The 72,089-nt window shown below is 44.1% G+C and overlaps 1 protein-coding gene across 2 annotated transcripts; it reads right to left on the minus strand.

The window, feature by feature from the left end:
* Window positions 1–20,675: 20,675 nt before the first annotated feature.
* Window positions 20,676–59,589, minus strand: CYB5A (cytochrome b5 type A). 2 transcript variants are annotated; one of them, XM_001135885.7, is made up of 5 exons: window positions 59,140–59,589; window positions 30,725–30,853; window positions 28,296–28,325; window positions 23,122–23,156; window positions 20,676–21,045 (listed from the first exon to the last, which is right to left on the minus strand). In XM_001135885.7, the coding sequence occupies exons 1-5, from the start codon at window positions 59,266–59,268 to the stop codon at window positions 20,964–20,966; spliced, it is 405 nt and encodes a 134-aa protein (XP_001135885.2). In that variant the 5' UTR covers window positions 59,269–59,589; the 3' UTR covers window positions 20,676–20,963. The 2 variants fall into 2 exon arrangements, with proteins under 2 accessions (XP_001135885.2, XP_009432454.2); XM_009434179.5 differs by lacking the exons at window positions 20,676–21,045; window positions 23,122–23,156 and adding an exon at window positions 24,212–24,235 and having other exon boundaries at window positions 59,140–59,382.
* Window positions 59,590–72,089: the final 12,500 nt, after the last annotated feature.

A 72,089-nucleotide genomic window follows, 5' to 3' on the forward strand; every position in this document is an offset into this window, starting at 1 on the left:
AATAGGGTCCTTGCAGCTGTTACTAGTTAAGATGAGGTCATACTGCAGTAGGACAGGCCCTCATTCAACATGGCTGGTGTCCCTATTAAAAAACGGGGTGACCAGGCGTGGTGGCTCATGCCTGTAATCCCAACATTTTGGGAGGCCGAGGCTGGCAGATCATTTGAGGTCAGGAGTTCCAGACCAGCCTGGCCAACATGGTGAAACCCTGTATCTACTAAAAATACAAAAATTAGCTGGGCATGGTGGTGTGTGCCTGTAATCCCAGCTACTTGGGAGGCTGAGGCAGAAAAACTGCCTGAGCCCGGGAGGCAGAGGTTGCAGTGAGCTGAGATGGCGCCACTGAACTCTGGCCTGGGCGGCAAGAGTGAAACTCTATCTCAAAATAAATAAATAAATAAAAATTAAAAAGGGGCATTTGGACACAGGCACACCCTGTGTAGATGAAGGCAGAGATCAGGGTGCTGCTACAAGCTACAGAACACCACAGATCACCAGCAACCCCCAGACGCTGGGAGTGAGGCCTGGGACGCTACTCCCTTACTGCCCTCAGGAGGAAACAACCCCGACTGTACCTTGATCCCAGCCAGCTCTCTCCAGAATTGTGAGAAAATAAATCTCTGTTGTTTAAGCCACCCAGTTTGTGCTACCTTATTACGGCAGTCCTAGCAAACTAATACATTCATTTGAATAGAGCTTTTAATTTAAACATTGACCATGTAATAAACTGTAACAAACTATTAGTATTTAATACATAAAATTCATAATGGGGGTCCTTTCTCGTCACAATGCTTATAGTTTGTATTTAAGAGGAAGAGGAAAGTATTGTCTATCAGAAACGCCACCACATGCCTGCTCATCACAACCTGATTTTTTTCTAGTCATTTCCCTGGCACCCCAAATATGCCCATTCAGTGGGTTTTAAACAGGTATAATGGAAAGGTCACCCAGCTGCACTTCTGCTGTAAGAAATAACCCCTCGATTCTGGCCCAATATAAACAGTAGACTACAATAATTGCCATTTAACTCCATGGTGTCCAAATCAATGAATATGATATCAGATTTCTTCTCTTGTCCTCTGCTCCTGGACTTTCCAGAGAAGGTTGACGATGACATGGGTCTGTCTCACATCAGTTCCCCAAATATCTTACTGAACCCATTTGGCATATAGCCTTTGTCGTTTATTAGCTATTTTAGTATTGTATGTTTTATTTTACTGATGACTGGTGGTTGTTAAAGCATTAGTTCTAGGTTGCCATTCCAGCTTGCATGATTTTGAGGAATGGTTTCCAGAAGGGCTTTCTAGCACCTTTCCCCCACAGAAAAAGCTTAGTCGATTCTTTCCTGATAGCAGCAGATGAAAGCTTTATGTCATAGGAAATCATAGTGATATTCTGGTGGCAACATGTACAAAATTATTATATAAATCTTGCTTATTATATAATCCTTCGGCTATACTTAAGGACAGCTCTTGAGGCAGGCACACTGGGGGCCACGTGGCATTAAACAGATCATCTTTCTTTCACACCCATGCGAGAATCAAAAGCAATGCTAAACAAAGTGTTCATCCAGCCCTTAATCTCCAAGGGGAAGAGTTTACAATAAAAATAATTTCTTCACCTGAGTATCAAACAGTCACAATTCTGGGGAACCCAATTTCCACTTCAGAAAGGCAAATGCTAAGGCATTCTCACCATCTGACTCTCACGGTAAAATCCCATGCAATTCTTTATGTTTCACCCTTGAGAAAAAAAAAGTGCATCAACTTTAACAGCTCCTTGAACTTCGGCCCTTGCAAGGAAAGTGATTGCATAACAGGGTACATATCAACAAGTGAGGCTGTTCTTTATATGTTTTGGCTCAGGAAAGAGCATGTGAACTTTTTTCTGGGGTCAGTATTTGGAACAGACATACCAGTGGGAGGAACAGAGGGTGACAATGTTTAACCAATAAACTGAGCTGAACTCAATCTCCTGCCTTGACAGGGGAACTATGCAAGGTCCTTTGCTTTGAAAGGCTTGGGCTCTGAGCATTTGTCAGCAATGGGTTGAGTCATATCATTGTGTTGAAGTTATTATTCGATGATTGGGAAAACGAGAAATGCTTGGAGGCCTCCACTGACTTTTGACAGACTGAGAAAAGCCAGAGTTTCTTCTTTGAAGGCTTATGAAGCAAGTCCTTCTTCTGCCTGGGGGTTAGTGCCTGTTCCAGCAAGGGCTGGCGAGGGGTACAGGGAGGTAAAGACGCAAGCATAGGGAAAGTCATCTGACTGGGGAAGTCACGCTGGCTATGCAGTGACACGTCGGAGACTCTCAGTCAATATGAATGAATAAATAGATACATTACACACAGGAAGAGTTTGTATGCAAACTCTGGTATGACTCCTCCAAAAAAAAGCAAAAGCCTATTACCTGATGAGACATGATGTGTTAATACTACTTAATTATGACTTCAAGGCCGGGCGCAGTGGTTCATGCCTGTAAGCCAAGGGAGGCCAAGGCAGGTGGATCACTTGAGGTCAGGAGTTCTAGACCAGCCTGGCCAACATGGTGAAACCCTGTCTCGACTAAAAATACAAAAATGAGCTCAGTGTCATGGCACAGCTACGTAATCCCAGCTACTCAGGAGGCTGAGGTAGGGAATCTCTTGGACTGGGGAGGCAGAGGTTGCAGTGAGCTGAGATTGTGCCAATGCACTCCAGTCTGAGCGACAGAGTGAGACTCCATCTCAAAAAAAAAAAAAAAAAAAAAAAGATATGGCTTCAAGTTCAGGCTGTAGTTGCTTTACAGAAAAAGAAACCTGTTGAACAACATGAGCAGAAAAATCAACTGTTTACATCTTGTGCATTCTAACCTAGAAAACCTCCCTTCAGCCTATGAAATTGGCACTGGTCTGACTTACCTCACCATGTCCAAATCCTTGCTGGCCGTTTCCAAATACTAGCTTGAGGTTTTTAAAAAATTCAAATATCTCTTTGCAACTTGAAGTCCCTTCAATCTATTCTCTAACAAATGTATGGGAAGGCATCAATTTTAGGCCATGCTGATGTTTGAGGTGAGAGAAAGTCCACCTTGGATGCAGCTGACAGCTGAGGCTGCTGTCATACCCCACATGAAGTGGGGGCTCTGAGGGCTAACCCACTTCCATTTGCTGAACTCAGCTGGATTTTGCTCAGAATTATAGTTTATTCAGGCTGGGGCAGAATCCCCAGGGACTGTCAGGACCAGTTCTGTTGGAAACCTGAGGCCAGTTGGTCTGACCCCTCGGGCAGGGCCATAGGAGCCAGCAGTGGTCTCAGCAGCAGCAAACTTACATCTCTGTGCATCACCCGAGCTTTGCAGCAGGAGGAGTGAGGGGCGGCAGCAGCTGTGCAGAGACAGGTTCTGGAGCAACCAGTTCCCGGGACATAGGGGTACACACACTCCTTCCTCAGGGACAGGATTCTAAGTTCTGTGTTATATTTGTTAGAAGTCTTTGAGTTGTAGAAAAACCCACCCACCTAAAATTGTCTTAGAAAATCAAGGGAACTTATGAGTTTCAACATTTAAGTTGAAAGAGATTTCCATTCTTGTAGGTCAGCACTTGCCAAATTACCAGCAATATCATATGCTTCCAACCTTCTTATTAGAAGTCCACAATAGGTGTGGCTTCGAGAGAGGCATGATCCGCAGCTCAGCCAGCATGTCCAAGGACTCAGAGTTTCCCAGTCTTTCTAACCCACCTTCCATGTTGACAGGCTCAGCCTCAATCTCTGTGAGTCCCCATCCCAGAAGGACCCAAGATACCTCATGATGTCAACATGGCCATGGCAGCTCCAGACACATGCCTTTACATCCCACCGCCAGGGGAGGAAAGCAGTCTCTCCTGAACACACACACAGCAGGGAAGCAGGTCCACGTTCCAAGGAACACTGGCGAAATTCCTTCTGCCTCCTTGGTTCTGATAGAGTGGAATCATTTCCCACTAGGCCAGGGATGGGATGTTCTTTAAGCTCAAGTGAATCCTAACTCAGCCTGGAGTTAGGTGAGGGGTCAATCCCACCTATGTCCCATAGCTGAAAACGAGGGAAGCAGATCTCCCGAGTTAAATCTGGGTGCTGTTACCGGAAGGAGAGTGGATATTCAGTGGTAAAAAAAAAAAAAAAAAAAAAAAAAAAAAAAAAAAAAAAAAAAGCCTACTGCTCACTCTAAGTACAGAGACAGGTGTCAACTGAACAAGCATTTAAACTTAGTGAGCCCCCCAGGGCTAGATTTCCTCAAGGAGGAATCTTTCAGGGACCAAAGGACCTAACCTCCTGCTGATGGGGCATGCAGGGCCTCGAGCTGGTCTTTGAATGGACACTGGATAAGAGCGTTTGTGCCCAAGCTTCAGAGGCCAAGCACATGCCCACACGGTGGTCTCGGAGCCAGCCAGCCTCACAGTGCTATTCCATATCCTTCCATAGGCCTGGTCACTCCCTATTTTGTTCTTATGGCACTTGTTGCAAACCTCTTCTTTCTCTCCACCACCTCCCTCTCCCTCTCAGTGGGTGGCTTCAGGAATAGGGGACAATAGGCGTGAAATTTAAATTTCCCTTTTTCCTCCCCTTCCCCTACTCCCAATGTCAGGGACATTCTTGCCTCCTTGGTCCTTCTAGGAAGTCTCCTTCCGAGACTCCCAGGACCTTGGCTGTCTGTTAGCCCCGTCCCCAACAGCCTCTGCCCATACACAGCTCTTGCAGCATTGAAACACCCATTGGTATCTTCCACCTTTAAAACAAAAATGAAATTAAGAGCCACCACCACCTGCCCATCTCTTTCCCCCAGATCACAGCCAGGGTTCCTGAAATGGCAGTCCCTGCTCTTCTCGTCCACTGCGCACCTCCTGGCCTTCCTCTGCCCTGGGGGCTGCCCTGGATCTGCCCGTGGGTGGTGGCTGCTGTTGCTCCCCCAGAAGACACGTTCCGTCCTAATCTCAGCATAACTGGGTGAGCACAGGGACCTTAGAGACCAACAACAGGAGCTGACTCTCGCTCCGGCACCCACTTTTCTGGGATCTTGGCTGCTGCATTTTTAAAATGGAGATACTGATCACTTTCTACTCCTCTGTGTGCCATGAGGATGAGATGAGGTCATCCACGTCACACCCTCTGAGGGTGCCTGGGCCCTGGTGAGCCCTGCACACATGCTGTCATGGTGGTCTTGCTCTCCCTGGCCCTGCAGCCCAGGGCACTGCCCAGCACGCTGCTGCCATCTGTGGCTGCGTCTCCCACGGGCTCCCATCCCTGGCTCTCTGATCTCATCCCACATACTCTTCCCAAGGACTGCAGCATCCAGGTGGCCTCAGTGACTTCCATGAGCTGATGACCCTCCAGCCATATCTCCCATCCAGACATCCTCGTCCCCTTCCAGAACGTTCTCTCTGGAAGACACAGCACCTTGATCATCATTTATCCCCAGTGCTTTCTACAGAAACTGACATAGGGAAGTGTTTCCCACTCCTGAGTGACTGGATGGATAAGAGATTCGGAATGAAAGCAGAGCGTCACACTATCATGCTTGAAGTTGTAAGAGGAGTCGATTTTGGCCGAGGAACGTGACTGGAGAAAAGCAGATGGCACAAGACAAGACAGAGGCCTGGGGAGCAGCCCGAGCAGAGGGGTGGAAGGAACAGCCCTCCCACCTCGCAGGCCTCCTGAAAACTCTGGGTGGGGCAGGGCTCCTCCTCCTTCAGGGCAGGGCCCACGATTCTCCATCCCTCAAAAGCTGCTGGAGATCTCCCTGCTGTGGGTCTCCCAGGACACACTGAGGAGCCGGGGTTTAGAGGTTGCTAATTCCCCTTAAAAATAAATGCATGTATATTTTATCACAATAAAAAAAATAATGGTACATATGGATTACCTTTAATAATAATGTAACCCTTTGCTTGTTGATATGGATGGATTTCTTCAATAAACTGTTAAGTGAAAAACAGTCTTTCCAATAGGATTCCATTTTTATAACGGAATATGAGAAATAATTCTGAAAGGATATACATTAAAATGCTAGTTGCCCCAAAACAAAAACAAATAAATGGAACCTATTTAAACTAAAAAGCTTCTGCACAGCCAAAGAAAGAATCAGCAGAGTAAACAGACAACCCACAGAGTGGCAGAAAATATTTGCAAACCATGCATCTGACAAAGGACTAATATCCGGAATCTACAAGGAACTCAAACGAATCAGCAAGAAAAAACTACCCCATCAAAAAGTGGCCAAAGGACATGAATAGACAATTCTCAAAAGAAGATATACAGACATCCAACAAACATATGAAAAAATGTTCAACATCACCAATCATGAGAAAATTGCAAATTAAGAACACAATGAAATACCACCTTACTCCTGCAAGAATGGCCATAATTAAAAAGTCAAAAAATAATAGCTGTTGGCATGGATGTGGTAAAAACACTTGTATGCCACTGGTGGGAACATAAACTAGTACAACAACTGTGGGAAACAGTGTGGAGATTCCTTAAAGAATGACAAGTAGAACTACCATTTGATCAAGCAATCCCACTGCTGGATATCTACCCAGAGGAAAAGAAGGCATTATATGAAAAAGACACTTGCACACACATGTTTACAGCAGCACAACTCGCAATTGAAAAGATACGGAACCAACCTAAGTGCCCATCAACCAATCAGTAGATAAAGAAAATGTGGTATATATAAACCATGAAATACTACTCAGCTGTAAAATGGAACAAAGCAATGGCCTTTGCAGCTACTTGGATGGAGCTGGAGGCTCTTATTCTAAGTGAAGTAACTCTGGAATGGAAAAGCAAACAGTGTGTATTCTCACTTATAAGTGGGAGCTAAGCTATGAGGATACAAAGGCATAAGAATGAAATAATGGACTTCGGAGACTCCGGGGGAAGGTTGGGAGGGGGGTGAGGGATGAAAGACTACACATTGGGTGTAGTGTACACTGTTTGGGTGACAGGTGCACCAAAATCTCAGAAATTACCACTAAAGAACTTATCCATGTAACCAAAAACCACCTGTACCCCAAAAACTATTGAAATAAAAAATTAAAAAAATAAAATGCTATTGTCATTATTTTTAGGTGGCCACCAAGCGACTGTTATGATTTAAATTTATTTTTACACGTTTCTGATTTGTATGTCCTCTTTTGTTTCTTTAAATGAATATATATAAGTAATAATTATTAATTAAATGGAAATTCCATTTAAATAATTTAAATGCCTGAAAAACAAACTTTTTTATAAATACATGCATTTTGATAGGCTTAGGAAGTGGCCTTTCTAAGCCTATCAATAAATTCACATATTTATAAAGAGACCCAGAGGCCTCCCTGTGCCTGCTCTTGGCCACCCGCAGTCTATAGTCTCTGATGCATTTCTCCAAATGTAAATCAGATCCTGTCTGTTGCAGCCATGCTGGCCTCCTTGTTCTTCAAATATGCCAGGCACACTGCTGCCTCAGAGCCTTTGTACACTTATTTCCCTCTCTCAGGGATGCTTTCATCAAATATTTTCAAGCTCATTCCTACACTTCATGCAGGTTGCCACCCAGATGTTCCCAATTCACAGATGAGCTTCTAATCACCCTTATTAAAATCACATGGTTTTCCAAGCCTCTCCACTTTCCTCTTTCCATAACACTTTTTCACTGACTGGCGTTCCATGCATGTCTCTTTACTTACCTGTGGTCTGCAGATGTCCCCGTGGAATGCAGCTTCCAAAGGGCCGGGACGGTGGGCACTTGTTCAGGGCTGTACCCCCAGGCTGAGAACGGCTCTCGGCACATGGTACTGCTCAATGCATGGGTGGGGGATGAATTTTAGGAACAGTTGTGTAAACTACACAGGGATTATTTTTTTCCTTCATTCTTAATAAACTCTTCTCAAGGGCTTCTGCCAGTTGGAAAAAGCAGCTTAGCAGTTAAAGACATCTTTCGCTGAGATCACCAAGTACTTTTCTTCCCCTGAGTGGACAAAGTCACGTGTAAGTAGTGATTCTTGATCTTTAGGGGATCACAGACCCCTTAAGGATTCTGGAAAAGTCATTTCTTCTCAGAAAGATGCACGTATGAACAGAATGCTTCATGTTATTTCTGGAGGTCTAAGGACTCCCTGGAGCTGCTTTTTGAAGTAGAGATCGGCCACTCTGAATTTCAGGTGCCACTCATTTAAGCCTAATTGTTATTCAGCTGGGCCAGAAGCTACTAGAAAGAACTTTGCTTGGGTTTCTTTCACTGAGAGACAGGTAACTCCTACTCATACAATGGCAGTTGTTTCTGAGAGAATACACAGAGAACCAAGAATTATAAATGGAAATTTATAATGTGAGCTCGAGATAGGGGAGAACAAAGTGATAGTCTAGATTCAGCAATATAAACTTCAGAGGAATTTCCATCAGTTCAGCTCAGCTTACTCGCCAGCTTACCTGTCTCTCTCCACGTCCTCTGAAATGCAAATAATCAATGCCCACGGGGTACTGACCTGCACAGTTGCCTGCCTTCTTGACTACCTGCACACTCCTGCTCCAACTCGCTTATCAGTGTACTTGTTCCCACTCTGCTTATTTTAGCTTTATTTCTTATTTTATTTTTTTAGAGATGGAGTCTCACTCTGTCACCCAGGCTGGAGTGCAGTGGCACGATCTCGGCTCACTGCAACCTCCACCTCCTGAGCTCAAGCAATTCTCCTGCCTTAGCCTCCCACGTAGCTGGGATTATAGGCACCCGCCACCATGGCCAGCTAATTTTTGTATTTTTAGTAGAGATGGGGTTTTGCCACGTTGGCCAGGCTGATCTCGAACTCCTGACCTCAGGTGATCCGCCCACCTCAGCCTCCCAAAGTGCTGGGATTACAGGTGTGAGCCACCATGCCCGGCATTATATTAGCTTTAAATGTGTTTACAATTACACTAATTGAATATGATGTAACCTGAGGAAAAATACAAGTTCAAAAGGAGAGATGACCCCATAAAAACTATGTTGGATGCTGTTAAAAGCTTTGATAAAGGGATTGTTAAAATGACTCATTAGGCATGTGCAGGGCAGCTGTAAAAGACCAGGAAGAAAAATTCTAAAACTCTAGGACTTCTATGGTATGGAGATAGCTTTGGAAGCTTCTTTATGTTCTCATTCCACATTAAAGCAAGAGAAAGGGACATTTCAGATGCATCGTGGTTACAGAACTCCTATCAGAGGATCCAGACCCAAAAGATAAATCAAAAAAGCTCTTGGCAAATGAACTTAAAATGAGTTAAAATATAATCGTTTCCCACTTTACCTGACTTTGAGTAATCAACCATCCACCCATATAGTTAAGGGCATTCTATCTACTGCATTCTAAAAATAGGGAGAGGAGACAGCCAACCCGAAATCATGAAAGAAATTAAGGCAATCTATGAGCACCGTTAAATTAATTTTTTATGAAGTTGTAATGCCATCAGGCCTGTATTGTTTTTTCTTTGCAAAGTCATGGCTCAGGAAACTGACAAATACTAGATCCTTTGTAATCCCAAAGAGAAGAGAGCTTTAAAGCTGTAGAGGAACACAGGGAGAGAGGCATGTGCTACAGGTTTGCTTGGGTGAGAAGGGTTTCATGAGGACAGAAATGAAAGTTATGGAATCCAGTTTGAACTCGAAACATACAGGGAAGCAGCCACAAATGGGTATGATTCTCAGGAGAGATAACTCTGAAAAAATATTAAAGGAAACATGAAGAACCATTGGAGAAAAAGGGCAAAAATCTACTCCATGGTTTCCCTAAAAGGATTTTGTTTTCTCTAACACATGAAAACTCCAACCAGAAACATTTAGCTGCTCTAAATCACATCTGTGAATTCTGCAAGTTACTGCGAGTCTAGGAGTAAATCAGTAACCAAGCCGGCGCAAAGAGGAGAGAGAAAAGTGCTTAGTTATTGCTAGGTCTCAGTAGTAAGTCTTGGATGCTGAAATAATCAGTATTTTCCAGGAGGAGGGTGTCACTTGGGGGCGCCTAAAGCCAATAGATTCTTAGTTAAAAGGAAAGGCTGTTAGGCACTGGCCATAGTGCCAAGAACGTGAACTTCATCAACACCGAAGTCTACAGACTCAGGGTAGTGGCGAGCATGCTGAAGTTATGAGATACCGCAGCTCAGCAGAGATAAAGAGGAACTGAGTTTATCAAACTCAGGTCCAAGAGCACAGAACTCCCCTGACCTCCGAGAACGAGCCGGCCCTGCCCTCCTACATGTTTGCTGTTGATAATCTTCCGCCCGCCCTCGCCCTCAGTCTTTTGGGCTGACACTAAGATCTAGGCACTAGCTTGACCTTCCAGAGTGTTTCACAAGCTTCCAGGATCTGGTGTACTAAGAATATGACAAACTTTGTCAGATAACATCTGTCTCTGCCTCTTGCCACGCTGACAAACTGTTGGAGTCTGAAAGTTCCCGTGCTCCAGTATGCACAGCCTGGACATCCTGCAGTTCTCAAAACCCCCTGCCTCTAAAGGCTGAGTTTGTAGGGTGCTTCAGAGCTGCCTGGGGCTGGGGGGCAAGAGTGATATCAAAGTGGTGTTTTAGTGAGAATAATCTCATCATGATGGGCACAAGAGATTGAAAATAGAGACTGGAAGTGGGAGACCAGTTAGGCGACTTCAGTTAACAATCACCTCCTTTGTCTCAGGAACTGGATGAGGCTCAGAGAATACACTGCAGGACAGAAATAATGGCCTGGGCAGATCCAGATGCGAGTAGGAAGTGAGCTTTTGCAGCAGTAACTCAGAGCAGCCGAGCTGCAGCCTAGACGAGGGCCGTGGCACTGGAGGTGGAGAGGAGGGATGGGCACTAGCAAGAGAGTAGACAGAGCAGCCACTGAGGCTATCTAGAAACAAACAGTACACATCAGCGATCAGTTTATCTTCAGCTGCAAAAGTCGTATATTTAATTCCAACAATATGTAAGTGAACAAAGTATGGAGTGAAACAGTAAAAGCCCCTCCTCTGGCTTCACATCTCACCCATTACAAGAGGCCACTCTTAACTGAGTTGTGATTGTAGGAAGCAATGCCGAAGGTGAGGGGTGTGAAGGAGAAACCCTGTTTCTGGCATGACCTGGGTGGATGCTCCTGAGATAAGAAACACTGAGGCCGGGCACAATGGCTCACACTTGTAATCCCAGTACTTTGGGAGGCTGAGGCGGACAGATCAGGTGGCATGCACCTGTAATCCCAGCTACTTGGGAGGCTGAGGCAGGAGAATCGCTTGAACCCAGGAGGCAGAGGTTTCAGTGAGCCGAGATAGCGCCATTGCACTCCAGCCTGGGCAACAAGAGTGAAATTCCATCTCAAAAAAAAAAAGAAAAGAAAAGAAAAGAAAGAAAGAAATGCTGGACGGGACAATTTCTTGGGCATAGAGAATGAGTTCACCTTGACTATGTTGAGTTTTTTTATACAATAGCTCTGCTGAAATATAATTCCCATACCACACAGTTCACCCACTGAAAGTGTACAGTTCGATGGCTTTTAGTGCATTTAGAGTTATGCAACCATCACCATAATTCATTTCAGAACGTGTTTATCAATCCCCAAAGAAATCCTGCACCCGTTATCAGCCACTCCCCAGTTTTCTTCAGCCTTCTTCCCAGCCCTAGGTAACCACTTTCTGTCTCTATGGATTTGCCTATTCTGAACATTTCATATCAATTGAATCATACCATATGTAGCCTGTTATGAATGGCTTCTTTCATTTAGCAAATGTTTTCAAAGGTTCAGCCATGTTCTAGCATGTATAGTACATTTTACTGCAGAGTAATATTCCACTGTATAGGCATAATGCGACTTGTTTATCCACTCATCTACTGATGAACTTTGGGTTGTTTCCAGCTTGGGGCTATTATAAATAATGCTATGAGCATTCACATAACAAGTTTTTGTCTAAACACATGTTTTTCCTTCTTTTCGATATATACCTAGCAGTGGAATTGTTAAGTCATGTAGTAATTCTGTTTAACTTTTTGAGGAACTGCTATACTCTTTTCCACAGAGGTTGAACCATTTTACATTCTCATCAGCAATGCACAAGGGTTACAATTTCTCCACCTTTGTCAGAACTTGGTAGTGTCTGACTTTTTTATTATAACCTTCCCCATGGGTGTGAAATGGCATCTTGTGGTTTTGATTTGCATTTCCCTAATGACTAATGATACTGAGCATGCTAATCCTGCTTATCGGCCATTCATGCACTTTCATCTGGAGAACTATCCATTCAGATCTTTTGCCCATTTTTAACTTGAGTTGTCTTTTGTTGAGTTGTCAGGGTTCTTTATATATTCTAGATACAGGTCCCTCAGATACCTGATTTGTAAGTATTTTCTCACATCCTGTGTCATCTTTTCGGTTACTTGATGGTGTCCTTTGAAACAAAAGTTTTTAATTATGATGAAGTTCAGTTCATCTATTTCTTCTTTTGCTGTGTGTGCTTTTGTTATCTAAGAAACCATTTCCTAATCCAAAGTCATTAAGATTTATGCCTATGTTTTCTTCCAAGACAAATATGGATTTTTGTGTGCATGTTCATGAACTGGCGAACTAAGAAAAGAAATGTGAAGTAATGCTACCATTACTTATAACAAGGTTAAATTTTTCTTTTTCTTTTTTTTGAGATGGATCTCACCTGTTGCCCAGATTGGAGTGCAGTTACCCAATCTCAGCTCACTGCAACCTCTGCCTCCCAGGTTCAAGCGATTCTCCTCCCGAGTAGCTGGGATTACCAGCACGCACCACCACACCCGGCTAATTTTTGTATTTTTAGTAAAGACGGGGGTTCACCATATTGGTCAGGCTGGTCTTGAACTCTTGACCTCAGGTGATCCACCTGCCTTGGCCTCCCAAAGTGCTGGGATTACAGGCGTGAGCCATCGTCATGGCTGATGTTAAATGTGTCCATGTGACAATTCTCACATGATCTCTCCTTAAACAGCTATTGACTTATAAACATGACAAGCATAATCATAATGGTAAAATAAATTCAGCTTAGCAATAGCATATTAAGATAATGAAACAATAATTCTCAAAGTTGGTGAAGGTTCTCCATATGATGTTACTTAAAATTATCACGTGAATTTCAAATTCTTTCTGCTGCAACTTCAAAGTGTTCCTTTATTTCCAGAATTCCCTCGTGGCTGCAAGAATATTAAAACAAGTCAAACTTTCTAATCTAAAAATGACAACATGGCATTTTAATGGTTTCTTAAATTATCTGGACTAAAGGTAACATTTTGCATTTTTTTTTTCGGGAGACCTAAGGTTTTCGAAAAGCAAATTTGTTTCACTTGCTTCTTTCTTCTTTAAAAGGAGTGGAGATGGTGGAGCCCACGGCATCCCATCTCTGGTTGTATGCTTGTTTCTAGGCCAATCATGAAGCCCTTGGTCAACTTCAGCCTGGTCCTACAGATTCCAAATACAACCAGATACAGAGCTGGCTGCATGGCAACCGAGACCATGCCGGGACCACCCACCCACCCTCAAGCTAGACATTCTACTCCTGGTCTTCATGGAGGCTGTGGTCCATGTCCAACTTCATGGCCTACTGGACTCTGTGCCTTCAGTAGGAAGGAGGAGTGACCAGAAACCGGGGTTAGAGAGAAGAGCAGAGAAAGAAGCCTCACTATTTTTTCATTTTTAAGGACTTTTCCTGACAGATGTCTCCTTCCCACCCACAACTTGGGTTGTGTTTTCCATCTTGATTAAAATATTCGCATTTCAGTCAAAAAATCAAGGAAGACTGTGATTTATGTTTCAGGATTTACATAATGATTTAGTGATCTCTTAATATTCAGACATTATTGATTGATTACAAAATATGTCTCCTCACAGAACCCCTTCGACACCCCATCCCTGTTGGACAACCTCGTGCCCTTTTCTATTGTTTCTGAGCTTCCCTGGCAGGTGCTGAGTGCCCAGCACACTTCTTCCTGCTGGCTTCTGCTGGCCACGCCTCCGCTAAGCAGCTGAGCATCAGACTTGACATCAATCCGTGCCCCCATTGTCTTCCCACCTCCCCATACTCTCCCTGTACCCCGACTGTCTCCATGTCCCCCATAGTCTTCCTGTCCCCCCACTATCTCCCCATCCCCCACTATCTCCCCACCCCCATCTCCCCATCCTCCTGCTATCTCCCCATCCTCTCGCTATCTCCCTGTCCCGTTATCTCCCCATCCACCACTATCTCCCAATTCCCCATCTCCCCACACCCCATCTCCCCACCACCCCACTATCTCCCCATCCCCCCACTATCTCCCCATTGTCCCGTTATCTCCCCATCCCCCTATCTCCCCATCCCCTATCTCCCCATCCCCTGCTATCTCCCCATCCTCCGCTATCTCCCCATCCCCCCACTATCTCCCCATCCCCCACTATATCCCCATCCCTCACTATCTCCCCACCCCCATCTCCACATCCCTCACTATCTCCCCATCCCCCCATTGTCATCTCCCCACCCCCCACTATCTCCTTACCTCCCCATTGTCTCCCCACCCCCTCACTATCTCCCCATCCTCCCATTGTCTCCCCATTGTCTCCTGGCTTCTGTGTCCACTCCTCCCAGGAGATGGCAGAGCTCTCAGCAGGGGCCCTGCCATTCCTCTTCCCTTGCCCTTGGTAATGCTGATGACCAAGGAGTGACATTCACCTTCCAGGGTGACAGCACGACCCCAAATGCCAGTGCTCCCCACCCTGATGTGGAGCCAAACCAAATGGTGCCTTCAGATAAGGTGACAGAGTGGACAACAGTGATCACAGGAGAGAGAAAGGGGAGCTTTATATACTGGGCCAGCCTGGCCTTCTAGGGATTTCTATACATGGATGTGATTATTAGCTGCAATTACTGCAATCAGCTTTGTTTTGCTCAAATTTTACACACCAAACACCTCATCTTAACATAAAGCAATCTTTAAGAGGTCCGGATGGGAAAGTGCAAACACGAATTAGACACATGGGCCAGCAGTGGATGGCTGCTCTGTGGTCATTTCAATCCTCACCCGCTGAGGAGCCACCATCCCCTCACATCTGTGGGGCAGGAGGAGCACACATCGTGTGTCCGAGTGTTTTAATGTTGTGCAGCCACTGACAAGTCTTAAAATATACTCCATCCACCTGCCTTGACAAATGGCCAGAAAGGTCACGTTTGAAGTTAGGATTTTCAGATTCATCAAAGTCCTGTGCCAGATGGTGGTGGCATTGGAAGAGTCAGCTCCCAGCTCCCCGCTTCCCTTCTCAGCGCCAGTCCACTCACATGCAGGGTCCAAGTGCACTCAGGAAGACCCTACCTGCAGACCCCACCTGCTCATCCAGGGTGTCCAACTCTCTGAAGACCACCAGCCCTCGGCTACTCTTTCGGCCCTGATGTGCACCCCCCAGAGCCTGGTGACCCTCAGGAGGATGCGCTGGGGAGACCCAGACCTACAGGCAGGATTGGGCTGTGTGTGGGGGGTACTAGGGTTTGGAGGGGTACAGGCTCCAGGTGGGCACATCCTTGGCCCATGGGGAAGCCCACAGCCAGTGAACCAGATGGGGTCCTCCGAGTGGGCAGGACCTCTAGTCGAGGCCTAAGGGAAGCGTTGCTCATGAATTATATCAATAGGAAAGTAAGATTCCGCAAGGATAAGTAATTTACTCAAAACGATGCAGCTAGCAAGCAGGAGGGCCAGGTTTCCAACCGCGGTCTCCAAGCCTCCCAAGCCTTCCTTTCTGCCCAAGAGTGACTTCAGATTTTCAGTACAACAGATGTCTTCCAGAAAGAGAAGGTGTTTTTCATTCTGTCCCTGCTTTATAGTATCAAAGATGCCTTACCTTTATTTTAAAACAATACTTTCAGATTTAGTGATTCCAACTTACAGTTAGGAGTACAGAGTCTTAAAAAATCAAATCAAAGACTTAGAAGCCATGGAAAATATGAAAACAATTCACAATTTAGTTTCAACTCAAAACCTTGAATGTTTCTGTGAGCCAGGCTATGTGCTGAGGCCTTGGACTGATGAGCTAACAAATAAAAAGCAATTTTTAAAATATTTTGCAAGAAAAACATTCAGGCAGCCTGATGTCAAAATTAAGTATGTAGTGCATAACCTCACTCAATATACACTATCAATGCTTGAAACTTATGTTGTGATTTCACAGTGTGGCCAGGCCATGGAGAAAGGATGTGGGGACAGGTGTGTGAGGCGGTGGCGGGGAGAGGCAGCCAGTCAGAACGAGCTCCTGCCGCGAGCCAGTGCTCTTCACATATTCTACTTAAATTACCCTTACAAGAATGTCGAAAAACACCTTCAGTTGCCCTTTAAAATTTTCATAATGAGTTTAAATATTTACAAAGGGCATCGTTATGCAACATTTGAAATATTGACATTTTAAAATAAAGCTGAAATATCACTCTTTAAAATTTGCTAAGTGGAATTTAAATATCAATGCAATTTGCCATTACCCTTTTGTAATAGATGCAGAAACACTCTTAGTAGAAATTGTACATTGTTCCTTTTTCTCCTTGACCTCATAGGTCTATTTCTTCTCCCCAGTTTTATCCTAATGAAAAATATTATGACAGTCTTTTGCCTCCCAATCACATTGTCTATAATGGAAATGTACACATACCAGTGAAATTAAACATTTGATTTTGATTTTCTGTGGACCCATATCACAAGATGATTTCATGTATCTGACCAGTCTCCCAGGGCACTCCTGAGGGAGGGAGGCCTTCATCAAAGACAGTGAAAGCATGGTAGAACAGATATTGCTCAATGCAATGTCATCACCCCTGCTGCTGACTGTCCATGTGAACTCCAACCACCCTCCAGAAGGCTAAATCGCCCCGTTCCTACTCTATGATTCACCGTCAGCAGAGCACACGCCAGACAAGGAAAGCACAAAGCCTGACTTGGGGTGGGGTACCTTGATTAAAGAAGTGTCTCGATTACAGAGACTCACAGACCCCACTATGTACCATGTTTGACAGTAGCTTTCACATCCAATATTAAAATTCAGGATGGGTGAGAAATAGGTCTCTGTCACAGATGGAATGTCTCCCCCAAATTCCCATATGGAAACCCTGTCCCCTAATGTGCAGGTATGAGGAGGTGGGGTAGTATCGTGTCATCATAAGAGTCCCGAGACAGCTTGCTTCCTCTCCCTGCCATGTGAGTACGCCCAATCTGCTGGCACCTTAATCTTGGACTTCCAGCCTCTAGAACTGTGAGAAACAAATGTTTGCTTTTTAAGCCACCCAGTCCAAGGTATTTTGTTGGAGTGGCCTGAGCTAAGATCGCCTCTTTCCTGAAAAGTGGGAGAAGAGGAATTGAGTTGAAAGAGAGTAAAGGAAGAAGCGCAGGCATAAACATCAGGTCACTTTGAGAAAAGAATGTGCTGTGGGTTGACCTACGTCCCCCAAAAACATGTTGAAGTCCTAACCCCAGCACCTCAGTGTGAGTATTTGGAAACACGATCATGAAGATGTAATTAGTAAAGATGAAGTCATGCTGGGGTAGGTAATCCAATGTGTCCTCAGGACAGAGACACGAGGGGAGAAAAATGTCAGTGACAATAGAGGCAGAGCCCTGGGTGGTGCAGCCGCAAGCCAAGGACTGCGAGGTGAGGACTACAAGGTGGGGACCGCCAGGTGAGGACCACATCGAGGACCACCAGGCGAGGACTATGAGGTGAGGACTGTGAAGTGAGGACCACCAGGTGAGGACTGTCAGGTGAGGACCGCCAGGTGAGGACTGCTGGCCACCAGTGGCAGCTGGAAGAGGTGAGGAAGGATTCCACCCAGAGTGTCGGAGGGCGAGTGGCCCAGCTGAAACCTTCATTTACAACGTCTGGCCTCTAAATTATGAGAACACATTTCTGTCATTCTAAGCCACCCAGTTGTGGTGTACTTGGTTACAGCAGCCTAGGGAAACTCCCACAATCTAGGTAGAAGCTGAGGATCCGGACGCCATCTGTGTCTGCACACCCCTTAGAAAGGCTACGCTGCAAAGGAGAATCTGCTTCCAGAACTTCCACTTGCCTTCATCTAGACACCTCCAGAGGAAGGGAGATGCCTGTTCCAACCAGAGCCCTAATCATCAACTCAAACCCAGGAGGTGAGCAACTGACACACGTGCACATAACACAGTCCCTGTGTTACAGGAAAGGGGTCCCAATCCAGACCCCAGGAGAGGGTTCTTGGACCTCGCACATGAAAGAATCCAGGGCAAGTCCGCAGTGCAAAGTGAAAACAACTTTATTAAAAAAGTCAAGGAATAGGCCCGGCACAGTGGCTCACGCCTGTAATTCCAGCACTTTGCGAGCCTAAGGTGGGTGGATTGCCTGAGGTCAGGAGTTCGAGACCAGTCTGGCTAACATGGTGAAATCCCGTCTCTACTAAAAATACAAAAAAATTAGCCAGGCATGGTGGCATACGCCTGTAGTCCCAGCTACTCAGGAGGCTGGGGCAGGAGAATCACTTGAACCTGGGAGTCGGAGGTTGCAGTGAGCCAAGATCATACCACTGCACTCCAGCCTGGGCAACAGAGTGAGACTCTGTCTCAAAAACAAAAAAAAAAAAAAAAGAAAGTTTACTTTGCCAAGGTTGAGGACATGCCCGTGACAAAGCATCAGGAGGTCCTAATGACATGTACCCAAGGTGGTTGGGGCACAGCTTGGTTTTATGCATTTTAGGGAGACATGAGACATTGATCAATATATGTAAGAAGTACATTGGTTCTGTTTGGAAAGGCGGGACATCTTGAAGCAAAAGCAGGAAGACTCAAAGCGGGAGGGAGCTTCCAGGTCACAGAGAGGTGAGACACAAAGGGTTGCATTCTTCTGAGTTTCTGATTAGCCTTTCCAAAGGAAGCAATCAGATATGCCTCTCTCTCAGTGAGCAGAGGCTTGACTGAGTAGAATGGGAGGCAGGTTGGCCCTAAGCAGTTTCCAGCTTGAGTTTTCCTTAGTGATTCTGGGGGCCCAAGATGTTTTCCTTTCACAACCAGCAGATGAAAACAAAGGGCAGCCTCTGAAGTCTCTCACCTCTCTGAAGGGAAAGCAATAGAGAAAAAAGTGTCAAATATCTTTCCTTGAGAGTCTGGCTGCACAAACTGTAAATGTTAAAATTAGGAAGTAAACTCTCCTTTACTCCACATGTTGTTCCCAAAACACATGAAGAAACATTGCCAGCCACAGCAGCAAATTGCTGAGTCACTGATAAAAATGTCAAAGTTCAACTGTTATGTTTCTTAACGATACACAGATGCTATTACTCAACATCTTAAAAATGATTTACAAGTTAACCCTTTAATGTCATCTAAGGTATGACAGACCCACTTCGATTCACTTCATAGTTGAGTTAGGAGCAATGTTTTAAAAACTACTAAAATGTGAAGCTTTATAGCTAAAAATCACAACCAAAAATATTGAAATATTTACATAGGTCCCTTAACAAGTGTTGTAATTTATTTTGAAATGGAAACTACTTGTCAACTTTCAGTGACTAAAGAAGGCAAAGGCGGTGCATGCTATTTGATTATAAAGGCTGTACTCTGTAAGAACAACACAATTCCTTTCCACTGCACGCGGTCACTTCTGAAGAAACTCGTGGTTTGTCAGCTCATGCCAGTGCAAATGCAGTCACAGCCAATGACACATGTACTGGGTTCTAACAAATTCAGCTTTCAAGTTTCCACATTTAAAAGAATAACACATAAGGCAGAGAATAATAAATGGGAAGTAAGATGACTGAATCAGCCCCTTAGAGCCCCCAGGAGGAGAGAGAGCCACACCAGAACTCTTCAGAGCTCGACACTAGCCGCTAAATTTCTTCAAAGATCAGATTCCAATGTCCCACAATCTCCTTACAAATTAGAAAACCAGCCTTTCCTTAGAAGAGTTTACAAACAATTCTACCCTCTGAATGAGGAATTCTTAAAACTTTAGAACCTATGAAGCTGTGAGTGCCTTTGCAATGATACGTGTAAGCTGAGAGAATGGACAGTTGCGATGCCCTCTCATGGTTCATGTGTTTTTAAGTTGCTGATGTTTTTCAATCAGTGAAGATAAGAAGTCTCTCTTATAGGCCCTGTAGGCTACTTTCTTTTTTTGAGACAGAGTTTCACTCTTGTTGCCCAGCTGGAGTTCAACGGCGCGATCTCAGCTCACTACAACCTCTGCCTCCTGGGTTCAAGCAATTCTCCTGCCTCAGCCTCCCAAGTAGCCGGGATTACAGGCATGCGCCACTATGCCCTGCTAATTTTGTATTTTTAGTAGAGACAGGGTTTCACCATGTTGGTCAGGCTGGTCTTGAACTCCTGACCTCAAGTGATCCACCCACCTCAGCCTCCCAAAGTGCTGGGATTACAGGTGTGAGCCACGATGCCCAGCCGCTACTTTCTTTTTAAGATCTATTTCAAGTAGAACAATTATTAGAAATCCTTAAACTATAATTTCTGGCCTTTCTTAATTTCCTTGAAAAAAGAAACTACATCGGAAGCATACAATACATGGTTACTCAATGAGATGTGACGATGTGAAAGGAGACACTCAAACCTATTTCCCGCACCTCCAGTCATATGGCCTCTGTGGGTCTGCATGAGTAACACATTGAAGGAATCCTCTAAATAACCAGATTCTAAACATTAAAGACAATTATACACCAAACAGGCAAACACGGTGCATACTTTAAAAGCCAAATATATTTTTAAAAGATCATGCTTATAATAAGTAAATTACACATTAAGGAAACATCAAAATAAAGTAGATGAATAAAAAGGCACACTCGAAAAATTCAAGCGCAGAAAGGACAGTTCTTTTTGTTGTGTTTCTAATGTCGGAAGAAAGAGAAAGAGATATATTAAAATCATTGTTTTCAAGTGAAGGTTTCTGTCAGTTGAAGTAGTTAGCAATGGCTTCTTTTTTCCCGTGTCCAAAGCAGGCTTTTCCTGCGCTGACTTCTGAGGAGGTGTTCAGTCCTCCGCCATGTACAGGCGATACATCAAGGCGACGGCCACTGCAGAGATGGCAGGGATCACCCAGTTGGTCCACCAACTAGAAAGACAGAAAAAGCAATGATGCTGACGTGATGTGCACTGTGGTGGACTCAAACTCTTTGCCCCTTCTAACAGAAAATTACCAGGGCATGTTTTTCTTAACTCTGTAATGAATTTTGCTGAAAAGGCAACCTGACCTGGATTTGCTAAAAGTGACATGAGTGTAACACATGCCGTGCTATACTAGGAATCACTCTGCCCTGCTGGCTTTATGAGAAAACTCATGCCCCACTTGGCTGGGCTCAGTGGCTCACGCCTGTAATCCCAGCACTTTGGGAGGCCAAGGCGGACGGATCACTTGAGGTCAGAAGTTTGAGACCAGCCTGGCCAACACAGTAAAAACCTTCTACCAAAAAATACAAAAATTAGCTGGGCATGGTGGCAGTAGCTAATTGTAATCCCAGCTACCTGGGCGGCCGGGGCAGGAGAATCACTTGAACCTGGGAGGCAGAGGTTGCAGTGAGCCGAGATCACGCCACTGCACTCCAGCCTGTGCGATAGAGCGAGACTGTCTCAAAAACAAACTAACAAAAATAAACAAACCAAAAAATGAATGCCCCACCAGCTGTAAAGTTGAAGAGTATGGGCCCTGTGATGATTAACGCTGCCATTAACACCACAGCTTTAAGCTTAGGTTTGGAAAATCTAATCTTTACTACCTGTGCTGAAGTGGATTTAAAGGGTGAAGAAACAGAATGGCCAGACTACTTGGTGTGTGGTCCACAGGTCTAAATTCACCAACAAAAAAAAACAAAAAAAGCCTAAATTTACAGTCCTGATGCATAGAATTTCGATCTATAAATTACAGATTACAAATCAAATCAGGGACAAAGGAGGGATGAGCTATAATTTCTATTTGAATCTTTTTTTTTTTTTTTGATACAGGGTCTTGCTCTGTTGCCCAGGCTGGAGTGCAGTGGCACGATCTCGGCTCCCTGCAAGCTCCGCCTCCTGGGTTCAGGCCATTCTCCTGCCTCAGCCTCCCGAGTAGCTGGAACTACAGGCGCCCGCCACCACGCCCGGCTAATTTTTTTGTATTTTTTAGTAGAGACAGGGTTTCACTGTGTTAGCCAGGTTGGTCTCGATCTCCTGACCTCGTGATCCGCCCGCCTCGGCCTCCCAAAGTGCTGGGATTACAGGCGTGAGCCACCGTGCCTGGCCTCTATTTGAATCTTTAAATTAGATTTGAATCTTTAGATTTTGATCTTTGACTTAATTTCTTAGACAAATGGAAATTAATGTGTAGGCTTTAGAAATAGACTTGGTATACATATGTGTTTCATAGGGACTACAAGTATAATCCTTTCATAAGGATTACAAGTGAAACTTTCATAAGAATTACAAGTGTAACTTTTGTCTTAGTGGGGTTTGGTGGGGTTTTTCAATTTCACTTTAGAAAGAAACTGGCTTGTTAATGAAGAGTAAGGTGAAATACTGCCTGCAGGCAGGGAATATTCCAGAACACCAACGGACTGAGGCAGTTAAATTTGACAGGATGAAATACAAATGTGTGGTTTTGAGCTTGGGTCCAAAAAAGTGGCTACTACTGAAGTCAATATGGTAGAGCTGCCAAAGATGTTAATGTGCACTTGGACTATCATAAACAAATCTGGTGCCTAGAACAATTGAGTCGTGCTACACATAGATTACCAGCTTCAACTTTAAAGCTAATAAAAATGAGAAAGGAAAACTGACCCATGCTTAGGGAAATGTAATCACTAGAGTTTAAGAAATAGACATGGATTGAAAGGAAGGAAATGTCTGCCTGGATGAGCCAGGGAGGTGCTGTGGGACTGGCCGCCTAAGATGCTGCCCTGGGGGAAAAGGAAATGCAATTGTTCTGTTTGTTCCTTGGGGTGGATGCAGCCAGCCAGCTAGATCACGTGGCTGTGGACGGTGTTCACAGTCGGCTACCTGAAAGTTTGAGGCTGAGTGCTCTGAACAGTCTGGCCTTCAGCAGAAGGTTGCTGAGACAGCACAGTGTCAGGCCCAGGAACCTAGAAGGTGGGGGACGCACCTTGTCCAACCTGGACCCTCCCACCCACTACTGCTTTAAAAGAAAGCTACCACATACCTGGAACTAGAATCAATAGTAGTGATAAGAGTTTCCTGAAACACGAGAGGAAAAAGTAAAGTAAGTTCAAGGGAATGCTGAACTTATTTCATTGACTAAAATCCTGTTTGAAAATAAGAACACAATATTTTATGCAATGCATTCTTCAGAAGATGTCGAAAGGGAAAATTATAAACTTCTTTTCACTAAAATGCCTAACTTTGTTTTCTTCCAGAATAAAACATTTTAATCATTATATTTACTTAAGGACATAACCTCAATAATTTAAAAACATTCAAAATTAATATGCTACATAAAATATCTTGCACACGCTAGGCATCTAAATAATGCAGAAACTGAAAACAGACATTGATGTTCACATACACACAATCCCACGTCACCTTTAGAAAAAGCAGTTTAATTCTTCAAAAGCATGAACACAATGTTCAATAAAAACATCAGTTATTTCATTCAAATCTGACAGATGTAAAAAAGTGTACCTAAATTACATTAAATATATGTGAACCAAAAAGAAAAAAGAGGACTGCCATTTTAAGTTCTACATTCTAGGCCAACTTTCCCGGGGGGCTGCTTTAATTCTGACCAGACGGAACCAGCAAGACACCAGACCAGCGTCACAGGACTGCTGTGCCCGGCGTCACACTTGTCACCAGCTGGTCACTGTCAGCCTAACAGCAAATCCCCAGATAAGGAAGCCCTGTTTTTATCCTCCAGAGCTTTCTGGGAGCAACTCTTTTGAGTAGCACTAAAGTGAATGGACAATGGTTCTGGAAAAACGCATACTTCTCCAAACAGCTGAAAAGCTAAGGTCTAGTGAAATATAAACTTTTTGGGGCTTGAAAATGGGTTAAGAAGCATTCTTTTGATGTTCCACACCAACAGAAGCATTAGGGCCTCAAACAGAAGTTGCCATAAATAAGACAGCTTCAGATCTGCAGTTTCCCAAAGCAAAGATAAAAAGCATTAGCAAAACAATCAGCGGGCTGCAGTAAGGCAAGCATCACTCTGCAAAGCACGTTAGAGAAACTCCCGTGAAAAGACAGACCCCTTTCAGGGAAAAGCCAGCAAAGCAGTTATGAGACCCACCAACCTTGAAACATCGCCTTTAAGGTTCCTGACACAGTAGGGGAGAAAAGGTAAGTCATTTAAAAATAAAATTGCAAATTTATTATCTATTCCAGCAATTTTAAAATCTTAGCTTCTATAAAAAGTATTCATAACTACAGCAAGAGGATTTTCCAAATTGTGTATATATGAATAAAATTAACAAAAATTACTAGAAATAATCAAAATATACAAAAATATTAGTTAGCTATTAGAGGACACAATCAGTTCTGAAACAAAAGAATCACTGAAGGTAAAATATGATTGTCAAACTAGAAAGTTAAGTTTGAAACAGCCAACGGAAGGCAAACACAAACATCCACGGCGTCGTTAAAATGAGGGCAGGCATTTCACCAACGTGCTGACAACTCTGGAACCTCCCACCTGCCCTCCTGCTGCCTTTGTGGTTACCATGGGAGAGCGCTAAGGTTAAAACACTACTCTGGCACCAGCATCATCAGCAACAGCCATGAACTCTAAAGAGGGGAACTTGAAATAATCGTATCACCTTTTGATTGTTGATTATCTTCTTGGCTCTGTAGCCCAGGATGCTTGACAGTTAAAGGAAGTTTGAATTACCACTTTGCACTTTGACGAAAAAGTAATTGGTCTTTAGTGGTCAGTGCTCTGAGGGCCTCACTTAGGTTTAGGGACGTGACTATCAAAGAATGTCAGCAATGAACAAGGAGAAAGAATATGGTTTTTATGATTGGCTCTGCCACCTGTTCACTCCATGACTTCGAGGTTCAACTTCAGTAAAAAGAGGTTAACAATTAAATCAGTGTGTCAAAGTCTGGGCATGGTGGCTCAGGCCTGTAATCCCAGCACTTTGGGAGGCCGAGATTGGCGGGTTGCTTGAGTCCAGCAGTTCGAGACCAGTCTGGGCAACATGGCGAAACCCTGTCTCTACAGAAAAATACAAAAATTAGCTGGGCACAGTGCTGTGTGCCTATGGTCCAGCTACTCGGGAGGCTGAGGTGGGAGGATTGCTTGACCCCGGGAGGTGGATGTTGCAGTGAGTCCAGATCCATGCCACTGCACTGCAGCCTGGGCAACAGAGTGAGACCCCGTCTCAAAAAAGTAAAGTAAGTATGTCATGCATAATGACTTATAAAAGTCATGTGAATCAGTGTAAATTACAGTAAGCTCCATAAATTATGAAAAGCATGCAAAGCCCAACAAGCTTTTGTGAATCAGAGTCATCTCATTTATAAGTTCATCTAATGTAAACTTTAGTGGGAAGCCTATCTCCCTTAAAATACTGACAGAGTGATGTCTAACACAGCAAGCCCAGAACCTAGAGGAGAAGCTTAAGGGACTGCAACTGACCAGCCTGAGATGGGTGCTAGATGGTTCTGGAGCATGTCTGTGAGCCGGGTGCTTAACACTTCCCAGCTGCAATGTACCTACCTCCCTTGGCAGGTCTAACATGGAGACACTGTGAGGACCAAATAACTTCTACAAGAATGCTTTCAAAACTATAACCAAGACGGGGTATTGCTACGACTAATATTCTCTATGTAAGCAAATGTGATAGAAACATTTATGTTAGATTAAAATGCATGATTTCTAAGTCTACAAATATCTTAATTTGGTAACTTAACACTATGCTTTCCTCAGGGCAGGTTCAAGCTAATAATCTTTACTGCATTTTATTTCACTATTCAACTAGATATTTTAAGCAGGCAACATCTCAAAACTTCAGACCACAGTGTACATTCTTCAACCTGGAGATCGGCCGATGGTTATACAGACACATGACAAAAGAAATCCCTAAGGACACTCTTTACTTCCACTAAACCAAAAGCACAAGAAAGATACATCCAGAAAAATGCTCATGTATTTCCTTTCATTTCATCTGCTTATGGCCTCTCAAAAAGGCCAGCAAGTTCTTGTCCCACATTCTTCCGGTTCTGCTCTCACTGAAGCAAAGTCACAATAAAGAAGAGTTGTTTAAAAAATACTCAGAAGTTAGTTAATCTGTAAAATCTCTGAAGAGAGTAAAAACATCTACTTTAGGCGGGGTGCCGTGGCTCACGCCTGTAATCTCGGCATTTTGGGAGGCTGAAGCAGGCGAATGCCTGAGGTCAGGAGTTCAAGACAAGCCTGGCCAACATGGTGAAACCCAATCTCTACTAAAAATACAAAAATTAGCTGGGCATGGTGGCAGGCACCTGTAATCCCAGCTACTCGGGAGGCTGAGGCAGGAGAATTGCTTGAACCCAGCAGGTGGATGTTGCAGTGAGCCGAGATCACGCCATTGCACTCCAGCCTGGGTGACAAGAGCAAAATTCCGTCTCAAAAACAAACAAACAAAAATCTACTTTAAAAAGTTAGTGTGATTCTCAAACTTCAGTGAGACCTTCTACATCTAACAAGCTGAACAAGTATCAACTGCTAATGCTGGAATGAAGTAAGCCATGTCTTAACACACAAAGGGCTGTCACTCAATGTTGTCAGGAAAGCTTTCTTTGATACTAAAAGCTAAAGTCCCAGAATTTACCACATAAACTTGCTCTGTTCCCAAAATATTCTCAGTATCAAAGTAACTGCCACTTTAAAATAGAAAATAAGAGCAATAAATAGTAATGGGCAATTAATCCAACAGAGTATAGGCTGTAATACACGTGTTCTAAAAGCAAATAAGGAAGAAAGTCTTTGTCCTTTAAACTGAAAGTAGTTATGGCAGGAGACACGTGTACAATCTTCCACCTACAAGTGTTTTCTGCTTGTAGTCTTTATGGTTAGGGAGACGGCTGGCCCTGCGGTCATCTAAGTTCATCTAATGAATCTTAAACCTTTGTTTTGCTATAGCTAAATGACTTATACCAAAATGATTAACATGCTGAACACATGATAAAAAAAATATATATTCTTCCCTTAAGAGACTTCAGAGAAAAAGGAAAAACTTTATGCATCACAGAATTTCAGCTGTCCAAAAAGTAGCCTCAAAAAAGATGCTAAAGTCAAATGAACTCACAGCAAGGATTCTAAGCAATTGTCACAGAGGCCATTGAAATTCTGAAGTCAACTTTTTATCTTCTGGAAGTACTCATATCATTCACATTGAACTTAAGTCTTTCTTGAATAAGGAGAGAATATAAATAAAATTGCTTTGTACTAAACAGTATTACACAAGACTTTTATTGTACTATCAGGGATGTTGAGGTAAATGTGGCCTTTATGCTTATATTATTGGATTAACTGCTTTGATCCTTTTGTAGATTAAAGACGATGTCTTGGCAGCAACAGCTCAAAAAATCAGCTTACCAGTTCTCGACACAAGCTCAGTGGGGTCTTGCTGTTGCACTTTCTCTAATGAAACCAAGAATTTACACCAAAACGAAAAATTATACTTTCTTTTTTGTCATTTGATTTAAGCAAAACTTTCCCCTGTAGTCCTTTAATTAGACACTAGAAACTATTTTGCCTACTTGTACTTTTCAGGAACTTAGGCTGTGCTCTTCCATTCTCACCCTACATTTATCTTCAAATATAAGTGAGATGGTCAGTTCAGAGAGAAAGGCTAGTGAATCAGAACATAAAACTAGTATTGCCAGAGTTATTTTCCTTTCCCAAGGAAAAGTAAGTCAAAAGGGTATTATTTAATTTCATTAAATTCATCTGACAAGTATTTATTGAACACCTACTATGCCCAAGAGACTTAAAGATGAAGAAGACATGAGACACACCCTTAAAGATTTAAGTAATAAAACCACTATCCATTCAGATTTTAAGTTCTCTGAAAATAAGGCTTGTGTCAAATCTTTTAGATCAGAAGCACGTGCTACCATAAAAAGTAGCTCTTCAAACGGTATATATTGATAATTATGATGAAAAAAGTAGTTTACTGACAGCCTTAAAAAAATTACACACACGCCATCCTAACAAATCATACTGACAGGTTTCCGTAAATAAAAAATACTTGCTGAGCCAGTAGGTTACATATTCATTTATCTAGAAAGACCTGTGCTGGCATCAGTCAGGTAAATAAAAACCCTCTGCCTTCAGTTTGACAAGTATTAAATACAACGAGAACATCCAGAGATACTTGAGATGGTCACACTTACCGGAGGCTTGTTTAACTTTGGTCTGTCATCCTGCAATGAAAAGATAAGGCACATTATGGAATTTAAAATCTATGAAAGTACCACTTCCAAAATGCTGACTTTGAGACTTTTTAAAATTATAATTCAGTAATTACCATTTCAGATTCAACATTTAGCTATTAAACACAAAGTTTGATCCATCTGATTTAACAGCAAAAATTAGTAGCAGATTAAGTGCCAAGAGATATTTTCTATCTAGAGTTCCAAAGTTTCGAACAGCACCCATGACAGCCCTCTGTACATGTTGATGTGCACACACATTTATTAGACTCAGATTGCGACACGTAATTCAGGGAGGAGCTGAAGACTGATTCTTCCCTTCTGTCCTCTCAAATTCCATTTGAGATTGTGCATGTATCTCTTACGTGTATGATATCTTCAGTTAAGCCCTGCAGTCTCCCAGTTTTAGAGTCATAAACTATTTCAACTTCAGGCTGAAGCTGTCAAAAATACAGTGTGTTTAAAGGCTGGCCAGGGGGAAGCCCAGTGGGCAGGTGAAGCAGAAGTGCCACAGTCAGGGCCTGAAACCTGACCCACAGCTGGAAACAAGGATGGGATCAGGCATGTGTAAGGGCAGGCCTCCCTGATGACCCTGAGACACTTTGCCTTTGTGAAGTATGGGATGAAAATATCGGGGCAAATAAACTTGTCAGATGAATGAAGCTTACTCCCTCAAAGTACATATCTCCTACCACCAAAAACAAAATCAAACAAACCTCCCAACTCAATGAAGTTGTTCTCAAATGGATTTCCTACTTTCGAGCCTTCTACAAAGAACCTAATGTAACCTCTTCTTCATTCACAGTCATTACAGGGATCATCAGTGGTATATGATAAGACTTTTCCTATATTCTTTAAGAGTTTCTCAGTTTGCTCACTTAGAATGAGGCTATTTGCCTCTCCATTTTTTTCTTACGAGAGCAGAGCGGGCTCCTAGCAGGCCTTTGTCCCCTTCTGGCGGGCTGCTAACCATGCACCACAAGTGGGAAGGCAGGACGGAGCCAGGCACTCCCAGAGGTGGACAGGGCAGCTGGGTGTGCGGCCCCAGGATCCACTCCAGAAGCTCAGAGCGCTCGGCAACTTCTTTCCAAGTTTTCAGCGATTTTCCTGATAACTTAGGTTGACAGACTAGTAACATTTAACATGGTCATTTACAACTGCCACAGAGGGGTCTAAAACCATAACACAGCACAGTGTTTATAGAAAAGCCAAATTAGGACTAGGTGCGGTGACTCACACCTGTAATCCTAGCACTCTGGGAGGCCTAGGTAGGTGGATTACCTGAGGTCAGGAGTACAAGGCCAACCTGGCCAACATGGCGAAACCCCATCTCTACTAAAAATACAAAACAATTGGCCAGGCATGGTGGCCTGTGCCTGTAATCCCAGATACTTGGGAGGCTGAGGCAGGAGAATTGCTTGAACCCAGGAGGTGGAGGTTGCAGTGGGCCGAGATCGCGCCATTGCACTCCAGCCTGGGCAACAGAGCAAGACTCTGTCTCAAAAAAAAAAAAAAAAGAAAAGAAAAGCCAAATTAGGCCAGTGTTTTCCAAAAGTTGGTCAATGAATTGGTCCAGAGCTGATATTCTCGAAGGTCTGGGGTACAGTGAGTGGAATATGGACAATGTGCTAGTTCTACAGAAGGCAGAGCTTATTCATTTCACATAGCTCCGTTTTTATATTTTTTAAATCATTTTTTAGAACTAAAATATCCTTGGCCTAATGAAAGTAGAAGTGGGGTTCTTAATAAAAATATTTTGGTCAGAAAAGGAAAAGCAATGCTGGGTTGATTCTCCCCACCTTGTAAAACGTGCTGCCCCATGGAATTTCTAGGACTGAGCAGACTCCCCAGTGCATGGCTGTGGGGTGGAGCCTGCTGACTAAAACGAAGTGCCAGTAAACAATGCAACCAGGCCAGGTGTGGGGGCTCACGCCTGTAATCCCAACACTTTGAGAGGCCGAGGTGGGTGGATCGCTTGAGTCCAGGAGTTTGAGACCAGCCTGGGCAACACGGTGAAACCCCGTCTCTACAAAAACTATGAAATTTATCAGGCGTGGAGGTGTGTGCCTGTAGTCCCAGCTACCAAGAGGCTGAGGCAGGAGGATGGCTTGAGCCCAGGAGGTTGAGGCTGCAGGGAGCCATGATCGTGCCACTGCACTCCAGCCTAGGTGACAGAGTAAGACCTGTCTCAAAAAAAAAAAAAAAAGCAACAGTGAAATGCAAAGGCATTTTTGGTCAATTTATTTATAACAAAAAATGGTGTCCTAAAATCAGGAGTTGTTTTTGCTTTACTCCTTTTAAAATGTGTATACATGCAAGCTTACAGACTAGGGTAAGGTCATCTGATAGCCTTAAATACAAATAAGAAAGGGCCCCCAAAATGTACTTACTGGATGGAGCTCCCCAATGATGAATGTTTTGGACATTTCCCTGGCATCTGTAGAGTGCCCGACATCCTCAAAGTTCTCAGTAGCGTCACCTCCAGCTTGTTCCCTTAAAACTTCTTCCCCACCAGGATGCTGTTCAAAGGAGAGGTAGAATAAAAATTTTTTTTTCAGGCAAATGAATTAAGAGAAAACGGCCAGAATTTATTTAACCAAACAGGTGACTCCTTCAGAAGACACAGATGACAACAGGAGACTGTAACTTGTCCATAAATGTGGATTAAAACAACACAGGCCTTTATATTCCATTTCCATCATGCAAGTACAATAGGCCTAGGCAGCAGAATCACTTGGGCCCAAGTTCAAAGCCAACCTGGGCAACATTGTGAGACCCCATAACTATAAAATACAATTTTAAAAAATTAGCTGGGCACGGTGGCATGCCCCTGCAGTCCCAGCTACATGAGAGGCTGAGGTGGGAGGATGGCACAAGCTCAAGGGGCTGAGGCTTCAGTGAGCACTGACTGCACCACTGCACTCCAGCCTGGGTAACAGAGGGAGACCCTCAAAAAGATAAAAGTAAAAAAAAATTTAAAAACAACCTTTCCCGGCCGGGCACGGTAGCTCACGCCTGTAATCCTAGGCAGATCACTTGAGTTCAGGAGTTCGAGACCAACCTGGCCTACATGGTGAAACCCCGTCTCTACAAAAAATACAAAAATTAGCCAGCCGTGGTGGCGGGCACCTGTAGTCCCAGCTATTCAGGAGGCTGAGTCTTGAGAATCGCTTGAATCCAGGAGGCCGAGGTTGCAGTGAGCTGAGATTGCGCCACTGCACTCCAGCCTAGGCAACAAAGTGAGACTCTGTCTCAAAAAAAAAAAAAAAAAAGAGAGAGAAAGAAAGAACCTTTCACTAATAACATAAGTTGCTTCCCCATGTCACTCATACAGCTTAGTAAAAGCATGAGGCTCGTGTCCTTCATCCTTTGGTAATGTCTGCTTGGTTTTTCCATCAGGCTCTGAAAATTGCTCTTATTCTCTACCCAATCTATTTTTTCTTGACTCCTGCACCTGAGACTGACTTCTCTGGCATCTTAGTCTAAGTGTGGCCTCAAGAGCTGGCATGCCTGAGATGACAATTCACAAGAGGCACGTGTGTGTCACTTCCCTCTGGAAAGCACCCTGCGTGCCGGCAATGCACGGGCAGCACAGACTGTCAGATAGATGAGTCCCTGCCTTTGCAGAACTCACTTTCTGGTAGGTAAAAACAAAACAAAACAAGTAACTTGCTGAAGATGCTGCCACCAGGACACAGTGCTGCCAGGACACAATGGAGGCACGGAGGCAGGGGTTCAACTCCACACTGGGGAGAGGCGGGAAGAGCCTCTTGTGGAATAAAAGAGTTTTAGTGCTTTCAGCTGCCTTAATATGTGAAACAAGGATGGTCATGATGCAGGGAGGGAAATTTTTTCTCCAAGATGATTGACAAGTGGGGCTTAGTCACAGGACAGAGGTAAGGAGGTCTGGGGATTCTCAGGCAAGGGAAGCAGCTCTCAGAGTAATAAAAAAGAAAGTGGAGCTTGGGCAAAGCATCCTAAATACGTACTTTTGTAGGAAAAAAAAAAAACTTCTTTAACTGAGCTTGAATGTTATTTTAGATTCATCCTGACCTTGAGCAAGTCACCTGCAAGTGTCCAACAACTGGACAAAAACCGGTCTCCCGTGCAGAGTCGACTGTGGTCAGTCCTTAATTTCTCCCAGTAATGAAGACATCAGGGCACATCACATTGTAGGAAGGTGGATCATTATTCTGATTTGAAACTGTTTCTCTTCCTACTTGGTCTAAACATACCTAGTGCTAAGGACATCCACTCTTTTTTTTTCTTTTTATAACATTTATCCATCTATGCTGCAGAAAAACTGGGAAGCACAAAGAAAAAAATTAAAATCACCCATCATCTTGCCTCCAGAGAGCCAGACATACACACACACGTATGTGTATGTAATGTTGGATAGAAACTGTGATCGTTATCCTATGCATTGTTTAAGAAAATAAAAAGGAGGTGATACACGGTACAGAGGCAGAGGTGCCTAGTGGTTACCACTCACTCTGTGAACTTGGGAAAACACGCATGTAGTTTTTGAGGATGAAATGTATGAACATATGTGTCTGGCACATCGTTTATGCTCAGTAACTATTACCCAGCATTTTTATTAAACACTTTCCAGTGTCTCTATATTAGTCTGTTTTGTACTGCTATGAAGAAATACCTGAGACTGGATCATTTACAAAGAAAACAGGGGTTACTTTGGCTCTCAGTTCTGCAGCCTGTACAAGCACGGCACCATCATCTGCTCGGCCTCTGGTGAGGCCTCGGGAAGCTTTTACGCACAGTGGAAGGCCCGGGGGAGCCCACACATCTCATGGCGAGAGAGGAGGTGGTCCCAGGCTCTTTAAACAACCAACTCTGCCTGAACTAACAAAGTGAGAAGTCACTCACTACTGTGAGGACGACACAAAGCCATTCATAAGGGATCTGCCCCCATGACCTAAACATTCCTGCTAGGCCCACCTCCAACCCTGGAGGCCACATTTCAACACGAGGTTTGGAGGGAACAGGTGCAAACCATGTCAGTCACTAAGTATTCTTCCTCAACGGGACTTTGACATGGCTACATGCTGTTACATTGTATAGGCATTCCCCAATTTACTGAAATGTCTTCTACTGGGGCCATTTAGATTATTAAAAGTCCACCTTAAACAGGCATGGGAATGCACGTTAGATGTGCAGACAACAGAATGGCTACCTCAAAGCCAACCCGAAACTTCTGGATTCCTCACCAAGGCTGCAGCAATAAAAACATGGTTTTGTTGATTCCAGAAAAGTCTGCTTAAGGTTGGACACTTCCACTCACCTACTGAGTAGAGAGAAGCCACATGGTGAGATATAAAATGACTCAGCCAGGACCCACAACTATGTAAACTCACAGACTGCTGTTACTCGCGTAGGGACCGCTGAACTCAGGAGCTGCCGTAACTTTTGATTCCTGTTAAGGATATGTCAGTGGAGACAAATCGCCCAGAGTCAATCATTATTTGCCAGGGACAGCCGATGTTCAAAGGATGACTTCGAGTGAGGTTAAAAACATGGACTTGGCCCTTTATAAAGAATTGCAGACTTAGACAAGTTTTTAGATACAGAATTCTGATCTTTACAGTGCTAAAATGGAGAAAATACACATTCAATTTCATGGGGTAATTCGACAGTCTTAATCTGAAACAGAAGTACAACAGGGCAACTCCTCACCTTAATTTTTGACCAAGAACAGCAACAAGGGATAGGTATGTATGAATCTACCTATCGACCTCTGGTTTTTACCTTGCCTAAACCATTTGTGGGGCAATTTTCTAACAAAAAAAAGAGAGAGAGAGAGAAACATCTTGGATTATATTGGTTTCACTGATAACTCATGTAAAATTTTAAAGATTTAAAAAACTAAAAAAAAAAAAAAAAAACATAGCTTAGAATAAACCAACTGATACTAAAATATTTTCACTCCATCCTAAAGGTCTATCTTAATAATTGGTAGGAAAATCAAATCCTAAAAATTGATATTTTGGAAAAAATAACTCATCTTGATAAGACAGTAAAAGATGAGGGTGGCTTTTTGTAATATCTAATATTTTCCTTGAAATATATGTATTACGGAGAGAGAGAGAGAGACACTTGGCCAAGTAAACTGAATCTAAATCATGTTTTGAAACTTGTCAATCTTCTCACTCTTGTTAGTAAATACATGCAGCAATTTTAATAACCACACATCACTTTTTTTTTTTTGAGACGGAGTCTCGCTGTGTCACCCAGGCTGGAGTGCAGTGACGCAATTTCAGCTCACTGCAACCTCCGCCTCCCAGGTTCAAGCAATTCTCCTGTCTCAGCCTCTGGAGTAGCTGGGACTACAGGCTCCTGCCACCACACCCGGCTAATTTTTGTATTTTTAGTAGAGATGGGATTTCACCAGATTGGTCAGGCTGGTCTTGAACTCCTGACCTCAGGTAATCCACCTGCCTCGGCCTCACAAAGTGTTGGGATTACAGGCGTGAGCCACACATTTGGAGACTAAAGAAAATGCTCTTCTTTGCCTGTCAGCATTCCGAAGAGACAAAGAAAAATTGGGAATGCTGGTGTTTATGCCATCTTGGTTATGCCCAGAGATAAACGTGTGGCAGCGGTGTATGTCCTAACCTTTGGGCAGGTTATAGCACTTGGGGGTGGCCTGAAGAAAAGGCAAGGCAGAAAGTAGTAGAATAACAGGTAAGTAAACTTATCTGCTGATTATCTAAAAGATTTAAGAAAAAGACCAAAATGTGTGGTTACACATAGGTAAGATTAGAGGTAACAAAAGAGGTGAAATTCTCCCAAAGAGCCTGAGCCAAATGGAAGCTGTGGATCCACTTCGGTGAAGTCAGTAGCAGAAATCTGTCCTCCATAACGCACTCCTTGCTAAGCCTCTACTCATGCGACCATGTGTGGGAAGTGACCAGCTGTAGCGCCCAGAGAGAGGGAGAAAGGTGGGGAGAGGATGTGGCGGGACAGTAAGGAGGACCCAAAAGTGGGGATGGGCATGGAGATGCAAAGCTGTTTCCACGTGAGCTGACCCTAACGGTCTTCCGTCTTTCCAGAGGAAGATTTCCATTTGTTTTTGTTATTATGCACTTGAGTTAATTCACCCAACAAACACACATGAACGTCTCCATGTGGCAGCCACAGTCGGAGCCAAGATAGCGACGGCTCCCTCCTCGGGGAGTTCACAGCCGGAGAGATGAAACATGAATAACTATGACCATGCCACTGCAAGTGAAAGGAAATGTCCTCAGATGAAAGAGTTTAGTGCCATGAAGAATATGACACAGGAATGTCACCCACACAAAGGGGTCAGGACGGGCCCTGCTGAGCTGTACCACAAGGTGGGAGCTGCAGTCAACAAGGGCCAAGAGGTGTCTGGGGAAGGTGTTGCAGGGGCAGGGAACAGCGAATTCAGGACCTGGGAGAGAAGGCCTCACAGGGCCCCAGGGTAGGAGAAAGGGCCAGGCCGTGTGCTGCTTTTGCGCCTCTCCAAGGATTCTGATCTTTGTCCTGTGAGCAATGAGAGGCCATGGTAAGGATCTAAGTGGGGGAGGTAACGCGATCAGATTTAATTTTAAAATATAACCCAGGCTTCAGAGTGGACAGCAGACAAAAGGGCAAGAGAGAGTGAGGGAAGGCTGTTCTCTGCAGCCACTCCAGAGGGTAGGGTGGGGGCAGCTGCAGGTGCAAGGGTGTGCACGGTGTGAGGCAGAGTGGACGAGAGGGCTTCTGGACGGTAAGGATGGTGGGGGAGACACGAAGTGCCACTGGAGCCAATGTTTGGTTTGCACAACTGAATGGAAGATGGGGCCAAATGCTGAGAACAGGTGTCAGGCAGAGAGACCAGGTTTAGGGCTAAACCACTTACTGGAACTCACTCATCGTGCCCACATATCTTGTAGCTCCTAATGCCTCCCACATGCTTTTGCGAAATCTCCACTTTGTAAGTTACCCAAATATACCTTGTTCTCGACAGCATATGAGAATCCCCAGATACAACCCAGGGAATACCAATACAATAACTGGAAATGGCTTTTGCTTTTTGCATCTATAAAGGTTAGCTATGGGAAAATAAACAGGAAATATGCTTTAAAAGATTGAAGGTCGGCACAGTCTAAATTCAGAAGACATTAACTGCCACACCCCTACCCAATATTAAGTGACTTTCAGGAAGACACAGTACACCCCTGCATTGTAAACAGTAATGTCGGCTCCCAGCTCCTGTCGCTCCATGGCTTTATACAGCTCACACATAAAAGTTCGCAGCAGAATTTTGCACAGTGGTTCTCTTCTTGAATTGCCTTCTTTATTTGACTTCCAGGGGAACAGGCTGCGCTTGTGTTCTTCCAACCTTCTCGGCCACCACAGTCTCCTGATCGTCTACGTGTCTAAACACAGGAGCACCCTGGGGCTTAGTCCCTGGTCTTCACCCCTCCTCCATCTGCGTTGGCTCTCCTGATGATCTTATCAAGTCTCCCCACTTAGAGAATCATCTGTCAGCCAAGGAAAGCAGTGGAAGAGCCCCAGGTCCCTCCCACACACAGCAGCTACTCAGTACTTCCACTCCATAGCTAACGCACACTCCAGCGTAACAGGACCAAATGGCATGTCTCACTTTCCCCCCCAAAATACATTCCTTCCAGTCTTTCATTCATGGGAAATGCTGCCACCACACACCCAGTTGCTGCAGCCAAAAGCCTAGGAGTCAAGTTTTATTCCTCTTTCTTTCTTCATCTATTCCATCAGCCAATCCAGTTGGCAACCTTCAAAACAGACTGAGAATCTAACCACCTCTCACCATTTCCCCTGCTACCACCCAGGGACAACAGCAATTGTCACTGAGCTGGTCTCCCATCCTCCCTAGCATCAGTTCCCCTGAGATCACCATGCCATGAAGACTTTTAGAAGCTGATTATGGTACCCTGGGAAAGGATCATGCTGGCGTAGTCTAGAGGGGTGGCAGTAATGGTGATGCAGAGGTAGAAGATAAAGTAGAGGAGTTTCAGAGATGAAACAGATGCCTTCAGTGATATTCTAACAGTAACAGGTTCCCACTGCTGTTAACAAACATCCAGTATTTGCCATGTCCTACGAGGCCCTTGCTCATGGTCATGGCCGCACAGCCTCTGGCAGGCCCTCAAGCTGGCCACACTCGGTCCCCATCTCAGAACCCAACATCTGCCTTCTGCTTGGGATGCTGGTGTCCCAGACCTTTACAAGATTTCATCCATCACCTCACTTATGCTCTGCTCAAACGTTAACACCTCAGAGCCCTCCCCTGATTTCCCCATCTAAAGCAGCCTGCCTGGGTGTGGTGGCTGACGCCTGTAATCCCAACACTTTGGGAGACCAATGTGGGCGGATTGCTTGAGGCAAGAAGTTCAACGTGGCAGTGAGCTATGACTGCATCAGTGCACTCCAGCCTAGGCAACAGAGCAAGACCCCATCATTCATTAAGTTAAATAATTAATGAAAGCAGCCTGCCTGTGTCCCCACACTATTGCCTTTATCCTTTACTGCTGAATTTCCCTCTCAGTACTTGTCACTACCTACAATTATTGTCAGCTCTCATATCCATGGGTTCCTTACCCATAGATTCAACCAACCATGGATGGAAAATATCCAGGAAAAAAAAACTGCTTCTGTACTGAACATGAGCAGGCTTCTTTTCTTGTCAATATTTTCTAAACTATACAGTATAACTGCTTATCTAATATTTACATTAGGTATTATAAGTAATCTAGATTTAAAATATTCAGGAGGATGCATATAGGTTATATGCAAATACTACATCCTTCTACATCAGGGACTTGAGCACCTTCGGGGTTTGGTATCGAGGGAGGTCCTAGAGGACTCCCTGGAGCACACCTAGTGACAGCGACATTTCATATCAATTTGTTTCTAAGATTCATGGATCTGTCTCGTTCATCACTGTTTCTCTAACTCTTAGTTCAATACCCATAAGTATTCATTAGATAAATAAATGAGATAAGCACAGATCATTCTTACACATTGGTTTTGTAACTATTATATATAACCAGTTCAGTGGCTGATGGGAACTTTCCCTCTCATTCCAACTCCTCCAGTTCATAGCACTCTACTTTTCCTGAGCTCTAACAGTTCTTCCCATTCAGATCACATGATTTTGTACTTAACTGCTGTCTGATTCAGTTCATCAAAATATTTTACTGTCTACTATGTGCAAGGCATTGTGTGGGACAGAAAAAAGTACACGAGAAATCAATGTGATCCAATCTTGAAGAAGCATACAGTTCATTTGGGGATAAAGAAATAGCACAGAAGAGACTTCTGGCCTTCCCTGAGACAGCCTCGTAGTTCTGACTGTCTACAGATGACCCAATGGGTCCTAAACTCACAGCAGCTGAGATATCACTGAAGTGTGGATTTGAGTGACTTTCCCTGAGGGCAGGAATGAACGAGCCCCATAGCTACCACGGGTACCTCTCTGACTCTCCAGCCCTCATCCCACAGTGCAGTTTGATGATTCTCACCTTATCTTTTTTAATTTTTAAAAATGTTCCCCAGATTTATCAAGGTATACTTAAGAAATAAAAATTGTTTATTGTAAGGAATCCAGTGTGATGCTTTGATACACATATACATTGTGAAATGATTCAATCAAGCTAATCACCATATCCATCACCTCATGTACTTATCGTGTGTGTGTGTGTGTGTGTGTGTGTGTGTGTGTGTGTGCGGTGAGATCACTTAAGATGTATTTTCCTAGCAATCTTCAACTACACAATACATTAACATTAACTGTAGTTACCTTGTGTGCAAACTATCTCCAGAACAAGAGTTTGCCACAAACAAAACTACTCTGGCATAATACGCTGCTGTCAACTGACTCATGCAAGGAGAGGCCAACGTAAAAGCTGAAGATGGCCAAGGACCAAATGAGTCTCCTATGACTCTGTGGCAGGTTTTAGGATCAAGCCTGACCTGTTTCACCATCTTGCCAACCCTAAGGCATAAAGAGATGTAGAAAGTAAAAAGTTTCCTCTTTAAAGCTCCCCTTCTTGTTGAAGAATAAATCGTAAGTGTTAGAAATAAAAGATTATTTTAAAGACTAACTTTCTTCAAGCCTCCTTGCTTTGTGCTAATAACTCTTTGCTAAGCCCTATCCTATGTAACTGTTGGACATGCTCACAGACACGTTCCAGCTCACAGCCTATGCCCCTTTCTCATTTGGAATTGTTATTGCTTCCTTAAACCTTTCCTAAGCAACTTTCTTGTTCTTCTTTGCACTTACCTATTTAGGAAAGTTTTAGGCAATTAGCAAACTGGGTATCAGTTTAAGAGTGTGAGGTCCTGCTCCAGCCAATGGATGCAGGACACAGCAGTAAGGACGACCCAAATGTGTAAGGGATAAATATGTCTGCTTTTCCTTTGTTCAGGTGTGCTCTCGTCATTGTTCCATCTGCCATTGAGCACCCTTTCTGCAGAAAGTAAAGATTGCTTTGCTGAGAGATCTTCTGTCTCCACGCTGACATTTCCTCATGGTACCAATTATCTATTTCTAACAATTCTGGTATTTCTAACAAGAGGTAAAGTGAAGAAGTTCCTGTCTGGATAATGACAAGGCAAAGAACACTTGCAAGCAGAGTTTCTCTTATTTACACTAATTTAATATAAATTAAGAGTTTTATGGCGGCCGGGCACAGTGCCTCACGCCTGTAATCCCAGTACTTTGGGAGGCCGAGGTGGGCAGATCACCTGAGGTCAGGAGTTCAAGACCAGCCTGGCCAACATGGTGAAACCCCCGTCTCTACTAAAAATACAAAAATATTAGCCAGGTGTAGTGGTGGGCGCCTGTATCCTCAGCTACTTGGGAGGCTGAGGCAGGAGAATTGCTTGAACCCGGGAGGCAGAGGTTGCAGTGAGCTGAGATCACGCCACTGCACTCCAGCCTGGGCGACAAAAGCGAGACTCCATTGCAAAAACAAAACAAAACAAAACAAGAGTGTTTTATGGCTTTAGTCCTTGTTTTTACTATCATTAAAAATCTGGTGTCTGAACCTTTTCAGTTACACTTCATGTAATGTGAGAAACACAGTTGTAATTGTACTTGTAAAGCTGAGGATTTATCAAGGTCAACGGTCCACCAAATACGTACACACAAAAATGAAAGGAACACAAATATGGCAGAAAATGAAGTGTTAGCTGAATGGTATCAATATCTTCAAGGAAAGACGAGGTCACCTTTGCTAGGAAGACAGTCAAGGGAAGAAGCCCCTGTGTGCTGAGTGACCGACTGGAGGGTAAGGTCACCCCTCTGCCCAACACCAGTCATCCCAATAAACGGCACTTCCTGCACCTCTGCACTATTCAATGATCTAAGAGGTACAGCCCTGGTTTCCTAAGAAATAAAAGAGTTTAAAAAGGAAGAAAATACTGCTCTTACAAACTTGGTAAATTATTCTTCACTGGGCACCAAATATCCATAATGAATTAAGCACTATTTACAGTCCTTTAGACAATGCTAACACACAGAAACAAGCTTTTCATTTCATCCTTAATTAATAGCACCAAGCCAGTATTTTCAGATAAACACTGCTGAGTGACCTGCTGTGAAAAATCAACACACTTAAGGCTGATGGCCAACACAGAGCTCATCACCTACAAAGCTGGCCTAGCCATGGCCCTGGCCCTGCCTCTTTCTAAATATACTCTAGCAGTACGGATTTGCTTTAAACTGAAAAAATGCTCAATGCAGGTGGGATTCACCTGCTCCTGGGATTCTTCCTGCAGGAGAGATGCCAAGGCTTTCAGGGCCAGCTCTACACTCACAGCTCCCCCGGGGATCACAACAGGCTTCCTTCCTTCATACCTACCTAAGAACCTCGCTGAGAAGACACGTGGCCCACTTAATACCATGGAGCTCAGTGGTTTCCACCAAGGTCACACAAAAAAGAAGCTGACCCAAAACTTCTGGGCAATATTGGCATGCTCCATGGATGGCACGCCCAGGACTGTTCACATGGCACAGCCAATCCCTAGAAGGCCTTCTTCATTTGCACGCCATTCTCCAGTTCCCAAATGCTCCCTACTTCAGTAATAAGTAACAGCGAGAGAGTGCACACGTGGCTGAAATGAAAATAAGGAGTCCACTTTCCCATACAAGAAAAAATGAATAGCAGAGTAAAATAGCAGAAGGTGATTTATAATAGCACAATAGTGCGAATATGTCACAGTCAGCTGTAAAATAAGTACAATCAATAAAGACATGATCTTGGGATGGGTTTGTATGTTGAGGCCAAAAATGAGAAAATATACACAACGAGCGATGTTTCCACTTCTTTTTAGAATGAGGCCAAAGAGAGATGCTAAATAAATGTATTATTAGAGATTCCACGGTATAAAGGATTTTTAAAACTGCAAGAAAATTCTATTTTCTACTTAAGAGTGTACACTAAAAGTGGATCTATAAAAACTGGCAAGATAAAATAAATTTGATGCTACTTGATACAGATGATTTCAATAAATAATAAATTCTTAGTGTGAAGGCAATAATCGTAAGGAGAAAGAAAATGCTGTGGGTAAAATCAGTCACTCAAGGTTTAAATTTGCAGTCTATAACTGTTACTTATTCAGAAGCTGGTCACTGGGTGAAAACAATTACCAGGCCCATTCTTCATTCCTGTTGTTTCTAGGGCCATTTTATAGTTCCTTAGATACTCTACCCAGAAAGTAAAAATGGGTCTAAACTATATTTTTGGAATTGTCTTTGCCAGCTATATTCTTCAAATAACTAGGTCAAATGAGATTGTCTTAAGCTTGATACAGAATAATATTTTTGTTTAATGTTGCCCTTAACTCCTAAATTTGCTACATTTTAGTGGCCTTGGAGAAACAAGTTATAAAATCTCAAAGTCAAAGGTTAATAGTCTGGCTCAATTGACAGCAGAGGCTTCCGTTCCTGTAAAGGAAACCAGGGAGGGCCTCTGGCTGCAGCCGCCAGCTGGTCTTCCTCACTCCAATCCTTACCCCACTTTTGTCCCCTGCATATATTGCTGCTGGGATCTCATCCTCAAATATTGTTTTGACCATTTCTTGCACCCTCCTCAAAAACCTACGGTGGAGAATTTCTGCAGCTGAATCAAATGCCTCTGGAACTTCTCGAAGAGAGCGTCAACACCTGTGCAGCACAGGAGGTACCCTTCGCTGAACAAATCAGGTGAGGGGGACGGGGGCGGAATTGTTCATTGCTCCAACCTCTGTTTCTCCTTTCCTCCCTAATACTTAAAACTCTGAGCTGGCAATGGCCAGCAAAGAAAGATGTTACAGATACTTCCCAGCCTCCTTGCAGCTACATATCTCATGTGGTTAAACTCTGGCTCATGGAATGGAAGAATCTTCCAGAAGTCTTCCTTCTGGAGTGGTGGATCCTCTGTGCCCTGTCTTCCTTCATCCTGCTGCCTGGAGTTGAGATACTGCCTCCGAGCACCAGGATGAGGCTGTCCCCAGGACAGGCCGAGAAGGGAGCGGGATGCAGTTATCACACAGCTCTGGTGGCAAAGATCACTTCTTTAGGGCAAATAAACTCCTGTCCTGCTTAAGCCAGTTATTAGAGGATCTCCTGAGCCTAATCCTAATTACTACATCAATCACTTAGTCAAGAAAAGCGACCTGTGTAAACATGCAGAAGCATCTGAAAGTCACGAATACACAGTCCCGAGCCTCGAGAAGCTTCCTACCAATCAGGGTTTGACATGCAGCAAGCAACAAGAGGAACATGAAGGGGCATCCGAATTGTTGCCTGAACACAGCAGAGTCTGGAAAAGCGGGAGCTATTAAAAAATAACCTCAGCCCCTTAAAATAGTTAGGATGTGGATAATAGAGCAGATAAATAAAGATGAAGAAGCTGAAAAGGAGAGGCTTGAAGAACATGCTGGAGGAGCCATCGCCACACAGCAGGGTGGCCGGGGAGGACCCAGCGGTGCGCAGACCAGATACCCCAACACCAGCGCGGCACCGGGATCTGACCCAGCCCGGAGGCTTCTCCAACCCCATTTCTCCCCCTCGACCCAACACAAACTCCAGCCTTAATACTTAACTCCCTCAGCTTCCTGCACAGCCCACTATCCTCCACCTCCTCTGTGAGCCCGGCATCAAAACCAGGCACCTGAGCTGGAGATCTTGACTCCAAACGGTGGGGTGAAGGTGAAAAATCCCAGAGGCTTAGAGGTGCAAAGGACCTTCAGAGACTCAACATCCTAAATTTTCAGACAGAGAAAATGGGACGCAGAGGAATGAAGCCCAGTGCCACACTGATAGCTCACGAGGGAGGTGGGACGGGAACCCTGCTTTCTGACTTTGAGAGTTCAGTTCCCCCCACCTTTTTTTCTGAACATGCAAATAAAATGACCATTTTTACATTTCTGAACAAAGTATCTTTAAATATAAAAAGATGTCTTAAAGATAAAGTTTCTTCATAAATTTCCCTTTTGAGAATTTGGGAGAAAACTTCACAGACTTCTAAACCTCAAGAAATTTTGTCATCTGCCCTGCCTTTCTGGGTCTTACGAAGTACAAAAGATTCAGCACACACACACACACACACACACACACACACACATACACACACACACACCCTTCTGTCAGGGTTCCACTTGACTACAAGGTTGTCCCTATTAAACAGTCAAAAGCGTATGCAAAACGACACTACAATATGACAATCTGCAGCAGGTCAAAGTCATGCCTTCGGAGGGTTTGCATAACCAAGCAAAAATGAACCGAACCCAGGGGAATGAACGCAGGCCGCCTGACTCCACACCAGGTCTCCTAACCACTGTATGTACTAAGAGGAGAGCCACTTTAACAGGGGTCTAAGTCCAGATGATTCCCGTGTCCCTCAGGCACAGTCTATCTGGCAGCTACCCATCTGCAGGATTAAGTCATATAATTAATTAGTAGACTCCTTGGCAAGTAAGAGAAGTTCGAGAAAGACAACCATAACAAAAAACCCTTTTCACCTAAATGCAATGCTAAGTGACTGAAGTCCATCCATTCTGGAGTTTTAAACAGGATCTTTCATTCCAAATGCTTAACATACCAAAAAAGGTGGAGTACAGAGATTGTCCATAAACAACAAGTAGGCAAAAACAACCTTATTTAAAGAGCTTATCTGCAATAGTTAAGCCCAAAATGAAAACAATTCATGAGTTTGGAGAATGAACAATTGATGCAAGATTTAGAATAAGATAACAAGATGCCCTGACCAAGCATTTCCTATCATTTCTGGATGCTGTTTTTCTAAGACGGGAAAGGGTGATGGCCTCAAAGTTGGTTTGAGTTCATCAGACTTCTGTTCTGCTCCATTGTGGACTCTGTGGAGGGGCCAGCATCTGCATGGGGCACCAACTCGGTGCTTCATATCCACCCTCTCACTGTATCCCCATAAGCCTTGATGGAATTACTTCCCATTTCACCTAGAAGGTCATGGCATGAAACTAAAGAGGCCCCTCTGGCAGTCACCCAGCTTGCCTATGGGACCCACAAACTCATTCAAACATCTGATGAATGCCAAGCCATGCTCTGTTGCTACCAAAATGGCAAAGTCATGGCCCCACCCTCAAGAAGTTAGAGTCTAGTAAGGAAACTGACATGTAAACAGATAGCTAAATGTGGCGAGCATCAGGTGCAGGAGTCATGGCACAAAAGATGGAGGGATTAACTCTCCCAGGAGTGTGAGGCAGAGAAAAGGCCCAGGAGGGGTCACTCAGGAGGCAACGCTCAGACTCTGTGTGAAGATTTCAGCAGGAGCTCACCAGGTGAGCAAGGGGAGGCATCCCAAGCCCGGGACACAGACACATAGAGGCCCTGAGGCAGAACACAACGGTGTCATGGAGGATACAGGGGTAACTTTATATGGCTCAGGTGAGGGCTTGGGTCTCCAGTGAGAAATTAACCCAGAAAGCCCAGACTGGAAGAGAGCACCTGGAGTTTCTGCCGAAGATCTCTGCATTTCATAGCCTGAACAAATGCCTTCGATTTCTCTCCTTTCCACTCTAGCAGCCAGGGAAAAAGTCTAGGGACAAATAACGATGAATATCAGTGGGTAACATCTAATAAATTCTCACTGTGTATAGGGAAGTGTTCTGAGCACTTGTGTGGACCCTTCTAAAGCTCATAAGCCCAAGAGGCAGGCATTACCATTACTATCCCCACTTTACAGACAGAGGTGACGGAGCCAGTTAGGGGAGGCCCTGGGGAATGAACGCAGGCCGCCTGACTCCACGCCAGGTCTCCTGACCACTGTGTGTACTGAGAGGAGAGCCACTTCGCTGAGATCTGCTAACAGGGGTCTAAGTCCAGATGATTCCCGTGTCCCTCAGGCACAGTCTATCTGGCAGCTACCCATCTGCGGGATTAAGTCATATAATTAATTAGTAGACTCCGTGGCAAGTAAGAGATGTTCGAGAAAGATCAGTTCACTTTTCCGTCTTCCCCATCCCCATTTTATATTGCCACAGAGACTATGTATAGTCCCTGGCACAGTTCCTGGCCTTTGTAAATTGCTGAAGGCCAATTCCAGCACCAAACCCAAGGGACCCCCTTCTCACCACCTCTCCTTCATCTTCAAAAGTTATCTCTGGATTTAATCAACTGGCTGGATTCTCCTGAACCACAGAACCAAATGGCACACGTTCACAGAAACATCCTATGATAAAAATAATAGACATTTCTACATGATATGGTTCTTAAAGGTTAGTTAGGCCAAGGGCAGACAGGTCTTATGCACAGCCTGTGAGCTGGCAATCATCCTGCAGAATGCTGTTAGAATTTCCTCTTCTTGAAAAAGAGAAACAAAATTCTTCTTAATTACTTTCAGAACTGAATTAGTAAATGTTTGGTTTAAAACCTACTGGGAACCAAATTTTGGTCACTATGCCCTGACCAGTATATCAACTTCTACCATTACTACACTTGTCTCCTTGGATAAAATAAAGCAGGTGTGCTAATTCTTCCTCTAATCTCTGAAGAGTACATAAGCCACCAATTCTGACATGATGACCTTGGGGTACAGGGAAGGACCAGGGACAGGCCTGCTTCTGAGGGACAAGAGCAGGAGGGCACTGTGGCACCAGTCCTGCCAGGCCCAGAGCTGCCACAGCTTACCTCCTGCTTTGTAACCTAATGCAACCCGATGTCCTCAGAGGAATATGCAAGCCACCAAAACTGGGGGCCCAGTGGTAGATGAGTGATGACCTAAGAGAGGCTGTTACTCTAACTACGATCTATCTTAAGCTGGAATGGCCAAAAGATGAGACAAGGCCGGGCGCGGTGGCTCACGCCTATAACCCCAGCAGTCTGGGAGGCCAAGGCAGGCGGATCACCTGAGGTCAGGAGTTTCAGATCAGCCTGGCAAACAAGGCAAAACTCTGTCTCCACTAAAAAATACAAAAATTAGCCGGGCATGGTGTCAGTCACCTGTAATCCCGCTACTCAGGAAGCTGAGGCAGGGAGAACTGCTTGAACCCGGGAGGCAGAGGTTGCAGTGAGTTGAGATCGTGCCACTGCACTCCAGCCTGGGCGACAGAGTGAGACTCCGTCTCAAAAATAAATAAATAATAAATAAAAAACAAAAGAAGAGATAATAGAATAGCCTACGCTCAGCCCAGAGGTGGAAAGAAGGCAGGATTGACAGTGGCATGTGCCCATCTCTCTCTTTTGTTTTTTTTCTCTCAATGCCAAATAACTAGGCCTCTCTTTCATGTTTAATCATAATAAACTGGGTTGAAATATGCAGGTGAGACAAAGGAGAAATAAAATAAGGTATCAGAAAATTATTCAATGTCACCCGGCAGCCATTCCACATCAGCTTTCTAGTATTTTATATTTATAAACTTTTAATTCTTATTCAATCAATAAATAACTATTCAGTCCTTTCTATGTGCCAGCATTGTTCTAAAAACTGGATTTATCAGTGAATAAAAGAGAAAAAGTCCTGCATTCACAGAGCATACATTTCTAGTGGAAGGACACAGAGAAGCAAAAACTAATAAATGAGTACATTATACCGTATGTTACAAGGTAATACATGCTACAGGGAAAAACTCAGCAGCATAACTGGGCTCAGCAGTGCAGGGGGCTGGGGTAATATCCAGGCTTAAATACGGTGGTCAGGTGATAGTGTTGAGGCGATAGTGAGTGAGTACTCAAAGGAGGTGAGGCAGGGAACCATATGTTATTTGGGGGGAATAACCTTCCAGTGCAAAGAATTGAAAATGGATCACATTTCTACTACATCTAAGAATTCTTTGCCTAATCCTAAGTCACCTTAAAAAGTTTTACACGTCGGCCAGGTGCAGTGGCTCATGCCTGTAATCCCGGCACTTTGGGAGGCCAAGGCAGGTAGACCACTTGAGCCTCAGAAGTTTGAGACCAGCTGGCAGCTGGGCAACATGGCAAAACCCTGTCTCTACAAAAAAAAAAAAAAAGGGAAATTAGCCAGGCATGGTGGTGCACACCTGTAGTCCTTGCTACTTGGGAGGCTGAGGTTGGAGAATCACCTGAGTCCAGGTGGTGGAGGCTGCAGTGAACCGTGATCATGCCATTGCACTCCAGCCTGAGTGACAGGGTAAGACCTTGTCTCAAAAAAAAAAAAAAAGTTTTACATTTTATATTTAGATCTATGATCCATTCTGAGTTAACTGGCATAAGGTGTGAGGTTTAAGTCAAGGTTTATATTTTTGGTTATTGATGTCCAGTTGTTCCAGAATTATGTGCTGAAAAGGCTATCCTTCCTCTATCGACTTGCTTTTCCATCTCTGAGGTGGAAATCTTTGTGCAAGTCTATCTCTGGCCTCTCTATTCTGCTACATGGACATATATATGTGTCCCTCTGCCAGAACTACACTTTCCTGACAACTGCAGCCATATCCTAAGTCTTAAAATGGGGCAGTGTAATCAGCCCTTGAAGGGTTTAAACAGAGTATACGGACTGACCCCATCTGACTTTAAAATGTCACTCTATTATGGTGAGAATATGCTGTCGGGGGCAGGAGGGGACCACGCGAGAGAAGATGGAGGCTCCAACCAGGGGAACAGCAGTAGACATGGTAAAAAATTGGTGAGATTCTGACATTATGAAAGTTAGGCCCACAGAATGTCCTGGTGGACTGGATGTGGGTATGAGAGCAAGAGAAGAGAGGAGTACGACCCCCAGGCTTTTGGCCTGAGCAGCTGGGAGAATGGAACTGCCATCTGCTGAGATGGGGACATGTGGAGGGAGCAGGTGTGTTTCCCACGTTAGGGTGAGAAGCCTACTGGACATCTAACTGTGATGTAGCCTCAGGGATACAAGAGCCAGTTCAGGACAGAGGTCTTTCTGGCCAGGATGTGACAATCCAGGATTCATTAGCACATTAAAGCCATGCTACTGTGTGAGCCTGCCAAAGCGGAAAAGCCCAGGCCCCAGGGGGGCCCTCCAATAAGGAGGTCAGACAGAAGAGAAGTGGGAAAAGGAGACAGGAGGTGGAGGGAGGAGGGAACCAGGAGAGGATGGCAACCCAGGAGGGTGAGCATCTATGTCAGAGTCTGCTGAGCCACTGTGTTGGAGAACTGAGAGCTGACACAAGGCACCCTGGGAGACCTTGGCAAGAGAAGTTGTAGTGAACGGGTGTGGTTTAAAAGGGAATGGAGGAGGTGGATTGGAGACCAGGCTTAACAACCCTTTCAGAGGGTTCTACTATTCAGGGGAGCAGAAAAATGAGGAAATCCTGGAGGGGGCAGGAGAGTCAAGGGAGGCTGTGTGTGTGTGTGTGTGTGTGTGTGTGTGTGTGTGTGTGTGTGTTTCAGGGGAGAAGGGAGTATGTGTGCTTTTGCAGGAGAGGAGGGTGTGTGTGTGTGTGTGTGTGTGTGTTTTGCAGGAAAGGAGAAAACAGCAGGAACACTGATGAGAATAACCCAGCAGGGTGCGGCCTGGAGGGGCCTGGTTTACACTGGGGAATATCGGGTGGCTTAGGGAACGTCTGTGAGTGGGAAGGGGAACAGGATCTCAGGCACAGGTGGAGGCCCGGGCTCTGGGCAGGAAGAGACTGGAAAATGCAGACCAAAGTGCTCCCCTCACCTTTAATTCTCCTCTTCCCTTCTACTGACTGCCTGGGAGCCTCCCTCGATGCCATTCTTGTGGTCCATGCTCTGAGACTATGTCACAATCCAGACTTTCACAACAGAGTCCCACTAGTTTCTAACTGTGCAATCCTCAGGGACAAAATCCCAGGCCAAGGCCTACAGAGTAAGAAGAGATCACACTAGCATGTGCCGTGTGTGGAAAAAGGGGGTAAAATAAGATAGTCACAGAGCAGGGACTTGTGTCTGTTTCTCCACCAGGCTCTCCTCTTCCATCCTGGGAAGTTACTTTCTGGCACCGGACAAGGGCCACAGAGTAAGAAGGGATCACACTAGTATGCGCTGTGTATGGAAAAAGGGGGAAAAAAATAAGATAGTCACAGAGCAGGGGCTCGTATCTGTTCCTCCACCAGGCTCTCCTCTTCCATCCCAGGAAGAGTGACTTCCTGGCACCGGACATGGGCCAGGTGCATAGCAGGCGGGCAGGCAGGAGCCCTCATCGCGTGGAGAAAGCAGCATATCACAGCCGGGAGGGTCTAACTGCTAGCAGAGGCACAAAACGGGATGGGACACCATGCTGAGACCTGAACAGGGCCAAGGCTGACACAGGGGAAACCAGGGCAAAGGTTTTAAGGTAAAAACAAGTTTGGCTTGTTTGAGAAACAAAGAGAAAGGGTCAATGTGATCAGGTGTGGGCATTAGCAGGGAGGACACAGTGTTATTTGCTGAGGTGGGGGAGGTAGGTAAGGACCAGATCATTCAGAGCTTTCCAAACCAGGGCAAAGAGATACAATTTTATTCTAAATGCAACAGGAAGCCATTGAAAGGAACTGAACAGAAAAATGACAATCTGTTTCCAAAAGATCAAGTTTTTTTGTGTGTGCTTCTTCTAGAAATCACACTTTTCAATGCCATAAACAGCATTTATTACTCAAGCTGAAAACTCATAAAACCACCACCCATTTGATGGAACCAATGAAATCCTGAGAACTGACTGCCCAGTGGCCACCATGAGAGGTGGCAAAGATACAAGAGAGGCCACGCCAGGGCATCTGCTCTCAGCTTGGAGGAGAAAGATATTCTAACCACCCTGCAACCAACCTCGTGGCACATGCAGAGGGGATATGGACCCAGAAGGGGAGGGCGAGAGATGAGCTGGACCCACTGAGGGATTTATCAGAGCAGGAACCTCCTCGGATTTCCATTTAAACAATCCTTCCCAGGGCAGTCATTTAAGAGGCCTTTCACCAAACAACACATGCCTCCTCACACATACCCACTACACGTGTAAACGATCTCTTTCCGAACCAAAACCACACCGATGATTCAGCCCCTGCCAGGTGAGAGCAGCATCTGGGTCACAAACAAACTGAGGCCGTAAAGACTCCACCCCGACTCCCTCTATTTAAAAATTCCTCTACAAGAAACAGGAATGGCTGTTTCCTTCACCTCCTAGAAGGCAACGTAGTAAACTGACAACAGATGGAAAGAAAGGCATATTTTTGTCCAGTAACTTTCCAAGGGTTTTGGCTTTGTTCAGATATTTGCATCACAAATTCCCTTTGCCTTCTCCCTGTTTCCTCCAGAGAACTCTCCAGTGATCAAGGTCTCCAGCAAATGACAGCAACTCTGTATCAGTGGGATGCACTTTTGCTTTTAAAGCTACACTAGGTTCTCTTCAATACTCCTTGGGTCTCAAGCCTCAGCAACAGACTCAGCACTGAAGACACTCGGTCGCAGCGCCCGCAGCCTGGACTGAAGCCCTGGCTTTGCTCCTTATCGTCTGTGGGACTCGCTGAGCAAGCTGCAAAATCTCCCTAAGACATACCGTCTTACCTTTCAAAGGGAGGACACAATCACCACTGACCCCATAGGGTTGTTTTGAAGATTAAAAGCACAGGCCAGGCGCAGTGGCTCACACCTGTAATCTTAGCACTTTGGGAGGCCGAGGCGAGTGGATCACCTGAGGTCAGGGGTTTGAGACCAACCTGACCAACATGGTGAAATCTCATCTCTACTGAAAATACAAAATTAGTCAGCGTGGTGGTGCATGCCTGTAATCCCAGCTACTTGGGAGGCTGAGGCAAGAGAATCGCTTGAACCTGGGAGGTGGAAGGTTGCAGTGAGCCGAGATTGCACCATTGCACTCCAGCCTGGGCAACAAGAGTGAAACTCCATCTCAAAAAAAAAAAAAAAAAAAAAAGAGAGAGAGAGAGATTAAAAGCACAAACGCAAAGAAGGTTTTATGTGCAAAAAGCACTTGGCATACTCCCTAGCACATACTGAATGTCCATAAACATTCAGCCGACGTCCACTGCTATCACTTTTCTTATTAGCTCACTAGGGATTGTTGGGGAGGGGAGGATTAAAGAATAGCATTTACTTGGGGACGATTAATGAATGGCATTTACTTAACACTTTCTGAGGAAGACGAGGGAAAGAAGTCTGGATATATTTTGTGACCTGGCTAATTCTGGACACAGCTGCACAAAGCTTAATGAATAGGTCTGCCAAGAACAAACAATAGCAGGCAGTGAAAGAAACAAGCTGCAAACTGACACTCCCGAGGCCCTCAACTACAGAAGAGTTCAAGTGATTCCATTTCAGACAGGCTCCCGTGCCCACCAGCCAGGCAGAGAGGACCCTTAACTGAGCCTAGAGGCTGTTAATCACCCCACCCCTTCCCTTAAGTCCACATCCCTTATCCCTCGCCCCCTCCAGAGCCTCCCCAGCATCAGTGCTGGTTCAGATGCCATCATTTTGGCATAGGCCTGCTAGAGACAGAATTCTATGGATGTAAGAAAGTAACTTCTTGCCATCGTTCACAGAGCCGTCAGCTCTAAGCCAACAGGCAGCACAGGCCAGATTCTATTCAACAGCAAGAACGGAGTTGTCCCCACCCAATCTTCAGCTCACCCTCCCGGTCCCCATGTTGGAACTCAGTAAAAGGCACAGACACCCAGTTACTATATACACTAAAGACTATGTTCCCAAGAAAACTAGGTCCAAGGGTAATAGGAAAGAAAGCACACTTGATTAAAATGTTCTGTTTTTCAGAATTAAGGGCAATGAATTTCAACACCCATACTCTGTTCCTCTATCCCCAAGCCTTGGAAAGCACTGGTCTATGCAATGTAGGCAGCCATGTTCAATGGAAAATAACAAAGAGCAAGTCCCTACAACAAAACCTGCTAGAAAGGACACTCTTGAGACTCCAGAAATGGCTCTGAGCCTGCTACTCAGTTTCCCATGTAGTCAGCTGCTGCCTCCAGTCACTTTTCTGATGCTTTGAGCCTTCAGACAATGAAATTCTTTCATAGAATAGACAAGGTATTACTTGCCACAGCTGTACTTTTAAGAGAATTTATAAGCTAAAGGGGATAAAAAATTATTCCATACATTTCCCTTTTTAACAGAAGTACACAGCCAAATTCAGGAAGGGAGGTGAATGAGGCGCAACCAAGTTCCTCCACTCCTAAGAACCGAGAAATGCACACACTGGTGTGCCACCCCAGGGTGCTCTGGTAACATCCATCAAAATTTAGAGTGGCTCATGCCTGTAATCCCAGCACTTTGGGAGGCCAAAGGGGGCAGATCACTTGAGCCTAGGAGTTCGAGACCAGCCTGGGCAACAAGAGACTACATTTCTACAAAAAATACAAAAATTAGCTGGGCATGGTGGCTCATGCCTGTGGTCCCAGCTATTCCAGAGGGAGGATCGGTTGAGTCCAGGAGGTCGAGGCTGCAGTGAGCTGAGATCACACCACGGCCTGGGCAACAGAGCAAGACCCCATCTCAAAAAAAAAAAAAAGTAGAAATGTACATCCTTTCACCCAAGAATCCCACTTACAAAGATCTACCATAAGGAGGTAATTGCAGGTGGGAACCTAAAAACATGGAAGGAAAGAGGATTCCGTATATTAGGATCCCTCTATACAATAAGGAGGCAACCTGGGAACAGGAGTTACTGAAATTCAGGACTGGTCCCTCAACACCTAGTTTAGTGGGGAAAAAGGGAGATTACAGAGCAGCATGCAGAGCACATTTCCATGGATGTAAAGCACATCCACGAGCAAGGTGTTGTAGTAGCGAGTGTGCAAACTGCTCAAGCTGGCCACCTTCGGGGAGCAGAGCTCCAGGCAGCTTTGAGTTTCTTCTTTGCAGTTTTCCACACTGTCCACTTCCTTAACATGATCATGTACTATTTTCCCCTTACACAATAAAGTTGTATGTTTAAAAGCTCCCGAAATGGGATGATTTCCAATCTTGCAAAGCACACATTCCTGAACAATTACATTTCAAGTGAATATTTGTATTTTGAGTCATTTTGTTTACTAGTTAACACTATAATTCCTGAGATATGTTCCTACTAAATGGACCTTCCACATAAAAACAATTTATTTTAAAATTTTAATTCAATCAAAATATAGTCACTTAAATGCCTTCTCTTTACATATTTTTTCCAGTGTTCTCACACATATCATTTCTCCCAATGCAGATGGCAGTGACAGAATAGTCTCCACTTCAGAACAAGGAAAGTGACTGAAAGAAATATCTGACTTGCCCAAGGTCACCTCCATGATACGTCTAAGACCAGGTCTAGTTTTCCTAACCCCAGCCCAATGCTTTCCCATGAATGCCCAGCGGGACAGGGTTGTTCAGACTCCACTCAACTACAAAGGCACTTATCAGCCATCTTCACCAGGAGGACTTTTCAGAATACCAGACATTCACATTCAGTAAAATTGTGCATGTTATTTATTCCTTGATTGACCAAAGCCGGCTTGCATGTGTTTTCCCTTCCTTATTTACAATTTTCATCAACCTTTAAGATAATCAAAAAGCAAAAGTTATTTTGCTGTTTCTTTACTGTTTTCTTTACTGTTTCAAAACAAAGTTGCCTCTTGGAACCTCTTTTCAAAAGTAGCAACAGGTTACCAAAAAATATAGAGATATATGTAGAAATATACAAAAGCCTCACGGGTTCACATTCCCCAGGTGGCCTTCTAAAATGTGGTTTTGCTACCACTTTACCCAAGATGCCTAAGCCACCAACACTACCAACAATAACTTTATATTTCCCTTCTACAGACTCTGTAATTTCTAAGTTTTATTTACCTAACGGTATATATTAAATAATAATAATGTTCCCATTTTACATGCATCAAAGGCATATTTGTCAACTGCAGCCTTTTAGTAGCGTGAGATTCAGAATACTATCAAATTTTCTTGCAAAAAGCAAAGGCATTTAGTATTTTAGCCCTAAATATGGTAGCTTTAACAAGGGTAAAGATACGTGTTCTATGATTTTCAAAATTAAGGGCAATGAATTTCAACACCCATACTCTCTTCCTCGATTCCCAAGCCTTGGAACCACTGGTCTACGCAACATAGGCAGCCATGTTCAACGGAAAATAACAAAGAGCAAGTCCCTACAACAAAACCTGCTAGAAAGGACACTCTTAAGACTCCAAAAATCAAAGTGAGTCAGGAGCCAATAGCTTCTATGAGGCAGAATGCTGTAAAGAACATTTAAGGCTCAGGTCCAAGATTATCAGAATCCCAGGAACACTAGAAAATGTTCTACAGAAACAAGTTTCCATTTTTATGATGTAAAGGGAGAGGAGACAACTTCACAAAAAGACATTCTGCTTTATAAAATTTTCCAGGACAATATCTATTTCACAAATCAAACACCCACTGACTTGAACCAAAAGCAACAGCTAATGGAACAGTTGTTAATTACAGGATAGTTTTCTCTCTCCCCTCCATAGCTCTTTTAAAAACTGAATAGATGCTGCTGCCCAAATCACAGAAAGGGAAATGCAAACATTTCTCCCCCTGGCCCTAAATGCCTAAGTTTTCATTTCAAAGAACTGTCCCTTAAAGTTCTATGATCAAGCAGACTCAATTTCACAAATATAAACTCAAAAACTAGAACTCAGGATTGAAAAAAAAATCTAGTTCAAAATATGTAGGCAATAAAGCTCAAAATCTTTTAAGTATCAGACAGTAACTAAGCACCTGCTGCTATGTAGACTGCCATTAATAATAAGCCAGTCTTCCCTCTTAGGTTTCTACCCCTCCGCCTAAACGACAAAAACAGCTTTAGTGGCCATTATTTCAGGAGGTCGGAGCACACGCTGCACCTGTGAGCTTCAACCTGTGTTCTTGGCTTGTACCTGCCAGCAAAGCAGGATCCCTCCACCATCTCAGCACACACCTTCTCAACATGAACACGGACATGCACATAAATCTAGGACATTCTGAAAGAAGGGGAAATACTCAGCCATGAGAAATCCTGTCCGTGCGGATGGGGGATCTCACAGTAAACAAAGGTCTAGCCCATAATGACTGAAAGTTCATTTGAGAGTTAGAAGGGGAAGAGAAATCTTTCCTATTTAGGTAAATCAGGTGAGATAAAATATTTTTTAGTTAACACACAAAGGCTTCATGACATTCTGGAGCCTTTCAACAAACAATAGAAGACAGGAAAGAGGACCGGGCAAGCGGGGAAGAGAGACAGAGACATTCTGCACTCATTTCTGTTTTAAAAGTAGGTTTCAGACAAACAGACTAGCCTCATAAAAAACTACCTGGCAGGGCAGTGTGCTGAAGAGCTCTGAGCGAGTGAGCTTATTGGAGATATAACCCCAGGAGCACAGGAAGTCACCTGCAAGGAATCCTGGCTAGAATCTCAGATAGAACCCAGAGAGAGGCTCCCAGAGGCTTTGCCGGGGGCTGGGAAGCCAATGACCAGGACATGCAATAAGCAAGAGATGGTCACAGAAAGTCAAAGCAAATAATAAAGACGGCAAATGGAAAAACACGTCCATAAGAGGTCGAATCGGGAGGTGCCCAGAGGTCAGACACAATCCAGTGAAAGGCTAAATGGCCTTGCTTGTTCCCAGAACCACATGTTGGCAGACAGTGGAGGCAGAAACGCATGCAGTTCTCGCAATGCCTGAAGATCCCTCCAACCTCTTAAAGTCGACAGGACCAAAACCAAACTCCTTGTGTTTCTCCCAGACCCCAGCCTCCTCACTCACACCATCCTCCTAGCCGTTCCTGGGGTCAGCCACCCTCTTGTTCATTTTATTTGAGATGCATTCTCCACAAAAACTTTGAGTGAGAAAAAATAAAGAAATTTGTTTTCAGCTAATTTACCCACTCAAGAGCTTGCTCTCATCTCTCAGTTTTTCTCGGAAAATTTTTGCACAATCCCTCCTTTCCTGACTCACAGGAATGAAATGTGAGAGTAAATAGTTTTGAGTAAATTTTAACAATAATCTTCACTTCCTTATTATCGTCTCTGAAAATCTACCCCTAAAGTCATGCACAGTAACCTTAGTAATTCTCAAGTTGGAGAGATTATGTGCCCTAGGGGACCTCTGGCAATATCTGGAGACATTTTGGGTTGCTATAAATAGGGGAGGTAGGGCTGGGAGCAGTGGCTCACGCCTGTAATCCCAGCACTTTGGGAGGCTAAGGTGGGTGGATCACCTGAGGTCAGCAGTCCGAGACCAACTTGGCCAACATGATGAAACCCTGTCTCTATTAAAAATACAAAAATTAGCTGGGCGTGATGGTGTGCGCCTGTAATCCCAGCTACTTGGGAGGCTGAGGCAGGAGAATTGGTTGAACCCAGGAGGCAGAGGTTGCAGTGAGTCGAGATCACACCATTGCACTCCAGCCTGGGCCACAAGAGCAAAACTCTGTCTCAAAAAAAAATAAATAAATAAAAATAGGGGAGGTAGTGGTACTGGTCATCTAGTGGGTAGAACTCAGGGAGGTGGCTCAATAGCCTACAATGCCCAGGACAGACGCCACAACAAAGATCGGCTGGCCCAAAATGTCAACAGTGCCAGGGTTGAAAAAACTCGCTTTAGGAGAAAACAAAAGAAAAGAAGAAAATGCTTCATAATATAAAATATCCTAATATTCTCTTATGCTACTTTTTCTATAAGCACAAATAGACAAAGCACACACTGTATCTTAAAATTACACATTTAGAGTTAATGAGAATTGATGTTATATGACAAGATCTGCAGCTGGGCAGGAGGGAGAGGGCAGGTCAGCTCTGATTTCCTAACAGAAACCCCCTCCTTACTAAATGGTAACATGACTTTATCTTCGGGCACTGCTCCAGAGTGAAATACCTTACCAATAAACATCAACTCCAGCCTTATTATTTAATTTTATTTATTTATTTAGAGACAGAGTCTCACTCTGTCCCCCAGGCTGGAGTAAAGTGGTGCGATTTCGGCTCACTGCAACCTCTGCCTCCCAGGTTTAAGGGATTCTCCTGTCTCAGCCTCCCGAGTAGCTGGGACTACAGGTGTGCCCCGCCAGGCCTGGCTAATTTTGGTATTTTGGTTAGAGATGGGGTTTCGCCATGTTGGTCAAGCTGGTCTCGAACTCCTAGACTCAAGTGATCCACCCGCCTCAGCCTCCCAAAGTGCTGGGATTACATGTGTGAGCCACCGTGCTTGGCCCAGCCTCATTTTTTAAAACAGGCCTTTTGATTTTAACATTTTCTGCAAAAACAAAGTCCTCTGATGTAAACTGTGATCCAGCTCAGACCAGGCATCTATTTTTGTCCCCTGCTCCCCGACTATGTAAAAAATTCCCATCACTAAACCTTCTCATTATTGGGAGAGGGGCGTGAGCATGCGTTAAGATTTATGATTGAGACTCCCCAAAAGTAGTAAAACACTTCCAGAGGATCTAAGACAATCACCAAAAGCGCCCCTTAGCGTGTGTGGCAAAAATTATAATCGAATGCAAAGAATCTTATCAAAGGAATGTCTTCAAGTTAACCAACGTTTCCTATTACATCTTCCAAAGCTGTTAGGGGCGAGTCCCACAGCAGAACGTCCGCTGCTCTGCCTGGCCTCTGTGTTCTTGCTCCAGCCACACACCGCGGTCTCAGGAGTCAAGCACGGCACCTGGCTGCCAAGGCGTGACTGGAAAAGGTTAATTAACACCGAGCCTCTTCCAGGTGAACGCGAACGCGAGTGGGTGTGGACCGCAAGGTCTGCCAGTGGCTGCCGCGGGAAGCGCAGGCCCGGACCACACCCGACCTCAGCAATTGGGGTCCCCTCCGGCGGGATCCGCAGCTCTCGGGGTGGGTGGTCTCCAGCCGGCCACTGCGGGAATGCCGCCGGTCCTGGAAGGACACCCTTCTATTCAAACTCAAGGGAGAAAGGCATCATTTAAATCCCCCGCATGGCTGCCCGCTATCCCCGGAAGGCTGCTCCAGCACCACCTAGCGAGGATGCCGCCGCGCCGGGCGCTCCCAGGTGTGCACGCGCAGGTGTACGGATTCGGGAGCGCTCCCAGGTGTACACGCGCAGGTGTGCGGACTCAGGCAGCGCTCCCAGGTGTGCACGCGCAGGTGTGCGGACTCGAGGAGAGCGCCCAGGTGTACACTAGCAGGTGTGCGGACTCGGGGAGCGCTCCCAGGTGTGCGCGCGCAGGTGTGCGGACTTGGGGCGGTGGGGGGCGCCCAGGCGTGCACGCGCAGGTGTGCGGACTCGGAAGCGCGCCCAGGCGTACACGCGCAGGTGAGCGAACTCGGGGGGCGCGCCTAGGCGTAGGTATGCGGACTCGGGGCCGCGAAAGACAGGTCATGCCAGTGAACCCCCAAACCCGGCCCACGCTCCCTGCGCCCCAAGCCGCTCATCCCCAACTCACCTCTTCCAGAAATTTGGTCAAATCGTACACCTTGTGGTGCAGGATCAGCCAGGTGCTCTTGCTGTGGTTGTGCTTCTGAATCTCCTCTAGGGTGTAGTACTTCACGGCCTCGTCCGACTGCTCTGCCATCTCGGTTCGCCGCGAGCCAGGCCCAGCACACACAGCCCCGTCGGGTGGAGCAGAGCGCGCGACTCAGCCAGCTCCACCCGGGACATTCCCCGCGCCGGGAACCCCACTGGGGGCTGGGCGGCCGGCTCAGGGGCGGGGCGCAGTAGAAGGACCTCCGACGGTTGGCCATCATCCTTGTCACTCAAAAGTCCCCGCCTTCGGTCGACCCCCTCCGCCTGCCCAAGCGTGGTCCCGCCCAGTGTGCGGGTGTTAATTGGCTGCCGGAGGTGCCCTTCACAATCTCCCGGCTGCCGCAGCGCGCGGAGAGCGTGACAGGACTCCACGGAGTCTGCGCGGAAGGGCGGGACTAACTGTGGCGAGGGCTGAGGTGGGAGGTCGGGGGCGTCCCCGCGGGTTAAGCGTGCAAGAGAGCGAGGTGCACCAGCGGTCATGGATGGCCTGTGCAGAGTCCAGTCTTGTGAGGGCGGCGAGCTAGGCAGCGAATCGCGGGAGTTTCCTATTGGCAGCAGTCCGAGTCCCAGACGTTAATTTGTAACAAAAGTAGCGATGGCCAAGTCCGTAAAGGGGGCATCTCGGAAAGCCGTTCTCATGCGCGGAAGAGATGAAAGCCCCGTGCGCGCTAGAAAACGGTTTCGCAACTCACTTTGGGAAGCAAATGCGCTGCCCCCAAAACATAAAGTTGGCGAACTGTGCCTGACCCCGCTGGGGTTTTGGAATGCCTCGTCCTCGCAGGAAAAAAATCCAGGGAAATCATCTTTTCCTTAAAAAGCAAAAGTGTCCAAATTATTTCTGTGACTGAAGTAGTTTGTCTGCGGTTGGCCAGTGACATGGCAAGGCCTTGTTTGTGCATTTAAGGTAAATCAGATTCTCTTCTAGGAGTCTGGAAGAGAACTTCCCCAAAGGGCACCCTCTTTCCCTTCTGACACAGAGGAAATACCACATATAAAGAGCTACAAATGTTTGAAGGAGAAAAAAAAAAAATTCCAGCATGTTAAAATTTGATATTTTATGTAGGCCCTTTTCAGCAATGGTAGTTAATTCCAAAAAGAACCACACGAGAGGTTTCACATGTGGGGTCATCCATCCTTCCAGGGACGCAGAAGGTTCCTACACATACTAGGTGTCTGATGAATGTCAGCTCCCTTCCCCCTGCTTACCTCCTCCATAGGAATGCATGCCTATCCAGAAAAACACAAAACACATGCATGTCAGGCCTCTGAGCCCAAGCCTGCACATATACATCCAGATGGCCTGAAGCAACTAAAGAATCACAAAAGAAGTGAAAATGCTGAAGCAACTGAAGAATCACAAAAGAAGTGAAAATGGCCGGTTCCTGCCTTAACTGATAAGACAATCACCTGTCCTCCTGCTCTTTGCTCTGTGAGAAAGATCCACCTACAGCCTCGGGTCCTCAGACCAACCAGCTCCAGGAACGTCTCACCAATTTTAAATTGGGTAAGCAGCTTCTTTTTACTCTCTTCTCCAACCGCTCTCACTATCTCTCAACCTCTTTCTCCTTTCAATTTTGGCACCACCCTTCAATCTATCCCTTCCCTTAATTTCAGTTCCTTTCCTTTTCTGGTAGAGACAGAGGAGATGTGTTTTATCCGTGAACCCAAAACTCCGGCACTGGTCACGGACTCGAGAAGACAGTCTTCCCTTGGTGTTTAATCACTGCAGGGATGCCTGCCTGATTATTCACCCACATTTCAGAGGTGTCTGATCACCACAGGGACACCTGCCTTGATCCTTCACCTTGGTGGCAAGTACCGACCCCCCCTGTGTCTCTGCCCTCTCTTTTCTCTGGGCTTGCCTCCTTCACTATGGGCAACCTTCCACACTCCATTCCTCCTTCTTCTCCCTTAGCCTGTGTTCTCAAGAACTTAAAACCTCTTCAACTCTCGCCTGACCTAAAACCTAAACACCTTATTTTCTTCTGCAATACCGCCTGACCCCAATACAAACTTGACAGTGGTTCCAAATAGCCAGAAAATGGCACTTTCAATTTCTCCACCCTACAAGATCTAGATAATTCTTGTCGTAAAATGGGCAAATGGTCTGAGGTTCCTGACATCCAGGCATTCTTCTACACATCAGTCCCGCCCTAGTCTCTGCTCCCAATGCGACTCATCCCAAATCTTTCTTCTTTCTCTCCTGTGTGTTCCTTCGGTCTCCACCCCAAGCTCTGAGTACTTTGAGTCCTCCTTTTCTGTGGAGCCATCTGACCTCTCCCCTGCTCGCCGGGCTGAGCCAGGTCCCAATTCTTCCGCAGCCTCTGTTCCCCCACCCTATAATCCTTCTATCACTTCCCCTCCTCACACCTAGTCCGGCTTATGGTTTCGTTCCTTGACTAGCCCTACCCCACCTGCCCAACAATTTCCTCTTAAAGAGGTGGCTGGAGCTAAAGGCATAGTCAAGGTTGTTGCTCCTGTTTTCTTTATCCGACCTCTCCCAAAACAGGCTCTTTTTCATCAAATATAAAACCCCAGCCCAGTTCATGGCCCGTTTGGCAACAACCCTTAAACGCCTTACCGCCCTAGACCCAGAGGGGCCAGAAGGCCGTCTTATTCTCAGTATGCATTTTATTAGCCAACCCACTCCTGACATTAGAAAAAGCTCCAAAAATTGGATTCCAGCCCTCAAACCCCACAACAGGACTTAACCTTGCCTTCAAGGTGTACAATAATAGAGAAGAGTGGCAATTACTTGCCCCTGCTGTGAGAGAAACTTCAGCCACATCTCCAGCACACAAGAATTTCAAAACGCCTAAACCGCAGTGGCCAGGCGTTCTTCCAAGACCTCCTCCCCCAGGATCTTGCTTCAAGTACTGAAAATCTGGCCACTGGGCCAAGGAGTGCCTGCAGCCCGGGATTCCTCCTAAGCAATGTCCCATCTGTGCAGGACCCCACTGGAAATTGGACTGTCCAACTCACCTGGCAGCCATTCCTAGAGACCCTGGAACTCTGGCGCAAGGCTCACTGACTGACTCCTTCCCAGATCTTCTCGGCTTAGTGGCTGAAGACTGACACTGCCCGATCGCCTTGGAAGCCTCCTGGACCATGATAGATGCTTTAGGTAACTCTTACAGTGGAGGATGAGTCCATCCCCTTCTTAATACAGAGGCTACCCACTGCACATTACCTTCTTTTCAAGGGTCTCTTTCCCTTGCCTCCATAACAGTTGTGGGTATTGATGGCCAGGCTTCTAAACCTCTTAAAACTCCCCAATTCTGGTGCCAACTGGGACAGTATTCTTTTATGCGCTCCTTTTTAGTTATTCCCGCCTGCCCAGTTCCCTTATTAGGTCGAGGCATTTTAACTGAATTATCTGCTTCCCTGACTATTCCTAGGCTACAGCCACACCTCATTGTCACCCTTTTTCCCAGTTCAAAGCCTCCTTCACATCTTCTCCTTGTATCTCCTCGCCTTAATCCACAAGTATGAGACACCTCTACTCCCTCCTTGGCAACTGATCATGCACCCCTTACCATCCCATTAAAACCTAATCACCCTTACCCTGCTCAACACCAATATCCCATTCCACAGCACGCTTTAAAAGAATTAAAGCCTGTTATCACTCACTTGTTACAGCATGGCCTTATAAAGCCTATAAACTCTCCTTACAATTCCCCCATTTTACCCCTCCATAACCCATTATTCTGTTCTGGATCTCAAACATGCTTTCTTTACTATTCCTTTGCACCTTTCATCCCAGCCTCTCTTCGCTTTCACTTAGACTGACCCTGACACCCATCAGCCTCAGCAACTTACCTGGGCTGTACTGGCGCAAGGCTTCAGGGACAGCCCCCATTACTTCAGTCAAGCCCAAATTTCTTCCTCATCCGTTACCTATCTCGGCATAATTCTTCATAAAAATACATGTGCTCTCCCTGCTAATCATGTCCAGCTAATCTCCCAAACCCCAACCCCTTCTACAAAACACCTCCTTTCCTTCCTAGGCATGGTTAGGTACTTTTGCCTTTAGATACCTGGTTTTGCCATCCTAACGAAACCATTCATTCTCCCCATTTCCCCATATTACCTCTTTCCTGTTCCCCACCCAGACCACACTTGGTTTATTGATGATAGTTCTTCCAGGCCCAATTGCCAATCACTGGCAAAGGCAGGCTATGCTATAGTGTCTTCCACATCTATCACTGAGGCTACCACTCTGCCCCCCTCCACTATCTCTCAGCAAGCCAAACTCATTGTCTTAACCCGGGCCCTCACTCTTGCAGAGGGACTGCATGTCAATATTTATACTGACTCTAAATATGCCTTCCATATCCCGCACCACCATGCTGTTATATGGGCTGAAAGAGGTTTCCTCACTACACAAGGGTCCTCCATCATTAATGCCTCTTTAATAAAAACTCTTCTCGAGGCCACTTTACTTCCAAAGGAAGCTGGAGTCATTCACTGCAAGGGCCATCAAAAGGCATCAGATCGCGTTGCTCAGGGCAATGCTTATGCTGATAAGGTAGCTAAAGAAGCAGCTAGCATTCCTACTTCTGTCCCTCACGGCCAGTTTTTCTCCTTCTCATCAGTCACTCCTACTTACTCTCCCACTGAAGTTTCTACCTATCAGTCCCTCCCCACTCAAGGTAAATGGTTCTTAGACCAAGGAAGATATCTCCTTTCAGCCTCACAGGCCCATTCTATTCTGTCGTCACTTCATAACCTCTTCCATGTATGTTACAAGCTGCTAACCCGCCTCTTAGAACCTCTCATTTCCCTTCCATCGTGGAAATCTATTCTCAAGGAAATCGCTTGTCTGTGTTCCATCTGCTATTCTACTCCTCAGGGATTGTTCAGGCCCCCTCCCTTCCCTACATCAAGCTCGGGGATTTGCCCCTGCCCAGGACTGGCAAATTGACTTTACTCATATGCCCCGAGTCAGGAAACTAACATACCTCTTGGTCTGGGAAGACACTTTCACCAGATAGGTAGAGGCCTTTCCCACAGGGTCTGAGAAGGCCACCGTGGTCATTTCTTCCCTTCTGTCAGACATAATTCCTTGGTTTGGACTTCCCACTTCTGTGCAGTCCAATAGCGGACAGGCCTTTATTAGTCAAATCACCCAAGCAGTTTCTCAGGCTCTTGGTATTCAGTGGAAACTTCATACCCCTTATCGTCCTCAATCTTCAGGAAAGGTAGAACGGACTAATGGTCTTTTAAAGACACACCTCACTAAGCTCAGCCTCCAACTTAAAAAGGACCAGATAGTACTTTTACCTCTTGCCCTTCTCAGAATTAGAGCCTGTCCTCGAGATGCTACAGAGTACAGCCCATTTGAACTTTTATATGGATGCCCTTTCTTGCTCGGCCCTAACCTCATCCCAGACACCAGCCCTCTAGGTGACTATCTTCCAGTCCTCCAGCAGGCTAGACAGGAAATTTGCCAGGCTGCTAATCTTCTCTTGCCTATTCCAGATTCCCAGCCTTATAAAGACACCCTAGCTGGACGATCAGTTCTTGTTAAGAATCTGACCCCTCAAACTCTACAACCTCGATGGACCGGACCCTACTTAGTCATCTATAATACCCTAACTGCCGTCCTCCTGCAGGACCCTCCCCATTGGGTTCACCATTCCAGAATAAAGCCATGTCCATTGGACAGCCAGCCTGATCTCTCCTCTTCCTCCTAGAAGTCGCGAGTACTCACCCCTACTTCCCTTAAACTCACCCACATTTCTGAAGAACAGTAGTAACCCTTATGAGCCTAATACATCCCTTCATTTTGTTAGGTCTATCCTTCCTTACCAGACTCTCTGCAACAGGGCTTTACGCAGTCACCCCCACTACTTAGACTGCATCCCAAAAACTTTTCACCCCTGCTATCTTCTGTCTAGTCATACTCCTATTCTTCGTTTTCACCTCTCCATACATGCCCTGCCCTTGACTACACTGCCAGCTTATACTTTTCCTCCAAACCATCATAGCTGGTCCTGGTCTTATCCCCTAACTGCCACTCTTAACTCCCTCTTGGAATGGATAAATGGCCTTTGCTGGAAAAGCACACTCCAAGTCTTTCACCCACTTTACATTTCCAGTTTCGCCTTACGCAAGGTCTCTTCTTCCTCTGCGGCTCCTCCACCTGCATGTGTCCACCTGTTAATGAGACAGGCACATGCACACTAGTTTTCCTTACCCCCAAAATCAATTTGCAAATAAGACCGAGCAGCTTCCTGTTCCCCTCATGACACCAACACTTCACTATTATTTTATTTTTTCTTATTATTAATATAAGAAGACAGGAATAGGCCTTGACTTACTCACTGCTAAAAAAGGAGGACTCTGTATATTTTTAAATGAAGAGTGTTGTTTTTACCTAAATCAGTCTGGCCTGGTATATGACAACATAAAAAAATTCAAGGATAGAGGCCAAAAACTCACCAGCCAAGCAAATAATCATGCTGAACCCCCTTAGGCACTCTCTAATTTGAAGTCCTGGGTCCTCCCAATTCTTAGTCCTTTCATACTTGTTTTTCTCCTTCTCTTATTCAGACCTTATGTCTTCCATTTAGTTTCTCAGTTCATACAAAACCATATCCAGGCCATCACCAATCATCCTATATGACAAATGCTCCTTCTAACAACCCCAGAATATCACCCCTTACCACAAAATCTTCCTTCCTCTTAATCTCTCCCACTCTAGGTTCCCATGCCACCCCTAATCCTGCTCGAAGCAGCCCTGAGAAACATCGCCCATTATCTCTCCATACCACCCCCCAAGATTTTCCCCACCCCAACACTTCACCACTGTTTGTTTTTCTTATTAATATAAGAAGACAAGAATGTCAGGACTCTGAGCCCAAGCCTGCACATATACATCCAGATGGCATGAAGCTACTGAAGAATCACAAAAGAAGTGAAAATGGTCGGTTCCTGCCTTAACTGATGACATTACCTTGTGAAATTCCTTCTGGCTCAGAAGCTCCCCCACTGAGCACCTTGTGACCCCCGCCCCTACCCTCAAGAGAACAACCCCCTTTGACTGTAATTTTCCACTACCTACCCAAATCCTATAAAACTGCCCCAGCCCTAACTTCCTTTGCTGACTCTCTTTTCGGACTCAGCCCACCTGCAATTAAAAAGCTTTATCGCTCACACAAAGCCTGTTGGTGGTCCCTTCACACGGACACACGTGACAATGCACACACACATTTTTTAAGCATTCCAAAATGATCACATTTTTTTCATATCAGGCAGACATTTCCAAGTGTAACATTTTGTTATTCAGAGATATTTCTAAGTACTAAGTAGTGTTAAGAGGGTAAATTATTTGTACTATTATATACTAATCAGTCATGGTTCATATATAATATAGAAATATTTTATTTCACATTAACCAACAAAAATATGTTGAAATGATTTCCAATCTTTAATTGTGAAATAATTGTAGGTTCACAAGAAGTTGCAAATATAGTAGAGGTGCTGTGTACCCTTCATCCAGTTTCCCCCAATGGTTACATCTTTTTATAACTATAGTACAATATCAAAACAAGGAAATTGGCATTGTATAATGTATGTGCCCACAGTAGGCCCCCGTTATCCTCAGGGAATAGTTCTAAGACTCCAGTAGATGTCTGAACCCACCAATAGTACCAAACCTGATTGCCACTGTGAAAGTTGATCATATAAATTGAGTCATTCTTATCATGCCCAATTAAAACAAAGTCGAGAGGCCAGGGGAGAAAAGCACTCAGGAAACATCATATATTACCCTAAGAATGTAATTGTCTGCAACCCCACCCACAGAAACTGGTTAATGTTAACTTAAAACCAGTTTTATCCAATAGCTATTGAAACAACCTGCTTCTACTATAAGACTTTTTACCCACCACCAACACTCACCATTCAGAACTTGCCAGGTCCCCAAAACTTTACAAGTGCTAATGAACTTTCAGAACAATACATGTGACTCCTTTTTATAAAACCTCAAACTTTCCCTTTGTTCATTGGACATACCAAAGACCACTCGTGTATGCTTGGACTTGCAGTTCTTGCTTCCCAAATAAAACGTTTTAGATTCACCTCTGTATTGTATTTGACTTGGACATACTTGGTATCTGAAGTGGGATTCCAAAGCTGACTCATCTTGGCTTTGAGGTTTGGGTGAGGGAATTTTCCTCTTCATTTGGAGAAGACTGTCATCTTTCTTGGTAAATATGTACTTTATTTTCTATCAGTTCTTGCATTTACTTGGCCTTTGTTTATTAGCACTTGCATCTAATTGGCAAGTGCTTAATCACCTAGATAAATTTAGTTACAAATGGGCTCTCAAAGTTCAGAGGCATGGCAAAATTTTTTTTTAACTCCACCTGGTAACATGTTTAAACATTACAGAGATCATTCAAACAGACTATTGTTCTTAAAACTAAACTAAAAAACCAAAGCTATAAAATCATACACTGCAAATAAGACTTAGATTTCAATTGATACTTTGAGGCAAAAAAAAAAAAATCAGCACTCAAAGATTGTCTAACTACAAAATACTGTCTCAAAGGTAGCTGGGAGGCTTTCCTCTCTGGATCTTCCCCTCCCCTTCTTACAATTCCTCCTCTTCACCCTTTTGTAACCTAAACTTTCTTTTTCTAAAACAGCTAAGCTATTCTGGCATATTAATTATTCTAAAACACTTGAAACCAGCAGGTATAAAATAAAATTGTTTTGACCTTCGTGCTGTTTCTTAAAAGCTAAAGATTAAATTCTCATGTAAAACACTATACTATAAGGAATGGCAGCATTTTTATCTTCAAGGACAAATAATTGAGAACAAGAAAACACTGTACAGACCTTGTTAGAGTAACTCTTACCTTCTACCCCTCCTCACGTAATTCAGACACATTTCCACAGTTACTCTTTGTCCAATCCACTGTATTGGTAACTGCCTCAAACTGCTTTACTCAAAATTTGTTTCACAGCCATATCAGGACTACAAACAACAAGTTAAAAGCTTAGCCTTCTCCCAGTTTGTGAGGAAATAATTTCAATTCAACTGCTTTTTAAGAAACCAGTATGTATGTTTTAATATCTCATGACTAAAATTCTAAAATAAAATCTGTAAGATCTTTATTTATATGTATGTGTATGTGTTTAGATGTATTTATGCATATATACATGTATTGTGTGATGTGTTGCATCTACATGATAAAACCTGGTGTAGTTGGCCAGAAATCCCTTAAGGAATTCTATTTAGATAAAATATGTACTCATATAAATTATGTAACAACCCCAAATATTTTTGCTTTGCCTTACTTAAACAAATCCTTGGTAAATTAATTGGTTTTTAAATTGTTGATAAAATAAAATTAGAAAAGTCTTCAAAATTGTCAACATTTTTGGCTGGGTTTATTGTTCAGTTTTATATTTGCCTCTGCTAGAGTTCTTAAAGTTATAAAGCTATGAACCCAGCCTAAAACAAAATAATGTTTGTGTATGCAATTCTTTGATTGATAAGGTTTAATATTGTTGACTTAATAAAAACAGCTGTATTTTCTGGGTTAAGAACAGGATACCCATGTATTAAACTTTAAGGTTTCACCTTAGGTAAACACTGGATATTAACAGGCTATGAAATTGGTTAATAAAAAATAAAATAGTGACTTGCTCTAATATTTTAATTTTCGTAAGTAATCTAGGTGTAATTACTAAAAAATAAATTAGGTAATCGGAAATGAAATTAACATTTATAAATGAAACTTCTATGCAATTTAAAATTTTAAAGTTGTATTAAATAATAATACTCATTAAATGACCAAGTTATATCCAAAATTGAGCCAAATTGGTAAATATATAAAAGTTCTTTCTTGGCTTCTTAAATTTTATAAAAATACTAAATATGTTTAGGTCTATTAATCAAAATATGAATTTAGGGAAAAATAATTTTGTATGAGAAAAAAATCTTAAGTGGTACATTTTTGTCCTGAGATTAAATAGTTATTCCAAAATTTACAAAAAAGAAAAACTACAGGACTAAGAATGGGGGCTTGAGAAAATAATGAAAGTTCTAAACAAGTTGAAGAGGATTTATAGAAGATGGGCTTTATGAAGGAAATTTTATTTGTGATCAGATTGGCTGGGATTAGAAAGAAATGGTTTATGTGTTTTTCTAAAAATTAAACACTGGTGTCAGGAGTTGCTGATACCGGACCAGAGTATAGTCCTCTATATTTAAAATAACAAATATTTCCTGAAGTACTGATCTGTCCTTAATAAAACTGCAAGAAGTTTTGATTTTTAATTCTAAAATCTGTTTAACAGCCATGTTCTGAACTGCACAATTTTGGTTTCTGCCATTTCTTCCTGAGATCTATTTAATTTCTCTAGTTTCAGGTTTAAAATGCCGCCCTTTTCATTGAAAATGGTAATTTCATTTCCTGAGGTAAAGTTTTCCTTTTGAAATTTCTCAGATTCACATCTCAGAGATTCAACTTTTGCTATATCTCGCTACACGTGACTTGTAGATCCGACATCCCTGCCTTCACCTTTTTCCTCCCCTTGTGAAGGCCTGGGGTAACAGTGCTCTTCTCCAACTTTGCTGTCAGCTCCTAAAACATTTTTTTTCCAGTTCTAACTCTGCTTTTTTGGCCTGACACTGAAATATTTATCTTAAAGGCCTAGAAAAGCAATATTTTCCTTCAGTATAACTTGATTCTGTACTCTTAGCTTTTCTTGATGTATGTGAATTGTTACACTCATAACTTTGGACATAGTCTTCGTATGTCTGCATCAGGCTTGACTTCCAGGTTATCTAAATGAGGTTCCATAAGGAGAAACACTCACCCTGCAGAAAGTTTTTCTCTACCTTTTTGGTAGCGGGTCGAAGAAACAAAGATTTTACATTTTGTCAAGATAACTTTCTATGTTGCCTTTATTAGATTTTTTATTACTTAGGAAAACTAAGCTTTGAAAGGGTTAAGGTTTTTATATCTGTGTAACTTTCTGGATTGCTTTTAGAGTCTTTTGACTATCATTCTTTTTAAATGAATGACTATTATTTTACAGTGACCTGTTATTCTGTTTTGATCGTTTCGAGCTTTTTAACATCTTTGAAAAACTTCCCTAAAATCAAATCCTAAATTAAGTCTTTCTGACCTAGAATTAACTTTAGGATTTTTCAGTTGAGCCCATGGAAAGCCTCAAAAGATATATGTCATCTTGTAGAGATATTAGTTAGGCTTATTTGGTAAACTGTGTAGGAAACATTGTCAAATAAGTGATACTAGATCTTTTAGTTACATTTATGGGTATGTTGTTGATAATCACGTTTCAAAAATTACATAAATTCACAGAAATCTAATATGTTAGACATATTAGATAGGTTCATCCTGTCACTGAGGAACAATTAAGCCTTACTACATAATGGTTGGTCCCTGATGTTTTCAGAGAAAAATCCTGATCAGAAAAGGGAAATGTGAAAGGTGATCATACAAATTGGGTCATTTTTTATATTCAACGAGAACAAAGTTGAGAGTCCAGGGGGAAAAAGCACTCGGAGCACATAATATAATAACATTGCACTAAGAATGTAATTGTCTGCAAGGCTGGCTTCAGAAACTGCCTGTTGTAATCTGAAATCAGTTTTAGCTACTCACTACTGAAACAACCTGCTGCTACTCTAAGACTGGTTTTACCCACTACTGTCACTCACCAAACTTTCTAGTGCCAATGAACTTTCAGAATAACACGTAACATTTCTCCTTTTTATAAAACCTCCAACCTTCTTTGCTCTTCAGACATACTAAAGACTGAAGACTAAAATAAAATGTTCTGTGTGGGGCCAGAATTGCAATTCTTGCTTCCCAAATAAAGTGTTTTAAATTTAGAGATTCATCTCTATATTTTGACTTCAACATTATCAATAAAAACATGTTTCTGTTCATGTCTTCCACTGAGAAATGTAATGCCTTTTGCATCTTAACTAAGCAGTTATCACACACTGTGGTCATAACTTTTGCAGTTTTAGGTGCAACGGCAAAACTAACCTGAATTTTTCTTCCTTCACAATTGCACAGGTCGAAGATCATTCTTACCTTAGATCTTAGCAGTCTCAGCCTATTTTTTTTCTTTCCTTATTAAATTGAGAACTTTCTCTTTTTTTTTCACTTAAAGGAAGCACTTCACAGCTTCTCATTGGCATATCTGAATTTCCAGCATCACTACTCTTGCACTTTGGGGCCATTTATTAAGTGAAACAAAGTTCACTGGAACACACAGTGTAATACCACAACAGTCAATCTGATAGCCAAGAAGGCCACTAAGTGGCTAACTAATGAGCGTGGAATGCCTACAGTGTGGGTATTCTGGATAAAGGGATGATTCACATGCTGGGATGTGAGGGCAAAGCAGGAAGGTGCCAGATTGAATCCTGCTACTCAGAATGCTGCACAATTTAAAACTTATGAATTATTTATTTCTGGGATTTTTTACCTAATAATTTTGGACTGTGGTTGACAGTTGGTAAATGAAATCATGGAAAATGAAACTGTGGATAAGGAGGACTATGTTAGTTCCATCCTGTCTTAGATTTCTGTAGATGTGTGACAACCACCACAAACAAGATACAGACTGTTCTATCACCACAAACGTCTCCCTGTTGCTACCTCCTTATAGTTGTACCCACTGCCTTTCCCATACCACCCCTAACCCCTCATAACTAGCAACGTTTCCCATCTATATAATTTTGTCATTTAAAAAATGTTATATGAATGGGACCATACAAAATGACCTTTTAGATTGGCTTCTTTCGCTTAACATAATGCCTCTGACATCCATCCAAGATTTTAAATATATCGATAGTCAGTGCCTTTTCATTGC

Source organism: Pan troglodytes, chromosome 17 (assembly GCF_028858775.2).
Source record: "Pan troglodytes isolate AG18354 chromosome 17, NHGRI_mPanTro3-v2.0_pri, whole genome shotgun sequence".
Taxonomy (NCBI): domain Eukaryota; kingdom Metazoa; phylum Chordata; class Mammalia; order Primates; family Hominidae; genus Pan; species Pan troglodytes.

Bases quoted from the DNA above. Each gene is read 5' to 3' on its own strand.
- CYB5A (XM_001135885.7), bottom strand. From the start codon at position 59,268: ATGGCAGAGCAGTCGGACGAGGCCGTGAAGTACTACACCCTAGAGGAG. The intron at 23,157-28,295 runs GTAAGTGTGACC...CTCGTGTTTCAG, and splicing joins CAAAGTTAAACAAGCCTCCG to GAAACTCTTATCACTACTAT. The intron at 21,046-23,121 runs GTATGTGGTAGC...CTGTCTTTCTAG, and splicing joins ACTATTGATTCTAGTTCCAG to TTGGTGGACCAACTGGGTGA.